We start from the raw sequence: 66879 nt of genomic DNA, 5'->3' as shown, positions 1-66879 counted from the left end.
GGTGCAATGGAAGAACAGGAATGAAAGCCAAAGGAAACATTTTGTAAGTTGAAGAAAGGGTAGTTTATGTGTGCTCCTGCAGAGGTTTCCTCTCACACCCTGATTCCTGCTGAGGTCATGGTTGTGGCTTTATGGCTTTTTCTCTTTTTAGCATCAGGAAATTAGGAAATCCCAGAGCACAGGGTGGTTAGTACAGAAATGTAAAAACACAGCCTTATGTCTTGTGTCCAAACAGATGTCTGGTGTCCAAACAACATTACCCACCCCAAGCTTTCAGCCCTGTAGCTGTGGGAATCCTGGGATAGGGCACAAGTGTCCTGCACCCACCAGGCCCTGTCTCCCATGCAGGACATCCCCCTGCCCTGCTTTGGCAGCCCCAGCAGTTGCAGCACATGCTTAAAGCCCAAGACACCCTCAGCTCTGTGGGAAACAAGACCTTCCCCAGGATCTTTTCTTTCTTCTCTCCTGCTGCTTCTTCCTCCTGTGGGAGGAGCTTGGGTTTTTTTTTCAAAGCAGCTTTTAAGCATCTTGCCACTTCACAGCCCTTGAGTTGTTTTTCCTCTCCCAGTCTCTCAGGTGTTGATCTCTGGCCTCCATTTGAGAGCTTGCAGCGAGTCAACAGCTCAGGAATCCACGTGGTCCTGCCAAGACAAAGGTCTTCCACTCCTCTTGGGTTTCTCCACCTTCTGCCGCAGGCACAAAGCTGGGTAGCACTTTTGGACTTCTCTGCTTTGAACTTGTAAAACTTGTATAGCAACTGTGAGCCAAAACTCAAATGATACTCTGGCAAAACACACCAAGCTCCTCTTGGGAGGATGGAGAGTGAAAACTGGTGGGGTTTGTGGTTTTGGGTTTGTGCAGCTGAAGGGATGCAGTTACCACTGGGAGAGGATGTGAACTGAAATAATTCCCAGTGTATTTTCCCTCTTTGCAGGAAGGGATGTTGCACTCAAACAGCAAAATTTAAAGACCTTTCAAGGGAAATAATCCTGTGGCAATGAAGTGTACCCACTGGGATTCAGAGATTTGCTTCAAGCACAAATTTCAGAAGAAGGTCCATCTCCCTGCACCAGTTACAGCCCTGCCCATCATCCTTTATGACACAACACCATTGCATCCAAAGACACTGTCCCAGAAGTATCACACTCACCTGCAAGGACTCAGCTCTTCTGAGGAAGTCAGGAATTTAGGGATAATAAGGAAATTAAATTTTGAAAATATCTTCAACTATCACATACTAGTCATCGTTTCTTCCCCTTTCTTCACTTGGATTTCTACCTCATCATTTAAAATGCTTTGCTTTGTTTTATTTCTGTCCACCAGCCTGATTTATTCATGGGCAAAGCCTGGTGGTTTTTAGTTTTCCTGCAGTGTTGGGGAACATAAAAGCCTGGAAATTTGAGGCTGCTATCAGCATTTATGCTAAAAAATAATGGTGCTGGCATATCAAATCAATACATCCTTTTTCCCCCCCTGTTTTAAAAACAGAGGGAGTTAACTGCATGGCAAGAATTTGCCTCAGCAAGCCTGGACTGTGTGAAATAGAATTGATTATCTGTCACTCTTGATGCATCAGAAGGAGGATGCAGATGTTTCTCCAAATGTGACATTTCCTCTTCAGTGCAAGGAGGGTGTGTGGTAGCAGTTCAAAGCCACAGAAATCAAAGGAGATGGGAAAGTGAATTTCCTGCATGGAAAGAGCAAAATCAAATTTAGAAACCTGCTGGAGCTGGCAGCAGCAGAGAAGCTGAGAAGGTTTCTACCTGACAGCTGCAGTAATTACTGCCTGCAGATCATTCCTGGGAAACTCTGTCCACTTCTTTCTCTCCAAAACCCAAAAGCTGAAAATTGTGCAAAACAGGAGACTGGGATCTGCAAGGGGCCAAGAGTACCAGGTCACAAAATTATTTGGGTTAGAAGGGGCTCTAAAGATCATCTCATTCCAACACCTTCCACTATCCCAGGTTGCTCCAAGCCCCATCCAACCTGACCTTGGATATTTCCAGGGATCCAGGGGCAGACAGATTCTCTGGGCACCCTGTGCCAGGACCTCAGAAGAATTTTTTTCTAATCTCTAATCTAACCCTGTCCTTTGTCAGTTTAAAGCCATTCCTCCTTGTCTTAAGTCTTTGACCTGCACCTCTCTAATCCAATCTCATCTCCACACCTTTATAGAGCACCTAATCTCTGTGATATGAAGATGCCAGCACTAATACCAGAGGTTAACAAAAGTAATCTCTCTAGGTCAGGCTCCAAGGGGGAGATTGGCTGTGAACTTTCCAAAAGCTGATTGTTCCCAGTCCCTTCTGCATCTTAAGCCCTGATGACCTGGTTGTGCTGTCTGTTCTCCCAGCAGGACCAGGCCACAAGCCCCTCTGCAGCTTTTCCCCTGCTAAATTTGCAAGGCTGAAGCATCAGGCTGGTGATCAGCACATGAATGAGGAGAGCCTGCTGTGAGAAAGGGAGCTGGGTGTGGTATCTTCTGGTGTCCTTGTGGCAGAAAGGAAATGATGAATCTAATTCCATGTTCTTAGAAGGCTAATTTATTATTTTATGGTATTATTATATTGAAGAATGCTGTACTAAAACTATACTAAAGAATAGAGAAAGGATAGAGACAGAAGGCTAAAAGATAATAAATCTCATTACTCTCTCTCTAGAGTCCCACACACCTGGCTGTGATTGGTCATTAAGTAAAAAGAATTCACCTGTTGGTTAAACAATCTCCAAACCACATTCTAAAACAGCAAAGGAGAGGCAAATGAGATGATATTGTTTTCCTTTTTCTTTGAGGCTTCTCAGCTTCTTGGGAGAAGAAATCTTGGTGAAGGGATTTTTTGAGAAAATATGACAGTGACAGCTGGGTACCAGTCTGGCTGCTGGAATGTGGGAGGGTTAGCAAAGGCCTGGAGAGCCTGGGCATAGCCTGAAGGCAGAGATGGAATGGTCAGTGCCTGGTCACTGAGGTCTGACCTTGAAGATTGGCTTAGGTGTGACCACAGCAGCTCAGCCAGAGAGAGCTGAGCAGTGGAAAAAGGGGTCTGATGCTGACAGGGAAAGCAGGACCTGTGTAACCCAGGGGAGGAGGAGGAGAGCCTGCCTGAGCACTCAGACATCTCATAAAAGGACAAACCAGAACTTTGCAAGCTGGATCAATCATGTAAGCAAGTCCCCTGGTGTGCCCAGCACCAGCAATTCCCAGCACCCTCATCTTCCTTGGATTTGTGCCATGCAAGTCATCCCAAATGTTATAAATATTTCAAAGGAGCTGTTTGCATTCTTATTTCCTTGTAGAGTACAAGCCCTGCAGTGAAGGAGATCCCCATGACTGCTTCTCAGGCTGGAAGCACTGTCATTCCTGTCTCACACTGCTCCCACCCATGAGCTCCCTGCCTGCAAAGGGAGATCAGTTCCATACTCATTTCCTGGCTGGGGATGTGCAGGGCAGCTCACTGCATCCCCCTGGCCCTTGATGCAAAGCCTGGTTGTGCACACAGATGGATGCACTGCGAGGTGGGGAAGGCAAATTAAATCTCCATCCTGGATAAAGAGGTTTTTCTGGGCTTAAGGATGAAGTTGAGGGGAAAATTCTTCCCTCTGAGGGTGGGCAGGCCCTGGCACAGGGTGTCCAGATGAGCTGTGGCTGCCCCTGGATCCCTGCAAGTGTCCAAGGCCAGGTTGGATGGGGCTTGGAGCAACCTGGGGTAGTGGAAGGTGTCCCTGCCCATGGCAGGGGATTTGGAACTAGATTGTCTTGACGATCCTTTCCAACCCAAACTTTTCCATGTTTCTATGAAATATGGGGTTTAAACCTGTGAAACAGGTAAAAGGATCCTTTGCAGGGTCAGCTCTAACTAAACAACCCCCCCCCCCCAACATAGGACACAGCTGGGAAAGCTGGTAGCAACCACAGAGGCTCCAAGTGCCTCTCCCACAGAAACCAGGGCTTGGGAAGATCTCAGGAAGCTTTCTGGACCATCCCTCAGCCCTGGGGCACAATCAGTGCAGGCTGAAACCCTTCCCACCATGTTTGCTCAACATGTTCTGAAAACCTCAAGTGATGCTGAGCCACTGCCACCCTCTGGCATTTGTGCTCTGCCAGGAGGAGAGATGCTCTGATTTCACCATCCTAGACCAGAGATTAATTACTTCTAAATCTTGTTTTGGGACCAGCTTGATTCTCAGTGTTTTTTTTTTAATTATTACTATTTTTTAAGTTGTTCTTTCTAGATGCCAGACAGAAATGCTGTTGAGCTGTGAGCAAGGGCTGAAGATTCTCATACATCAGAAATCCCCAGACTATGTTTGAAATCTTCTCTGCTTATTAAAACTGTCTGGCACCAGTGAGATTGCCTGAGGTGCTTTCTGTGGGTGAAACCCAATAATATCTGATATAGGGAATGGTGCTCTGACTCCTGTGATGGCCTTGGCTGGAGCTTGGAAGCTGGTTTCTGGAATTTTGTGGAAAATGGAAAGCAGATGTATGGACACCAAGGATGGTCCTATCTGAGATCTTTTTAGGTCAATGCACAGAATAGTTGGAGGGAATCCCAGGGCAAGGACCAGGTGACAGAAGAACCTTAACAGGGACCTGAACCCTCATCCTCTACTACAGGTCCTGGTCACAACTACAAAACTCTGGGATGCTCCTGCTGGGAAGGTTTTGGAGCTGAAGTGGCATTGTCCAGGCAAGATCAGTGCTAGAAAAAAAAAAAAAAAACATCTGAGGAGTTAAGCCCCTTCCAGGATGTGCAGGTACTGGACAACAAACTTGGACATGAGCATCCAAACATGGATTTTCACGGATAAGCCACTCATTTTGGGTCTAACCCTGAATATATTTCATTAAGTTTTTCTTTTGCTAAGCCCTGGAATCATGTGCTGGCAATGTCCTTCTGGAGATGAACTGCTAATCCACATTTATCCTGGGAAATAGAACTGTAAAAATCTGGTTTTGTAGAGATTTGAAAGCTCATCACTCCAAGGAATTCCACTTGTTTGCCAGAGCAGAGGACTGGGTTGGAGTTGAGGTGGACCAGCAGAACTCCTGAGTCCTGCTGCCCTGGCCTTGGGCATGGCTGGGCTGTCCTTCCCTTCCACCTGGGTGCTGGGACACATGGAGTGAAGGAGGACTCCCCTTTACCTTCTGGGCTGACTGGCAACAGCACATGGATGTCCAACCTACCTGCCTTAAATTATCCCAGCCCTTTAATGTTACTAAACATCCTGGGAAATTCCTTTTTGGATGATTTTTCCCCAAGGCAATGGTTGCCTGCTCAATGTGCCTGGGCAGACCCCCAGCCTGTCCTGCTGTGTTTTCCAGGGGCAGGGCATAAACCTGCTGCTGTAACTGGTTCCAATCAGTGGAAGAAGCCTAGCTGCCCATGCCATCAAATCTTGAACAATTTTGTTCACATTTTTGCTGCACCTGCAGCAGCCAACTCTCCCTGAGCAGGACAGAGGCAGCAAAGCCATGTAGGACATTGATGTCCCTGTCCCTGCCACTCCTGTTGGTGTCACAGCTCTCATAAACAGCCTGGGGGTGGTTTTTTTAGAGTGCTCCTCACCCACCGGCCTAAACAGGTTTCTCCAGTGGGGGATAAACCCAACCTGGCAGACTTTGCCCTGGGGAGGATGAAGAACACTCACCTGGAGCATCAAGGTAGTCTGGATGGGGCTGGAGCCTGCAGGAGATGGATGGGGAGGCTTTAGAGCACCCCAGGGATGGTTTGAGGAAAATCTTGACTCCAGGCTTCTGCTGCAACCTGAGCTCCAGAGATGAGGACACACAGACCTGGTGCTGTTCCGAAGCTCATGGCTCACCCCAGCCCAGGTATGCCACCAAGGGCTATTTGCTCATCCTCAGGATCCAGCACAGCAGGACCTGAACTTCCAGAGGCCTCTGCAAGGGCAGGAGATGCTGAACAGAGGGATCTGAGTTTCTGACCCCCTTGTTTCTGAAGCAGCTGGGTTTTCCCAGGTTGTCCCAGGACCCGCACAGAGAAGATGGGATTGGTGCTCTGCTGAGCTCAGAAATTTGCGTAAGTGATGCCGGAGGCCAAAATTCCATGATCACACCCACATCCATTATACCCAGTTCTGAACTGCTCCTACCGAGAAAAAACCAAAACCACCACAAATCAACTCAAAAATCTTTCCCAGCACCTTCCACCCCTTTCTAAGGCAATCAGCTCCCTGTCACCTCCCTCCTATCTCTGCTGTCTCCGGGAAGCGAAGGGTTAAAAGCTCTGAAACTGCAAGAACTTCCTCCCTTCTGCAGTGCCACCCTCGGAATGACGCTGGTTTCTGCCGGGCTTTGCCCAAATATGTCCGTTTCCTTCTGAAAGACGGTGGAGGAGGAAGGAAAGAAATAGAGATACGGAAGAAATATATATATTTTTGTGTGTGTGTTTATATCTAAGAGAAGGCTTCCGCGTCCGGGGAACCCAGACGTCCGAGCCAGCCCTGCCTCCTCCCGCTCCATGCCGTTCCGCAAAGGTAGGGATGGAGGGGTGGGCAGCATCCCGGGATGGTGGCCCAGGGACTGCCTGGGCATCCAGGGACAACCTGGGCATCCAGGGACAACCTGGGCATCCAGGGGTGGCTCCGTGCCAGGGGTGCCTCCCGCAGGGTGTGAGATGGGAGCACCGGGCTGTGCCCGGCTCTGCCGCACCGCCGGCTCTGGGGGAGGATGGATGGGGAACACCGCTGGGGTTGTGTGCGTGTGTTCTGTGCAGCCTCAAAAGGGCGACTGTCCCCTCTCCGCCTTCCCTGTGGGGTTTTCCGTCGGTGCCCGGGCGAGGGGAGCGAGCTGCTGTCCTCCCTCAAGGGCTGAGGACAGAGGGCAGCGGGATGTTTCTGGCCGGGGGTGCTGCTGGGGGCTGCCTGGGGCGATGCAGCTGAGAACTGGCAGCTGCGTGCATTTGTGTGCTTGGGAGGGGCTGGGCTGAGGGGCTGGAAGGAGAGACTGGGCAGGTAGACACCTCTCACCTGGGCAAGGGCAGGTAAACAGCCCTCACCTTCCATGCCTCAGATCTGCACCCCAAACCATCTGTTTTCCACAGAAATCCCCACTCAACACCCCCTGGCTTGGCAGTGTGGGCAAGAAGCACCCAGTATGGGATCTAAAGCCCTGGTGGGTGCTCCTGCGCTGCTGTGGATGAGTTTTCCATCCGCCCCGGGCTGCTGTGAGGCAGAGACTCTTAAATGTCACCTCCTCCGCTTTCCAGAGGGAAGCGGTGGGACAGAGTGCGATGCTTGGGGTGGTTTCTTCTGGAGAAATGGAAAGGGAAAAGTCTTCTCCGGGAGACAGACAAGCCAGGGGAGGCAGGGTTAACTCGGGATGTGCAAGGACACGGGCGGAAGGCGCTGCCCAGCGTCGCCCACAGGTACTCTGGCCGGCGGGCAGTCCCGTGCTGGGGCAGGGACAGAGGTGTCACACACTGGCGCTGGCACATGGAAAAGCAGCAGGGAGGGAATGAAACCGGCGGGGAGAGGGCTGGATTTGTTTTTTGGAGGATGTTGCGGGGTGAGGCAGTGCCCGCGGTGATGCTCGCAGAGCCGCATCTCAGGCGCCGAGGTTTCTGCTGCCTTTGGAGGCTCCGCGCAGCGTGATGTGCTTCACACCCTCGCATCCTGACAGCGCAGCAGACTGCAGGGCTCCGCTTAATTGTCGGTGATATAGGAATTAATTGGGAGCAGAGGGAGAGATGCTGGGGAGGAAAGAGCATGTGAAGCTTTAAAAGAGCTGAGCTGGGGAGCAGGGAGGGAGCGGGGGAACTTCCCGTGTTGGGCAGCCCCAGCAGGGGTGGCAATGACGGGCAGGGCTCCAGCACTTGGGGACACACGGCGGATTTGCAGCAATTGATGCTTTTCCATGCCGTGCTGCCCAGCGCACCTGAATTGGGTTTTTTGGGACACCGCGCTGTGCTTGTCATCGCTGCCGGTCTGGTGGGGCACAGCTGAACTGCAGATCCTCGGCAGTTCTGTCCTGCAGCCCTTGTGTCACCGCCGCAGCCGTAGCTCCTCTGTCTCCAAACTTCCTCTAGAGGTCAACCTTGAAATGTCAGAGCAGCTCTCGGCAGCTCCGTGCATCAGCCGGCAGCTCCAAGGTGGCAGAGAGGCCGGTGTGGGTGGGTTTTGTCCGTTGTTTTGTATTTTAGGAATAATTTTGTCACCACAAGAGTCATCAAGTATTGTATTTGCGGGGTCCCCAGACGAAGGCAGGAATGATGAATCTGACTCCATGCTCTCAGAAGGCTAATTTACTATTTTATGATGCTATATTATATTAAAGAATACTATATTAAACTATACTAAAGAATACAGAAAGGATACTTACAAAGGCTAAAAAGATAATAATGAAAACTCCTGACTCTCTCCAGAGTCCTGACACAGCTTGGTACTGATTGGCCAATGAGTCAAAATAATTCACATTAATCCAATGAAACAATCACCTGTTGGTAAACAATCTCCAACCACATTCCACATGAGCACAACACAGGAGAAGCAAATGAGATAAGAATTTGTTTTCCTTTTTCTTTGAGGCTTCTCAGCTTCCCAGGAGAAAAATCCTGGGCAAAGGGATTTTTCAGAAAATATGATTGCCACAGTCAGTCACTGGAAAAGCAGTGCCTGGGGGAGTGGTGGAGTCACCATCCCTGGAGGGATTCAAGACATGCAGAGGTGGCACTTGGGGACATGGTTTAGTGGTGGCTTAGCAGTGCTGTGACCTGGCTGCAGCCTTCAACCTCAGTTCAGAGCAAGCTGTTGGGCTGGTGGGACCCCACAGCACCAGCCCTGCCTGGAGCACTGCTCAGTGGCTGCTGCTGGGCTGCCTGGGCTCCCCAGGGACACATCCACAAGCCACCAGGCAGGAGGGGTGTGGAGAGCATGGCCTTCAAAAGCTGCCCACAGGAAGCTGTGCCCATGCTGAGTTTGCAGGAGAGGTGGGTGTGAAGATAGTTTCCTTCTAGTTCAACCTGGTGCATAAAAATCCTCGCTCAAGGTGGTGGCTTCAGCTGGGCTGGGATCTGGCTGTGCTCCTGACCCTCCCAGAGGAATATGGGGACTCCAGGCAGCTTGGCAAGGAGGCTGAGCCTTTACTCTGGGAGCCTTTTGGGAGCAGCATCTCACCTCAGGGCTGATCCAGGGTGCAAAGAGGAGGCTCTGCCCAAGGGCTGCTGCTCTGTAGACCCTCTTGAGGCACAAGAACACTTTGGGATGAGCATTTTGGAGGCTCTCAGCTGTCTTTCCACCCCCCTATGTGTGGAAATGGAGCATCCTGTGGTGGAAAATACAAACTCCACCCCTGTTTTGGCTGGTTTCTCACTGCTTGCAGCTTTGGCAGCCTTTTCCTGTGTCTCCTCAAGAAGTCTGTGTGAAATCCTCGTTGCCTTGGCTCTGTTCTGCCTCCTTTCTCCTTGGGCACCTCAGCCAGTGGCATTGCCACAGGATCTGCACTCCCTGGCTGTGAAACAGCTGCCATTTAGCTGACCTCAAGGCATTTGGCAGTTTCAGGTATTAAAAAAGGGTATTTCTAGCAGGGGTGCTCAAGCACAGCCAGGAGGAGCGAGCTTAGGACAGACATTAATTTCTTCCAGCATTGCTGCATCAGCTGGGAGCACTGGAGAGAGCCCTGATCCCCAAGCAGTGCCACTACCCTGGCAAAGGCCTGTCTGTGGCTGCAGCTCTGCTATCAGGAGGTGCTGGGAGCTTTCACCCAAAGCACCCTTCCTGAAAAATATGATTTAATTACTGCAGCTGATGCGAGGGAGCCTGGGAGCGTGCAGGTGATAAGCTGGCAGGGCACTGCCAGCCAGCAGGACATTTGTCATCTGTCAAAGGACAAATGAAATCCCAGTGCTGCTGGCTGGGAAGGAGCTGGAGATAAGACTGAAAGCCAGTGAGCAGAGAATGAGCACAGGATGATAGAAGCATGGAACAGTCTGGGTTGGAAAGGATGTAAAAGATCACCTAGTTCCAAACCCTCTGACAGAGCAAGAACATCTTGTACTCAACGAGGTTACTCAAAGTCCACTCCAGCCTCACCTTGAACACTTCCAGGGATGGGGCATCCACCACCTCTCTGAGCAACCTGTGCCAGGGTATCACCACCCTCATCATAAAATATTTCTTCTTTATATCTAATATAAATCAACCCTCCTTCACTTTGAAACCATCACCCCTTGTCCTATTGCAAGAGATCCTACTAAAAATCTGTCCCCATCTTTCTGATGGGTTCCCTTTAGGCACTGGAAGGGGCTCTAAGATCTGCCCAAAGCCTTCTCGAGGCTGAACACCTCAGCTCTCTCAGCCTGTCTCTATAACAGAGGTTCTCCAGCCCTTGGAGCATCTTCATGGCCCCTTCTGGACTTGCTCCAACAGCTCCACATCCTTCTTATACTGGAGACCCCGAGCTGGACACGGTGCTGCAGGTGGGGTCTCACGAGCAGGATCCTCGCTCTCCTACTGCTCCCACTGCTTTGTACATTCTGTTAGCACAAGCTACAACATTCCCTGCTCTTATTTCTGCTTGCTGAGATCAAGGAGGCTCTTGTTAGCAGGGGCAGAGGTGCCTTTTGCCTGCAGCAGGAAGGGAAAGGGCAGGACTGTGCCACATCCCGGCGTTGTTACTTCTGCTGCCTGTCCCCTGGGCCACCGACCACTTCCTTGCTGTCCCAGCTCTTGCAGTGACTCAGATTACAACACCCCCTGATGGGAAACTCGGCTTTTGCAGAATGGTTACAGCCAAAGTGGAGATCTGCCTTGCTGCAGCTTTTTTAATGTGTTGGAAGGAATAATCTCGTCACTTTGGGAGGGCTTCTGGATTGCTGGCAATGCCCTGCAGTCCCACATGCTGCTGCCTTTGCTGGCCATGTCACCCATCACTCCTTGATGTCATGCCTTCCTGGCAGCCCTGGAAAAGGTTTCGTCCAGCATTTCCTGTCAGAGGCACTGGACAGGATTTTTAAACACTGATGGATGCAGAGAAGCCATGTGAGGAGTCAGGAGCTGCTCTAGGGGAGTCCTGCCAGCTTCAGCTCCCTGGTGACAGTGACACCGTGGGTGTCTGCTCAAAGAGCAGGGAGGAAACGTGTGGCAGAACTGGCCCAGGCTCTCCTGACTCACTGGCTTGTGCCTGAGTCAAACCAGCACCTTGTTTTCACTGAACCCCTTCCCTGGAAGGCTGGAAATCCCCTCCTGTCCTGCTTTGCTCCATGGCCTGTGTTTCTCACTGTGGTGTTTTCACTCTGGCTCTTGGTTCCATTTCATCCCTTTCACCTCACCAGCCTCTTGAGCCAAAGCACCCAAAGGAGCAGGTGCCTGTCCCCCACCTCACCCCTCCCTGCACTTCCAAGAAAGCCCTGGGTGAGCATGACCTTTCCACTGCCTCTTGGCCTTGGCACTTTCTTTAGCATTTATGGCCCTCATGGGGAGTTTTTAATGGATTTCAGGGTCACTGTGCCTGCTTTTGTTCCCATTATCCCTCACTGGGTCATGCACAACCAAGCAGCAGAGGCCACCATGTCTCAAGGTGCTGGTGCAGAGGGGCACATCCCAGGCTATGGTGGCCAGAGACACTGGGACAACCCTGGCTGCCACCAGCTGCAGGTGGAACCACCACTCCACTAGAGACTCTTGTAGGAGGCTTCTAAAGGGTGCAGTGGGATTTTTGGGACCTGCTCTGTATTTTGATCACTCCAAAAACCAGCTGGTGGGGACAGATATGGGTTGTGAGCACATCTCAGACTCCCTGAGTCTGGGAGTTAAACCACCTAACAATACTGAAAGTACATCCTCATGTCCTAACCTGGGAGCAGGCAGACACACCTATAACCTCCCTGCCAAGGCCAGCACCCCACCAAGCAACTCAAGATGCTGGAAAACCCCTCCTTTTGGTGTCCTGCCTCCCTCCTGGCAGGGATGGGGAAGGATTCTCCACTGCTGCATCTCCAGCCACCAGCTGAAACCAAGCTCAGTGGTTATGTCACCCAGGAGAGCAGCTCAGACTGGGCTTGGGCTTCACCCCAGTGCTCAGATCCCACCACCAACACCCCCAGGCCCCTTCTCCACCTGGCATCCCACCGTCCCTGTGTCACTGGGAGCCTTGCCAGCAGAGCTGCTGCCCTGTGAACCTTTCCCTAACACACCCTCTGTGATGGAGAAATTGATCTCAGCACAAAACAGCTCCAAAGGCTTTAAATCAAATGACCACAGGGTTTTTTTTCATGGAGGGACGTGGGAGGATTTCAAAACCAGCAGCCAGCAAGGTGTGATCCCTGTTTTCCTGGTGTGTGCGTGCAGGCACTCACATCTCTGCAGGGCACCTGATTCTCTTCCCCATCATAACTACATTTTAAGGTTGGGTTAAAAAAAAGGATGGGGCACAGTCCCCAGCACGGAGTCAAAATGAAGCCCACACAAGCAGGTTTAGGTTTCCTTTGTGTTTTCCCCTGGAGAATTCATTGTCCTGGCAAGGGGTATTAGGAATCCACTAATTAGGATTCTATTGGGGCAGCATATCTTGTATAAACCTTAAATAGTCTTTGCTGTAAAGAACAGCTGTTATCTTCTCCATAGCCTCCTTCTCCAGGCCAAAAGCTATTCCCCAGTTTTCTCCTTCCTGGAGAACAAAATCACTCTCATTTTGTCCTTTCCTGTATACCCAGTTCTGAAAACATCTCCCTGCTATTTCCCCCCCTGTCCCATCTCAGATTAAACCTCTTCCCAAAACCACAGGGCCTGGAGTGACAAGTGCCCTTCCTTGGTGCTGAGGAAGCAGCACCATCCAGTCCAGAAAACCCAACCTCCTGCATTTAGTATACCACCCTCTGGCTAAAAGGTGGCATACAATGGAATTGGGCTTTCATGGAACACGAAAACATCATGGAATTGGGCTTTCCTTTTGGTTTCCCTGCATTACTATTATTAGTGTAATAAATAAATATAAATATTATAAATATAAATATTATAAATATAATAATATAATAATAAGTTCTGGGACTTCATGCTGTTTGTTCAGAATTGACTGCTGAGACCTTTTTATTCCCCCTCTCCCCAGTCTTTTGCTCCTTCTTGGATGAGTTCTTGCTTTATCAGTTGAGGCAGGGGAAACTGAGGCACAGGAGGGCTGAGATGAGCTGGAGGCTGTGCTGATGGTGCTTTTAGCTACTCATATCCACGGATCCAGCTGTCTCTGCACCAATCCTAGCAGTGCCAGAGCATCCTGAGGTGTGTGTTCCCTGTGTAGGTCCATTTTTGGGATATTACTGGTGCAGGCTTCCTTGTGGTGCGGTGCAGAGCTTCCAAATCAACCCCTGTGGGCAGGAGCAGGGTGTTAAAACCCCACCTGCAGAGATGTTGATTCGGGTTGGAAATCAAGGAAAGCTTTGCTCAGCCCTGGAAAAGATTATCTGAGGGCAGAGGGGGCAAGCTGAGACAGACTAATGTCTCCTTTTGAAATGGTTTGGGGAGAAATGATGCTGCTGGGAAGGGGCGATGGGGAAAGGGCTCTGGGGAAGGAGGTGGTAATTCACGGAGAAAAGGAGGTATTGCCGTGTCTTTGTGCAGTCCCAGCCCCGCTTTGGGCTCTCTCCGGGCAGGGCTGGTGTGAAACAGCTGCATCCCTTTATCCAGCCCGATTTATTTATTTATTCCACTCCCTTCCAGCCGCCGCTGGAGCTTGTTTACCCGACCGGACGCCAGGAGAACCTTTCCCAGGGCAGCGGGGTGAACTTGTTTACCAGCTGTATTTATCATTTCGCTGGGCTGCTGGCAGGACCAGCCCCACGGGCCCCGCACGCCCCGTTCCCGTGGCCGGCGCCGGGAGCGCTCCGGGCTCCGCTGCGCGGCCGCTCCTCCGCAGCCACGCGAAAGCAGCGTGCAGGAGCCCTGCTGCTGTGTGTGCCCTTTGCAGCTCTTTCCAGGAAACTCCGAGAGCAGCTGAGCTGGTAAACAACGGGGATAGTCTGTCAGTATCTCCCCGTGGTGCTGGTGACTTAGGCTCTTTAGCATTTGTATTTTTCAGATCCTGTACTGCGTTAGTGCATAACTCTGAACTCTATATAAAGTGTTAGTTAGCTTCACAAACTTCACAAAATGTTTTTACATTTTGGTCAGACGAAGCAATCCCTCTGGGACTGAGTTTCAAGCACACCCTACAGCCTCAGATCCCCAAAAGTCTAAACAAAAGTGAATTGGGGGAAGAAAACTGGGGGTATGTGACTTCATTAACCCCTGATATGCAAATGGACCAAACTCATATGTCTGAAAAAATTTGTTGGGTGTAGCCCCTTGGGGAAGCTTTGTCTACTCCATATAAAGTGTTAGTTAGCTTCACAAACCTCACAAAATGTCTTCACATTTTGGTCAGACAGAACAATCCCTCTTGACCTGAGTTTCAAGCACACCCTACAGCCTCAGATCCCCAAAAGTCTAAACAAAAATGAATTGGGGAGGGGAGCAAACTGACTTCATTAACCCCTGAAATGCAAATGGGCCAAACTTATCTATGTCTGAAAAACTTGTGACTGTCATTTATTTTTGGGTGTAGCCCCTTGGGGAAGTTTTGTCTGCCCTTAATGTACCTGAAGGCCCTTCAATAAATTTATCCATTTTTATTCTTTTAACTTTGTCTGGCCTCTGTTTCCAGATAAGCCCAAAAATACATCAGTACTGGGAGAAAAACTGGGTATTTTATCTCCTGTTCTCAAATCCCAAGCCCCAAGGAGGGATGTGGCTTCCCAGCTTCAGTCTCTGTTGAGCCAGGATGTTTCAGCTGCCTTTACTGGGGGATAAGCAGGGTTGGACTTGGTCCTGTTCGTGGGCTTGAAGGTGAGGACTGAACAACTGCTGAGTTCTGTGCCTGGGAGACCAAATTTTTCTACCCCTAAAAATGCAAGTGTGCACTGCCAGGTCACCTGGAACAAGTGGAAAATAAAGGCTCCTCAGTCACCAATATGAACTTATTTGGAGGAAACTCATGACTTCATGCCAGGTACGACCCAGGCAAGTGCCCCACCTTAATGCCAGTAGGAGACTCTAACATGGCTACAGCAGAAATTTGAGAATTTTACTTGTTTTTTTTTTTTTTTCCTTCTCACTGACCTTCTTAGATATCCTCCTTATTAGCAAGAGATTTCTCACAGGAGCAGAGGGACATAGCTGTGGCTGTGATTTGGACTTAGGCATCCTCTTGATAAAGCCCTTCCACAAAAGAAATGTGGGATGGCTTTAAGCCAACACCAATTGTTCCAGGGATGGATCCATGCTCACAAAACAACATTCCATGCTCCCAAAACAACATTCCCATTCAGAGCAAAATAAAGAAAAATACATTTATAGAATAAACTGTATATAGAATAATAATAAAGAAAAATAAATGGTAGGGTTTGGGGTTTTTTCCAGCCTGTGTCCATGTCCCAGCTGGAGGGCTGGATCTCATTCATGGCTGAGGAAGAGGCTTTGGGGTGGGAAGAAGGACTCAGAAGTAGCTTCACCACCAAAATCTCCATGTTGCTGAACCAAGCTGAGCAGGATGAGTTGAGACAGAAGAGGCACCTGCCAGCAGTGATTTTTGTGTTTATTTTTTTCTCCAAGGTGGCTTTGCCAAAGGCAGGGAATGGATTTCCAGCTCCTGCCAGCTGTGAGGATCATGTGCACAGGGGAACACAGTCAGCAAAGCCTTTGTTTCCCTTAAACATTAAATCACCAATCACCTCTGGTTGCTGCCGTGTTTCTCCTTTCCCTTTTTTTTTTTTTTTTTCTTTTCTTAATAATTTTTGGGTGCAGCTGAGCTGCTGAGAAACTGATCACGTCCAAAACATTTACACCATAAATAAAAGAACAATGCAATAAACGATTAAATCATGTAGGGCTGTTGCAACAGCAGCAATTAGGTGGAAGGCACGAGGGTGGGAAGTGTTCTTTTTACGGATGTGACTTTCCAAGCCCAAATCCTGGACGACCTGAGGTTACCTTTTCCAGCCTGGCTTGGCATGTGCTGTCGCACGGGGCTGGGTGGCCTGGCAGGTAACGGCCCAGCTGCAGGCAAGATGGGACAAGGCAGCGTGGGATGGGGCTGGCATGGCCAGTGCTGAGCTTTAGTCACCCCTGTCATCGATGACTGGCTCTGCCTGAATGCAAGAGGACCAGATTTGTGAGTGGCATCCCAAGGCACTGGCGGCTGCCAGGGGCTGGGGTGGCTGTGTGTGCTCCTGCACGTGTGCAAGGGAGCTGTGCTTGCTCAGGCTCTGGGCTGAGATGGGTTTGAGGTGGGTTTGAGATGGGTTTGAAATAGGTTTGAGATGGGTTTGAGATGGTTTTTCAGGGATATTCAGCTGGTTGGGTCTGGAAGGAGCAGCAGTGTTTAGGGCAGGACAGGCAGGGGCACAGCACATGCTCTAAGCATGTCCTGCAGGTACTACAGCTCCTCTCCCTCTGGCTGCCCCACCTTCATCCCAAACCCATCCTGGTGGGATCCCCCTTGGCCACAGCTGCAGAAGGGCCTTGCTTTTGCATGGCTGGCAGGTTTGGGAATTGCTCTGGGCTCTGCTCCATGGCTACAAACTGTATCTCCCACTGCCCCAGTGACCATCCATAGAATCCCTGAGGCATCACAAGCATTTCACCTGGCAGTGGGTGAAAGGTGCCCATCAATCAGGCACCTGGGGCTGTCCCAGCTTGGGTAATAACAACATGAACTGAAGGAAGGTCATGCCTTGAGCCTGAGCCTGGCTCTCCTCCTTTATAGGGAAGCTGGCAGGAAAGCCAGCCCAGGAGTCGGGTGTCCCTCAGATCTCTTGTTGACTGTCTAGCAGTTGTTTTCCTTCAGGCTGAGCTCTGGGTAAACAGCTGGGCTGGGAAATGTGAAACCCTGGCTGTGGCCATGCTGTCACCACAGGCATCAGCCCAGGGACATGCAGGGAGCAGGAACCCCCCAGAGCATTGCAGGGGGGCACAGGGGGATGGACACGTGAGGTGAGGCCCTGTCCTGGGGTCATCTGTTTGTTTGGAGAGGTGTCCTATTTGTGGCACAGAGTTTGTGCTGGCACAGGGTGCCCAGAGGAGCTGTGGCTGCCCCTGGATCCCTGGAAGTGTCCAAGGCCAGGCTGGATGGGTCTTGGGGAAGCTGGGATAGTGGAAGGTGTCCCTGCCCATGGCAGGGGGTTGGAACTGGATAATCTTTTATGTCCCTTCCAACCCAAACCATTCTGTGATTCCCTGTGGAAATGCTGAAGCAGACACAATGGAAGTGGTTTTCCCCCATCTCCATTTTATTCAGTGAGGATGAGTCATAATCAATGGCCAAGATGTGTTTCCACCTGTGCCATGCCCTCCTGGCTCTGGCTCTCAGCTCAAGTAACAGCAGTTATTTGGGAGAAAACTGAAGCCCTCCCAAGTACTTTGAAGCACAGCATCTTTCCTTGTGACCCAGGCACCCAGATGCTGCTTTGTTACTCCCTGTTAAACTCCAGGGCAGAAATCTAAACATTGAGCTCAGGTGTTTTTTTTTTTTTTTCCCCCCAAGGAGCTGTTAACAGCTTGTTATTGCGGGTTGGAAAATATAAATGTATTTGAGAAAATATGTTGGCAGCAAGCTCCCCATATTGTTTCAGCTTGCCCCAAAATTCCAGAGAAATTTTCCATTAATATTTTTCATGTCTGATTGGAAAATATCAAGGAAAGAAGAAACAAATGCTGTAGATGTTTTTTAACAATTTTAGACTTTTTTTTCTTTCCCAGCCAGGTCTCCATGGCATAGAAAAAAGTAAATGAAATACACAAATGAAAATCATCTGCTTGGACTTAAATGCACTAAAATCATTGCCCTGTAAGTGGAAGAATTTTAAGAAAACCATGATAAGGAAATTTGGTTATTTAATTTCTGCATTCCAGCAATCTGTGTGATCTGATTCCAGTGATTTGGGTCCAAAACTTGGTTAGGAGAGGTGTTGGGAAATTGGAGGTTCCCTGAGAGAGGTTGTGACTTTAAGGAGCTCCAGCAAAAGATATGGAAACAAAACTGGCCCTTACTATTCTAAATTTCAGCTTGTTGACCACACACTTTCCCTCTTACCTGTCTTTCACAGACCTCCTAAAAGCAGCGCCTGCAGGTCTCAAGTTTAAAAGCACATGGCACCACTCTGGAAAAGTGGGACACAGACCTCACCCTGTGGTTTCCACCAGCTGAATGGAGAGAGGAGCCCTTGGGGAGGCTGATCCAGGGAACAGCTCAACCCCAGGGGTGGTGCTGGTCCCAAAGTGGTTCTTCTTGGCCAGAGCTGAGGTGTGTGGGCCACTCTTGGGCAACCATTGTCTGGATCATGCCAGCCCTGTGAGGAAGCAGGGATGAGCAGGTTGTCCACGGGGCAGACGTGCTCACAAAGGGGAGGTGTGGGTGGGAAGATCCTCGGCACGTACACAATTTCAACATGCAGCTCCTCACCAAAGCTCTGCTCTGCCTCCCTGCATGGGACACTCTGGATTGGACAAGGACTTGTGTTTTGGGTCCCCTCGTGCTGGAGGGCACTGAGATGTGTGTGGAATGGTTTTGGGCACAGCTCTGAGGTTCCCTCCATGCTCAGGGGACACAAACTCCTCCAGGACACATCTCATCCTGGTTTGCAGTCAGTACCCACGGCAGGGCAGCTGAATTGTTCCCTGTGCAAATGAGTGCCCATTTCTCTCCACAGGTGGTACAAGTGGTCAAGGGTGACCAATTCCTTGTAGACACCCCAAAATTACATAAATCCTTCCCAAACTCTACCCACAGCTTTGCTGTGGATGGAGGCAGCACAGCAGGAGCTGAGAGCTTCAACGCCTCCTCCCTGCTCAGCATCCCTCAGGGGAACCTTTCCATCTGAGCCTCCCAGGCAGTGCAGATCCTTCTGGGATGCTGCTTCAAAAGGCCCTGTATCAGGAGCCAAACTGATTAGCAGCGGGGGTTGAGACCTCAGATAAAAAAATACCCTTTTTCCTGGGGTGTGATTAATCTGCTGCCTGCCGCTGCCTACAAGCACGTCCCCCTTGATGATCAGAAACACAAACCCATGCTCTCCCCCAGAGCTTTGTGTTTTAGGGGTTTTTTGCATTACTTTGAAGAGATTCCCCAGCATCTCTGGGGTATCTGACTTCACCACATCATTGCCTACAACTTTTTAGACGCTTCCCTGTCACCATGACGATGCTGAGGTTGTCGCTGGCCCGGGCTTGTTACATAATGAGGTGAGTCAGCCGCAGAGAGGCCGCAGCCTTTGCCATTGTTTGATTTAATAACCTGCAATGACGAGATAACGATCCAGGCTCTTAATGAAAGGTGGGTGGTAATGAGAAGTTAGGAAACAGTTCAATAGCAAAGTCCACGGGATAATGACAGGCTGTGATTTCCGGAGGGTGATCATCGTCCACCGTAAATGGGCTGAACAGACTCATCGTCCGTGGGGGGTTCACATCCAGCACCGAGCCCTGCAGGCAGCACACCTGGAGAGCTGCATCCCACGTGCATCACCGGGCTGGGAATTAAGTTCTTCATGAGCACAATCAACTTCAGCCACTGGGCACCTCCATGAAAATCAACCCCGTAACAATCTAGTCATACAGGAGGGCTGGAGTTCTTTGTTCTTCCCATCAGATCTCCAAAATGCTGCATTGCTTTGCAGCACTGTGCTGGTTTGGGCTGGGATAGGTTGATTTTCTTTGGAGTAGCTGCTCTGTGATTCTGACTTGTGGCCAAAACAGTGCTGATAATATAGAGATGTTTTTGTTTTTGCTGAGCAGGGCTTATATAGAGTCAAGGTCTTTCTGCTCCTCAGCCCACCCCACCAGTGAGGAGGCTGGGGGGGACAAGGAGTTGGGAGGGGACAGAGCAAGGACAGCTGACCCCAAACTGACCAAAAATACGCCATAAAATATTCCATTTTGTCATGTTTAGGAAAGGGGTGATGGTGTTTGCCTTCCCAACCACTCCGTGTGATGGAACCCTGCTTTCCTGGGGATCACTGGAAACCTGTGGGAAGTGGAGAATGAATTCTTTGTTTTGCTTTGCTTGTGCACATGGCTTTTGCTTTACCCATTAAACTGTTTGAACCTCAACCCATGAGTTCTCTCAGTTTTACCTTCCACTTCTCTCCCCCATCCTACTGGGGGGACTGAGTGGGGCTGAGCTCCCAGCTGGGGTTAAACCATTAAAATCCTAAATTAGGTCTGGTTCAGGTGTGAGCACATGGCTGTAATTCTGCTGATTTTCCCGGAGAAGGCACTGTGGTAACACATGCCAAGTTCTGCTGGCAGCAGCAGGACAGGGAACATCTGATCTGGCAGCGGGGACAGAGCAGCCCTGTAAACACACTTTTCTCTCAGAGCAGCAGGATTTTTCTGCTGGATCAGTGCCTTGTCGCAGGTGGTTGTGATGAGGTAACCTAAAGTCAAGTTCAACATCCTGTGGATTTACACCCTAAAGCAATCCCAGGATTTTCAGTGGGGAATTTCACACCTTAAAATAACAGTGCAAACAGGGAAGTGTTCCTTTCAGGTAACTAAAAGTATCTGGGAGTAGAAGGCTGAACCCAGTGTCAGGCTAATGTGAATATTGTCTTTTCAGAAGCTCTGACAATGCCAAAACCTGAATTGTGGCTCTCTGACTGATCTGCACCCTTTGACCCTTGCTATTAGGACCCAGACTGAATTTCTGCAGCCAGGTTTTGTTTCAAGAAGAACCAGTATTAAATTCCTGAGGCTGGAATACCCCAACTTCTTGCCATTTAATTACCCCCTAACTACTTTTAGAAACCTGTGTTTCGCAGAATCACAGAATGGCCTGGGCTGGAAGTGACCTTTAAACTCATCCAGCTCCAACCCCTGCCATGACAGGGATACCTTCCACAAAAATAGGTTGCTTCAAGCCCTGTCCAACCTTGGACACTTCCAGGGATGGGGCAGCCACGACTTCTTTGGGCAACCAGTGCCAGGGCCTCACCATCCTCACAGTAAAGAATTTATTTATAATATCTACCCTAAATCTACCCTCTCTGCCCCTTATGGAGTCAATTATCTTTATGGTTTAGCCCATTTATGGGGTGAGTTTTGTTTTGTACTAGTCTTGTACGGTCAGGAACTTTCACGGGACATTGCTCAATCCTCCTGGACCAGTTTCTGAGCAGACCTGCCAGCTTTGAGAAATGTCCCTGCTTTAATGGATTTTTGCAGCTTCAGAGTGTTATCTCCAAATTATATTTTTTGAGAACTGCAGAATATAATTATTTTTAAAAATTACAAATAAACCTCTTTTCTTAAATATGAACCTCCATCTGGGAGGCTCCTTTGGGGTCATCAGTCCTGGCTAATGGACACCCACTGTACACCTCCCCATTTTTGGTCTTAAGATTTACTGAGTCTTCCCAAGGATCATCCAAGACACATTTGGATGTGCATGTCCACCTCTCTGAGGACAGTGGAGGAAACCTTGATTGATTTTACTTTTAATTTGATGAATTGAAATTGAATCTAGGCTCTCATCCTTCCTTCTTCCCCATATTCATCAAAGCCAGGCATTGCATTTACATCTCCCATTTCCTTTCCTGCTACCCTTTAACTCAGCCAGTTATAACCAAACACCTCTAAGTTTGGGCACAAATCCAACCACTCAAAAGGAAATAAGGTTTGAACCCTTGTCCTTCTGTCTGAAGAGTTATAAATTAAAAGAAATTAAACAAACAAACAACTTTTAGTGTTGACTTCAGGAAGAATTTACTGTCCTTGAAAGAGTTCCTGCATGGTTCAGAGTGTGGCACTAAAACCACACAGGGAGCTCAGAGCAGAGGGCTGAGCAAAACCAGCAGGTCCCCAACCTGCTGTCAGCTGAATGAGGCTGAATTCTGCATTTCTGCAACCCCTTCCTGGCTGTCCCTGTCCCTTGGCTGCCAGGAAAGCAAGGCCAGCCCTGGGTGCAGTGTTGGACAGGGGCTGATAGCGGGGTGAGGGATGCCTTTGAGGGGATTTCCCCCTCTGGGGCTCAGCCCTGCTTTCTCCATGCCAGAAGCTGAATTTCCCTCCTTTCTCTGCTTGTGGTTATTTTTAAGCAAAGCTGCAGCCACAGGCAGGCGTGTGGCAGCCCAGTGGTGTCCCAGCGCCCGGCTACTGTCAGTAATGATCGGAATTCCTTACAACCGGCCGAGGAAGGAGTTTCACGAGCACATCGGGTGCAATTAGAGGGTGCAACAGGCTGAAAACTGCGCGGTTGGTCCTCAGCCAGGAAGGAGAACGCGTGTCCGCACTGGCGGGTGAAAGGAGGGAGAGCCCTGGGGCACACGATGTTCCCTGCCCTGCCCGCATCCTGCACCCCGGGCAGGGCTCAGCCCTCGCTGCTGCGGAGGGACCAGGAGCTCCCCCCTGATTTCAGGGTAAATCCCGTGCTGAGCAGCATCCCTTAATCCCTGCAGGAAACCCTGTCTGGGGTCATTTGTTTGTCTGGAGAGGTGTTCTATTTGTGGCACAGAGTTTGTGCTGGCACAGGGTGCCCAGAAAAACCATGGCTGCCTCTGGATCCCTGGAAGTGTCCGAGGTCAGCTTGGACAGGGCTTGGAGTAACCTGGGATAGTGGAAAGTGCCCCTGCCCATAGCAGGGGGTGGGACTGGATAATCTTTTATGTCCCTTCCAACCCAAACCATTCTGTGATTCCCTAATGGGTGATGTTGCTGTCTGCAAATAATATCATGAAGAGATGGTTTGGCTTGGTTTCTCTTCCCCTTTGCGGCAGGAGGAAGAAAAGCAGTTTGATACTGCAAGAACAGGGGTGTTAGAGGCGAGAAATGAGGAAGCAAAACACAGCTTGTTTAGAGGAGGGAAATAAAAAACTATTTTTCATGACAGAAACACCCCAGTCCATTACAGGGACAGATGCAGGAGCTCTTGGTGTTCCCTCCCGAGCAGCCGGAGCTGGGCGGGATGAGGGAGAGGGAGCGGTGCTGATACAGGTACAGTTCACACTTCGTTCCCTGTTTATTTATTCCTGTAAGTGAAATACCTGCGAGGGGCGAGGGAGGCAATTGAAAACTGCAGGCGCAAAGGACCGTGAACTCCAGCCGCCTCTCCAAATCCAAACATTTTTATCAGCCTGATAAAAATCAGACATTTATCACCCTCCCCGCCACGAGGCTGACCCGTAGCAGCTTTTTTTCAAGTCCTTCCAAAGAAAGCGCCATCAGCAGTGAAAACTACTCAGCATCCAGCTGGCAAGAGGAGGGGTCGGGCAACCACTGGGTTTCCTTCCTGACATTTCTGAAAGCATCTAATTCCCCGAAAAATATTGCAGACAATTTTCTTGACTTCTTCAGTATCCCACTATTCTTTTTGTAAGTGCAAAATTTAACGATTTTGTTGTTGTTGCTGCTGGTTTGTTTGTTTGGTTGTTTTGTTGTTTTTTTTTTTTTTCTGAAAACCATGTAAATTCCTGTTGGTCAGCTCAGAGGAATAAATTTTTCCGTTGCAAGAAAATGTCATTAACTCACTAATAAGAGTCTGGGCAGCTGCTGCCTGATTTTTGCAACCACCCACCCGGGGTAGGGAGCACTTTGGAACAGCTTTAAACTGGATGAGAGTAGATTTAGATGGGATATTAGGGAGAAATTCTTTCGTGTGGGTGTGGTGAGGCCCTGGCACAGGGTGCCCAGAGAAGCTGTGGCTGCCCCTGGATCCCTGGAAGTGTCAAAGGCCAGGTTGGACAGGGCTTGGAGCAACCTGGGGTAGTGGAAGGTGTCCCTGGACATGGCAGGGGGTGGGTCTGGATGATCTTGAAAATCCCTTTAAACCCAAACCCTGCTGTGATTCTGAACTTTGTGCCCACATTCCAGGCTGATAAACCAAGGCCACACTGGAAAGTGCTGCAGATGAAGCTGCCCTGACATGAATGGAGCACAATGTGTGGCTGCATCTACACAGAGATGTACACACAGCTCCCAGCCACCCCCTCCAAATTCTAACCATGCAAAGAATTCCTGGATGTGTGACTGGGATCCCACCAGGCATCTCCCCCCTCCCCTGCAGATCCAAAGGAGAGGATGTGTGTTGCACTGAATGTAGGCAGGAACGTGACTGGTCCTTCCCTTCCAAGTTTCCTTTAGAGAGAATCAAATAAATAAATAAAAAAAAAAAAAGACATAAAAAGAGGAGGGTGAATCATGGCTTAGTCAGAGTTGGTGCTGGCATTTTGATGCCGGGGGGATGACAGGGAAGGCTGGCTGGTGACCAGTAGGTTCCTCCAAAGGGCCTGGAGAATGAAGTCTGGAGCTGTTATTTTGGGATGCATCCAGAGCCTAATGCTGCTCTTCAGGATGGGTTGCTAGGTGAGTTTGACGTTGGAGCAGCAGTGGAACAAAAGAGGGGATTAAGACATTTTAGTTTTAGTTTTGGGGAGGTTTGAAGACTGTAAACCCCATAAGAGGTGGGTATGCCATTCTCACAGAAATGGAGTTTTTCCCCTTCTCTGCCAGACTTTCCCTTTTTGTACTTTCCCTTTTTGTACTTCCCTCTCCCACCTCTCTGGACCTGCTGCATTCATCCCTTGGACACTCAAGGTCAATTTTTTTCCCATCTACCCCCAGGACTTTCATATTTCAAACCCTGGCATTACATTTATGCCCCTGTGCCTTCTCATTTATGAAATATCTGCCAGTTCCTGCTTGGGGTGTGTATGGCAGCACCTCCAGCCTACACGGGCTGGTCGATTCCTCCCTCCACCCTCTGTCCCGCAGTGAGGCGGTGGGACAGCATCACTGGCTGTCCCATGTCACCCTGTGCCGGTGCTGGCTCTCCAGGAGCTGACACATCTTCCTGGCAGCATTCAGGCTGCACCAGTGACTTGATTTCCTGAAAAATCGCTGAGCTAAGCACCCCTTTGGGCTTCTTATCACGGCAGCTGCGAGCAACATTTTATTTACCACTCCAGGTGCTATTTTTAGGAAGCTGGGATTTTGCACAGCACGATTTGGGAGGGGGGTGAAAATAATCCTCTGAGTGCACCTAGTGCCATCCTGCTCCCTGCCCTCTCCCCGGGGTGCAAATGCCTTAAAAATAGAAGTGCTTCTTCCAGCTGACCTCCCTCGGAGCAGCTGGGTGCTGATGCCTTTGAAATCCAGGCCACTTATTTAGGAGTTGAAGCTTTCCGCTCCAGTTCTTTAGGAGTTTCTAAGCCAAGAGTTACTAGGTGGATCTAATTTGAAGAGACTGTGATTTTAATTCAGGCAGGGGTTCGCTTTCGGGCTCCTTTTCATGTCCTGGGGGTGGTGATTTGTGAGGTGGGAAAGAGCTGCGAAGAGGGGAGAGAGCTGCTGGGGGAAGGGGGTTGATGCCTGAATTGCTGGTCCTGTAAAATCATGTGAATTTTTGTCCTCCTTCTGACTCATGCTCTAGCTGGGAAGCGGCTTTCTGTTGCCCTACATGTGAGAAGGATTTGGGGATTTTGTGCAGAGTGGTCCAGGGAGGGCTGTTGTGCCTGACTCCCATCCCATCCTTGCCAACTGGAGCACTCACAGCTCTCTCCCTTCTTCCTTCCCACATCCCAAATCTCTGGTTCTTTTCCAGCTCCCTCATAGTAGTGTTTTTTTAAATTTCTTTTTAATTTTTTTTCTTTTTGCCTGTGAATATTTTTTCCCTTGTGTAGGAGAGGGAAAGATTGTGCACTTTTTACTTCATCTTGGCTCCATGTAAGGAATTAGCCAGAAATATCTTCCTTCTAAATGTGTTATAAAAATACAAGCCTTTGCTTCCAGAGGAGGAAAATGCCCTAAGTAAAAAAAGATTATTGAACATTTTAGGTATCTGAGATGCTCCTTATCAGGCTTTAAATTTTGGAGCAAAATTTGCTGTATGAAACACCATCAAAGCAGATGCTCCCACCTCTACAGCTCTTCCCACCCGTGACACATTCCCACATTTCCCTGCTGTGGCAAATTCCCAAAATCCATCCAAAGAAACCCCCTCCATGCCGGGTGGGATCATCCCCATCAGTGCTGGGGGACAAGGGGGTTTGGGCACCTGCGTGTTTGGGATTTGGGCGTCATCACAGGAATTTTCAGGGTGGTCCCAACCCCTGTGTGCTGCAAAGAGAGGCTGTGAGGGGGTGTCAGCACTGCTGGGGTGCAGTTTGCAGCCTAATTTAGATTGGAAACATAACTTGTAGGAACTTGGTGAGTGGATTAAGACATTTAACAAACTAAAATAATGCTATTATTATTATTATAATCATTATTAATAATAATTTTTAGTTTTCTTATTTATTGTATATGAACATGACATCATTAAGAACAATTAAATTAATAGCGAAATGATAAAATAATAAAAAATAAATTTAAAAATAACGAAAACATTAAATAATAAACAAAGTAACGAGATTATGATATTAAAATAATATTAAATCTTAAAAATATTTATTCAAAACTAGCATTATGCGCCCGTTTGAGAGCAGAGGCTCCCCGCGGAGCATCCCCAGCGCTGCGGCCGCCCCCGAGCCGCTGCTGGCGGAGGGACGCGGGGAGGCCCGGGCGCGGAGCGGCCCCGCCCGGGCGCGGAGCGGGGCGGAGCAGCCGCGGTGGCCGCGGGCGGAGGCGGAGCCGCCGCATCCCGGGCATCCCCTCCGGGGGAGGCGGCGCGGCACCGCATGTGCGACGTGAGCGACGTGCAGGAGCGCAGGGCCGGCATCCCCCGGCCCCTCGGGACCCCCCGGCATCCCCCGGCCCCCGGGACCCCTCGGCCCGAGCCCGCTGGCCACGGAGTGAGGGGCGCAAGGGGCGCGCAGCGGAGCCCCCTCCCCATCCCATCGCTATTGTACTTAGGGTTCCTTTCTCTTTTTTCCCCACTCTATTTTATTTTTAAAAGTTGTTTTTATTTTATTTATCTCTAATTTTTTTAAAGTTTATTTTTATCTTGTTCAACTTTATTCCCAATTTTTTGTTAATTTTCCTTTCCCTTTCTTATTTTCACCTCTATTCCCTATTTTATTTTCTTAATTTTTAATTAATTTTTTCTCTTTACATCTTTTACTCCTTTTTAATTTTTAAAGTATTTTTTTTAAAAAAGTTATTTATTGTCGAATTTTCATTTTCCTTTATTTTATAAAAGAAACATTAATTCAATTTCCATCATTTTCCATCATTTTCCATCGTTTTCCCTCGTTGATTGAAAAGACGCGAGAAATGAAATAGAGCATTTATTTAACCATTAATATTTCAGTCTGGGGGTCCCCCGCGCACCCCAAACTCCCGCGATGGGGGAGGGCTCGGTGTCGCGCTCCCCCCGCGGAACAAAGCGCGTCCTTTGTCCGCGCTGCAGTGCGGGGGGCGGCCGCCAGGGGGCGGCAGGGGCCGCGCCGGCATCCCCGCCTTCATCCTCCTCCTCCTCCCTCTCCTTCCCATCCTCCTCCTCCTCCTCCCTCTTCTCCTCCTCCTCCTCCTCCTCCTCCTCGGCGCCGCAGCGCCCGTCCCGCCCCGCCCCGGAGGCGGTCCCGGCCTGTCGGGATAGAAAGAGCCGGCGCCGCGGCTGCCGGCACATCGTGAGCGGAGCCGGCCAGAGCAGCAGCCCCGAGTGTAGCAGCACTCCTTCCCCGGCTGCCTCGCGTGGACATTCTCCTGCCTTTCTTCTCTTGCTATATTTTTTTTTCCGATTTAAAAGGGAACATAGTTTATTTTTTTTTTATTATCTATTTTTTTTTTTCCATCCCGCTTTCCATCGCGGTTCGCAGCGGGGTTCGCCCTCGCTCCCTCTCAGCGCGCAGCGGCTGCGCTGGGGCCATTCCTGCCCGGCTTTGTGCCCTGCAGACCCGGCCCTCCTCTTCCTCCTCCTCCCCCTCCTGCCGTAAAACCTTCACGAGGCTCTTAGCAGCATCTGAAAGCGCCGCAGCCACTCGCCCAAACCACCGACTTCAACAAAAACCCTTTTTATTATTTTTTTATCATATATTTCCCCACGTCCTCCTCCCTCCCCTTTTTTATTTCTCCTCCTCCCTCCCTCAAACGCATCAAGGTGGACGCGGACCGCAAAAAGACCTTTGTTTTAAAAATGCCCATGGAGCTGACGCAAAGCCGCATCCAGAAGATTTGGCTTCCCAATGACAACCGCCCGGCGCTGCCCCGCCGCTGTGAGTACGGGCACGGCAGCATCCCGGAGGGAGGGATGGCCATTGGCATGGAGGGATGGGGTGGGATGGATGGGGAGCTCTCCCCTTTCTCTGCGCACCGCGGCGGGGCTCTTTGCAGCATCCCTTCTCCTCGGCGTGCCCCAGCATCCCGGCGGTGCCCGCATCCCGGCGGTGCCCGCATCCCGGCGGTGCCCGCATCCCGGCGGTGCCCGCATCCCGGCGGTGCCCGCATCCCGGCGGTGCCCGCATCCCGGCGGTGCCCGCATCCCGGCGGTGCCCGCATCCCCGCGCTGCCATCCCGTGACTCAGTCTCGGCAGGGCAGGAAGGTGCAGCCCGCTGTCACATGGCCCCGCAGGATGCGGGGAGGTGCCGGCACACGCGTGGCCCCATTTCCACTCTCCGCTGCCAGCCCTAGGATTAAAAGGGAAGGGAGCAGGTTGTTCACCTCGCAGCCGGGGTGCCAGCTCAGCTGGGATTTTCACCGTGTCAAGCGGCTCGCCCGCGGATTTATTAATGGCACGAGCATGAATGGTTAGGGTTGGAAGGGACCGTAATGATAATCTCGTTCCACAGCCCTCCTGCCATGTGACAGGACACTATCCACTAGACCAGGTTGCTCTAAATCCTGTCCAATTAGTGTGTTAAAATTTTTTTGGGGGAGGTGGAGGGAGGATTAGGGCAATGTATGTAGGGGAAAAAAAAAAGCAAAACAACCAGACACCAGCCGTTTGCAGTTTACAATTTAGCCCTGAGGGGATGAGGAGGCAGGTGGAGGGGAAGGCGGAAATTAGCGCTGAAACTTCTGCAGTGCTTTCCCCTTGTCTCTGAAGCTCGGAATATAAAAATGTTTGGGTCATCCCGGTGTTACTATAAACCAAATTTTGAATCGTGATCCAATCCGAAAGCTCAAGAAGCAGCTCCTTTAGCAGCTACACTGACAAGCTGCCAGTTGTGCTACTCCCTACTCTAAATGAGCCTCGCAGGAATGTGCGGAGCAGGGATGGAGGGGGTGGCACTCGCAGCCTGGCAAGGGATGGAAGTGGCTCGGGTGAATCAGCGTTTAAAGTCGCTTCCGATGCTTATTTACCCTGGCTGGAAAGTTTCCCCTTCTAAATAATAATAATAATATTTAAAAAACAGATCTGCTGTGAACTTGCCAGATGCTGTTGCCCGTGGCTGTGGGTCAGGCACCCTGGGGCAGATGTTGGGATGCGCAGCCTGTGCCTGGCAAGGGCAGCCCTGCAGCGGGAGCTGCCGAGGAAATGGATTTCAGCAACAGGCTGCACATCTGGGTAGCCGAGGGGCTTTGCTTAGAGTGGGGTAAAACGTCTCCCGGCTTAATGCTTTGCACGTGTGTCTCTGTGGCTGGGTTTTTCTCAAGGACTGGCACCTCTGAAAGAAATCCCTTGTGCATGCAGTGGTTTTTGCCACTTCATTCGCCGGGTTTCTCAGCGAGAGCTCCCTTTTGGTAGCGGAAAAAACGAACGTATTTGATATATTAAGGCACCGAGGGGATTATTAATAACATAATGTGGCTTGTAATTATATTTTCTTGGGGTGGGAGCAAGCCACGCTGTGCAATGAGAGAGGAGGGTTTTTAGGCTTTTTTTAGGTAACTTTTTTAACTCGAGGTATTTTAAACGCGAGGTGCTATTAATTCCTCAGCAGCAACAAAGAGCGAGGGCTGCAAAGCCAAAGGGTGGGAAGGAAGGGAGGAATAACGGAGACCACTTCCAGCGTGATGCCTGGAGGGAGCGGGCGCATCCCGGGGAGCATCCTCTGGAAGGGCGCATGCCGGGTGTGAAATAACCAGTCCGATGGTGTGCTGGCTGGTCCAGGGGAGGCTGCAGGGATTCCTTCGGCTGCCCTTTTGACGGCGATCCATTAAATTGCTGTCACGCCGCACGTCTCTCACGTAGGGGCTGGGAAAGTGGAGCCGTCGAAGGCGCTGGCTGGGCAGAGCCGGGCGAGGGGAGGGGGATGCTCCGGCAGGGAAAGGGCTGCCACTGCCTCTCTCCATCCTTGTCGCTGCCTTTTCCCGTCCCTCGGGCTCGGTGGGTGTGGGACACACGCCGGGGATGTTGCCGTTCAGCCGCGGCTCGCAGGGGTGGCGGTGACGGCGGTGCCACGCGTGCCTGCGGTGCGGAGGGCAGGACCAGCCAAGGTGCGGGGACTGCAGCGGGAAGAAGCTGGGAAAAGGGCAGTAAGACTGACAGGACGGGCAGTCTGGGTTTTGGGGAATACTTAGGTGGAGACAGTGAAAATGCTTGAGGTGGGGAGGTGGCTGTTGTATCTGACTTTTTATAGAAGCAAATTTCCTTCCCTTTTGGGCTGGATTTTTTTTTTTTTCCCTCCTTCTCTTTTACCCACTGGTGAAGGTGACTTTCTGGCAAATAGCAAAAGTGATAAGCTCCTTTTAAATACCCTCTGACTGAGTCTGAAAGTCATCCCTGCCCTTGACTTACCTGGCTAGATGTCGATAAGGAGTAATGAATATGCATTGAAATCCCTGATAGCTTCCCAGCGGTGGTGAAAAGAAATGATGAATGAGGCCTTTGTGAAAGACTGGGAGCAAAACACTGGGTTCTGTTTCATCCCTGATGCAAAGTTTCCCAGAGACTTTTGGTTTGGGCTCAGATTCCTGATGAAAAGTTGCTCCCGTGGTGTTTTGGGAGGTGCTTCTCAGGTGCTGTTGCATTGTGCAAGGGCAGCAAAAATCCTGAATTCGGGGTGTTTAACTCTTGCAGCAGCCTTTGGAAGTGACACGTGTGTGCCCACACAGTGCCAGCCCTGGGGCTGTCACAGCTGTCTGGAGCCACAGGGACATGAACAGTACCCAGCATTGTCCCTTTACTCTTGGAGTGCTGTTTAATGGCCCCAGATCCTCTTGGCTCTGCTCTTTGAGATCCTTTGTTCACTGGCAGGTAGGGAAAGGAAGAGTTTCCTTATTCAGGTATTATCCCTTCCTCCTCCCTTTGTCTAATAACTGTGTGGGTTTATGCAAAACAGACTTGCACCCATAGCTTGGATGAGGATGTGAGATTGTTAGAGGGGGAATAGTATTTTTCTTGGTATGTTGCACTGCTCCCTTGTGCCCCAGCACAGAAAATTGGCACTTGCTGCCAAAATCTTTGGGAGCTGCCCTGGGGTTTTGAAATGCAGCACTGGGCAGGGGACAGGTTGTGAGTGAGGGCTGCTCCAGCCTGGGCAATGAAACAAAAACAAAAAAACAAACAAACAAAAAAAAACCACCTGTATTTTAGATGGTTTTTAATGTCTTGCCTGCTGAGTTTGCTTTGGTGAGAAACTTGGGAAGCTGACGGGTGGCTCTTCTGCCATCTGGGTACCAGTGCCATAAATCTTCCTTGTGGCCTTAATTTGGTTTCTCCAGCTGCTGGATTTATTTCTTTTCTTAGAAGGGGAAGGCAATCCCATGTACTTTGCATGTTTGTGGGTACCTCTCATTTTGTTTGCTCTTTCCAGATCCACACTGACAAAAACTTTCCCCAGCCCTGTGTCCATCCCAGGGAGCCCCTGGCATCCCCTGGTCCCAGCTTCAGGCAGCTGTGGCAGGCAGGCAGAGCTCTCCACCCAGGCCATAATTAAGCTGGGTTTTATGGCTCTGCCACCAGCCACTGCATTCCTTTCCTATGAGGTCTGTGCTCACCGGGTGGATGTGAAGGGTGGGTGAGAAGTCCCCTGCAGGGTCCTGTCTGTCTTGCAAATGCTGCCTCTGGGTTTTCTTTCCAGCTGTTTGACATGGACCCTCTTCACCACAACAACAAAAAAAACCAACAACCAAAAAAAAAACCAACAGAAAAACCAAAACAAAACAAAAAAATCCCAACAACCCAGCTTGGGTTTATGAGGGAAAAAGGGATAAATCACTTGGATACCTGCTTTTAAGTGCTGCTAGTTCTGTGGTTCTCTTGCCTTGTTTTGTTCTTGACTCAAAGTCCAGTTAGCTGGTTGTGTGTCAGCTAGAAATCTAGTCAAAGATTTTGGGAGATGCTTTCTGTGGGTGAAGATCTGGACCAGAGCTGGTATTTCAGCACAGACACTGCTGCAGGCGTGGGTCCAACGTCCTTGGCTATCACAGAGCTTTTCATGGAATTGCCAAGCCATTGGAATGTCAGGTTGTGCTTGCCTTGATTTGGAATGTTATTTTTTAAATTATTTTTTATTTTGATTGCAAATGAGGTAACTGAGGCACAGAATCTCTCCAGAGACCCTGGGCCAGCTGGCTCCTTGCCTACTTTGCACCCATCAGGATATTCTTGCTGTGACTTTCATGTTTCCTCCAGCTGCTGAAGGACTTGGAAGGAGTCTGGATAAAAACAAGTGCCTTGTTGGGTCGATGCAGGGTGAGCTGGAGAATTAACAGCTCCTGTTCTTTTTCCTTGCAGCCTGTGGGCCTCAGCTTGCCAATTCCCCCACTGTGATAGTCATGGTTGGCCTCCCAGCCCGTGGCAAGACCTACATCTCCAAGAAGCTGACTCGCTACCTCAACTGGATTGGTGTCCCCACAAAAGGTAAGGCCTGCACTGGTGCCAGGGGGAAAGCAGGAGGTCTGGTCCTCAGGAATTCCTCTAGATCAGTGCTTTGGGAGATGGGAGGTAGTGGGGGACCTTTCCAAGATCCCACAGGCCAAATATAAATATCTGTGTTTTCATATCCTGGGTTCTCCTTCACTTTGAAGACCAAGGGATGCCCTGAGGATGTAATTTCGTGGCACCAGCTTGCTTTAAGTGCAGAAGCTACACGGCTGGGTCGTGCCCCTCATTTTGATGTTTTGTTTTTTCCTTTCCCCACCCAGTTTTCAACGTGGGGGAGTATCGCCGTGAGGCCGTGAAGCATTACAGCTCCTATGACTTCTTCCGTCCTGACAACGAGGAAGCCATGAAAGTCAGGAGGTGAGGGTGGGCATCCTGACCCCACGTGGTGGGAGCAGTTACCCAGTTTGGGGACAGAGAAGTTGGGCTCTGAATTTCCCCTGGACTTGAAATTCAGAGTTGGGCTCTTAATTTCCACTGCCTGCTCAAGGAGGATTCTGAGGGCTCAAAATGGAATCTGTACAGGATTGGTGACTTCAGGGTGACCTCCACACCCGGAGGACACCAGGGCCACACGTCTGTCCCCTGTTTTGCAGGCAATGTGCCATGGCTGCCCTGAGGGATGTGAAGCTGTACCTGACGGAGGAGGCCGGGCAGATTGCGGTGAGCTCCAGATGTGCGCTGGGGTTTGGCAGCTGTGCTGCCCCCAAAGGTCCTCTGCAGTCCCTTCTCTGAGGAGGGGCTCTCTGGGAAACCAGGCCCTTGTGGTGCTAATTGAGATCTTTTGCTTTTAAAGGTGTTTGATGCCACCAATACCACGAGGGAGAGGAGAGGGATGATCCTAAACTTCGCCAAAGAGAACGGGTTCAAGGTCGGTGCTGTGGGGCTGATTCCTGCATGGTGAAGTTCACTGTAGTGTAGAGTTGATGTATCTTGTCTAACTCATGTGTTATCCTCGTGCTGCTCCTGTCTGAGGGAGATTTCACTGCTGGGTTTGATTAAAAATGAGAAACTCTTCCTTCGTTCCCACTAGTGAGCCATGGGGAAGGAAAGGATGGGAGTGGGGCACAGGGAGAGCTCTCTGGTCCAGCAGGGAGGAGGTTGGGTTCAGCAAGGAGCTGGCTGAATGTTACAAACCTTGTTGGTGGCTTTCAGCTGAGCTTTGCTTTGTTTCTCAGGTGTTCTTCATCGAATCTGTCTGCAATGATCCCAACGTGGTTGCCACCAACGTTATGGTAAGTGTGGCACTGGTGGGGATGTCCTGCCTTTGCTTTCCCTTCATAGAAAGGTAGGAATGGCATCACCTTCACAAGCTCTGGTCTTCATGGTGGGCTTCAACCACCCTGGTGTCTGCTGGAGGGACAGCACAGCATGGCACTGCCAGTCCAGGAGGTTCCTGGAATGTGTTGGTGACTTCTTTCTCCAAGTGACAGCACCTCCTCCTTGTGTGCTCTGTGTCACCAACAAGGAGGGGCTGGTGAGGAATGTGAAGCTCCAGGGCAGCCTGTGCTGCTGTAGCTGTCAAGTGAGATGTCAGGAGAGCAGATTTTGGCCTGGAGTACTGCAGGATAAGGAGCCCAGGAGGGAAGAGGGGCCCAAGAGAACTGGTTCATGTTCAAGGATCATCTTCTCCAAGTTCAGCTGTGATGCATTCCCAGCAAAGGAGCAGCCATCAAAAATTGCCAGGATGAACAAGGAGCACCTGGACAAACTCAAGCACCAAAAGGAAGCCTGCAGAGAGAGGATGGAAGCAAGGACAGGCAGCCTGGGAGGAACACAGAGATTGTCTGAGCAGCCAGGAGTTGGGTTGGGAAAAACAAAGCCCTGACAGAAGTGGGGGATTACAGGTGCAGTCTCACATCAGGGTTTGGGAAGATAATGGAGCAGATCATCCTGGAAACTCTGCTGAAGCACATGGATGATAAAAAAAATGGTTGGAGACAGCCAGCATGGCTTCACTGGAGGCAAATTTTGCTACCAGCCAGGGGCTGAAGAGTGTCTTTTGCTCCTGCTGGGAGCTGTTATCCTACTGACCAAATTCTTGGGAGGTTGCATACAGCCTTTTCTACAACAAAATGCTCAATTTGCTACTTCTTTTTTCTGCCAAGCTGGATTTTTTTTTTTTTTTGAGGATTTTAATCCCTTTATTTGGAAGCTAATGCTTGAAGGGTGAGGAAATCAGCTCCTGGCTGAGCGTGGGATTTTGCTCCACGGGGAACTGCAGATGAATGGTGCTCTTAGTGCTGGGATCAGTGTGGAAAATACACCCCAGGCCTGGATGCTGCCACATGTGTTGATCCATTGTGTTATCCTGTTGGTTTCAGGACTGCTTGTGAAGTTATCAGTGTGTAATGCTGCTGTTCAAACCCAAATCTTCAGGAAAAGCAGCCTGTTAGATTAGTTCAGGCAGGATTTAGTCCATGAGGGTTGTGGATATTCACACTGCCTGTTTCTAGTGTCTTTCAGCCCAACAGCTTGCAGCATATAATGCACAGAATGGGGTTGAATGTTGCCATCCCACTGTCCTGCTGCTGAGCTGGGATAAGCATCTTGTCTAAGTTCATGCACTTCCCTTTCTCAGCTTGAATTTGAATCTGATGGGTTTTTTTAGCCATTAGGAAGCTCAGTTTTCCTGCTGTTGGGTGGTGGAGTGGTAGCCCAACTTCTGGGAGAATGGGAGTGGATTGATGGGTGTCTGTACTAATCAGGCAATGGTTGATACCAAATTCTCCCACCTGATTCTTGGTTTTGGGTCTAATTTGCTTCTTTTCTGCCCTGTGATGAGTGATGGCTATAAAGCACTCAACACTTTGTTTCAGCTAATCGCTGGATCTTGGCAGGACTTTGAAATTCCAGATTAGCATTGTCTGCCTTGGAAAGCTTCCTAACCTCTCCTTGTGGCATGTTTGGTTTTTTTTTTTTTCTGTTGCAGGAAGTCAAATTGTCCAGCCCAGATTACCGGGACTGTAATTCCACGGATGCCATGGAGGATTTCATGAAGAGGATCAATTGTTACCAGGCCAGCTACCAGCCCCTCGACCCTGATGACTATGACAGGTAAGAGACCTTGACTTCTGAGCTGCCTTGAGCCCCTGCCCTCTCCCAGGAGAGGAGCAGTGAAGGGTGGAGCTGAATTTCACTTTGTCTTCAAACGCCTGACTGTGCTAGGATGATTTATGGCCAGGCCTCACCTTGAATTCAGGCCTTTCATAGGAAAATGCTGTGCCAGGGAAATGGGCACTGATGCCTTCCCAGGCTCTTCTGGGCTCAGATGAGCTGTTTTCAACCTTGTTCTGCAGGTCTAAATACAAAGGCTTTGGGAAAGCACTTGAGTTGGAGTGGTTGAGGTGCTTTTTTCATTGTCTCAGTTAAGGGAAGGGACTGCTTGGCTCAAACCACTGGATTGAGCAAGCCCTGTGGCTTCTGCCTGGTGGCTGTGTGCCTTGGAAGAGCTCTGCAGGCACCTCCCAGCCTCTCCACAGCTCACAAACACTTGTGTGTGCCCTGTGTGGATTGTCCCTGTCCTGGGGAGGCAGGAGCATGTTCCCTGTTGGTCCTGTATAATCCTCTTGGCTGCTGCAAGAGGAGGGGTGGTGATTACACTGCTGCTATTCAGCTCTCCATGAATCCCTATTACCTGTTGGTTCCCTGCTGAAAATAGTCTGCAGGAAATCCTTTGAGCTGGGTGATTACATGGACAGAGAGGACTCACAGGGCTGCTTTGGAGAATGACAGGAAAGCAGGGAAAGGGTAAAGTACTCCCTGGAGAAACTGTAAACCTCTTTGATACTGGGGAAACCAGAAGGAAGCAGCCAGAAGAGAATCACACATGTTGAAATTGTGCATGATGCTACATCTGGTATCACAGCCCAGATGTTTTCAGCTGGTGTTAAGTGACATTTATTGAGGTTATGCCCTCTATAAATGCCAGAAGAGAACCTGAACATCCAAAGCAGAATATTGAAAAGAATATACTTTTTCATGTTGGCCACTCTTTTAATATCTATATTATTTCGGTATATTGTAATATTTTGTTTTTTAATCGATGCAAATGATGTGGGACTGTGATTATTTTGGTTTTGAAAAATAATACTAAATAAACTGGAGGAATAAATTGACATTGAAATTACTTAATTTTTTTTATGCTCCCTGTCACAGAAGCAATACAGAGCTGTTGGGCAAAGAAATCAAGATCCCTAACCTGTGCATTTTATTCATTAAGGTTTCATCTCCGTTTAAAAATATTTTTTTTGTCCTTTCAAGAAAAATAATTTTATGGAAAAGAGGAAAGACAGAAGAATGAAAAGCAGAAAGTTCTTATTTTGCAGATTTGGGGGGGTCTAAGTTGGAATTAGACCTTATCATTACAGAAAGGATGAGAAATTATTAAGAAATATTGGACTTATATCCTGCATATATGTACAATAGACAGTCTCTGTGTGTCCCCAGGGAGCTTTCTCTCATCAAAGTCATCGATGTTGGCCGGAGGTTCCTGGTGAACAGGGTCCAGGACCACATCCAGAGCAGGATTGTTTATTACCTGATGAACATCCACGTCCAGCCCCGCACCATTTACCTCTGCCGGCACGGGGAGAGCGAGTTCAACCTCAAGGGCAGGATTGGAGGAGACTCTGGCCTCTCCAACAGGGGCAAGAAGGTGAGGGAGAAGGAAAATGCTCCCCTGCAGCTGTAGAAGATGCTGTGCCTTGGGTTAAATGTGTGAGGAGTTGTTACTCACTTCATAGTTTAGGAAGGTTTATTAAACCTTATCAAAAGTACAACAGAAGACTGTATAGAGAATAAAGGTTATGGTGCTTGGGAGCAAAGGATTTTCCCTGCCATGTGCTCAGCCCCCTCACAATGGAGATTTTCCCTTTTTAACCCTTTAACCCCTCGCAAAGTTCTGTCCATCAGCCCCTTCTTTGTTACTTTCCTACTCTGGAAACAGAAGTAGAACAAGGGAAAAGTGGCTTTCCCTCTGGTTTTGCCATTGTGGTGTAGTGAACCAGCTTGCACAGGTCTGTTGCTGAAGTTGGATATGTGGTATCAATACACTTAAACTCCAGCTACCACAAACAGGGCTGCAGGTTTAGCTGGGACACAAACACTTCTCTCCAGCTTTGAGTCACCAGAAGGTTTTCCAGGATTCCAGCAGCCTGCATCCTCAGCAGTGTGGGTTTTGAGGTTCATCTGCTGAAGAACCTGTTGCTTGGCTGGAATGCACTCTCCATCTTCTCAGGGACAGACCCAGCTGTTATGTCATGGACACTGCAGTTGTGAAAGATCTCTTTGTCTCCTGGATGTACACGTTCCATTTGTCCAATATGAAAGCAGCCACTCTGAGAACCTGACCTAGCATCTGGGAATCTGATGGATTCTCTTTGCAACACCCCAGATATTAACTCCACCTTTGCTATCCAGTGGTGGAGATCTCTTCCTCAAATCCTGATTGGAGGTCAGGTGTCACCATAGTGACAAGCCAGCCCTCCCAGATGTCCCTTGATAACCATGCAAGGGGGTACAACATAGCTATAAATCTATAAAACTTTTCTTAACCTATATACATATACACGATGTTTGTCTGTTAATTGTGAGAGTCAATCGTTGCATTACTCATCTATCACAAATGGATGTTTGATGGCAGCTGGGCTGCTGAGGGTCCATCTGTAGCTCTTGGGGCTCAATGAATGTGTGGCTGCCCTTCCCCCTCAGAGCAGAAGGCTCTATGGAAGCCAACACTTACTGGGAATAGGGAACAAGGCCTGTTGGGAAGCTGTGGCCCAGGAATCAACCTCTTTTTTCTATGTCACACAGTTTGCAGTGGCGCTGAACAAATTTGTGGAAGAGCAGAACCTGAAGGACCTCAAAATTTGGACCAGCCAGCTAAAGAGGACAATCCAAACAGCAGAAGCTCTCCAGCTGCCCTATGAGCAGTGGAAGGCACTCAATGAAATCGATGCTGTGAGTACCTGTGCAACCATAACAGCTGGATGGGGCTGGTCGTTGCTGGACAAGAGAAAGTGAGGTTTTGTCTGGTGGCTGTGCTGAGAGCATGTCCAGTAACCTCGTGCTTGTCCTGCCCTGGCAGGGTGTGTGTGAAGAAATGACCTATGAAGAAATCAGGGAGCAACACCCAGAGGAATTTGCTCTGCGTGACCAGGATAAATATTACTACCGTTATCCTTCTGGGGAGGTAGGTCTGCAGAGACAGCTCCTGCAAAGTCTGCAGGACTTCTACTTTAAATGTGGCCTTTTTTTCCTCATTCTGTTCTCTACTCTTGAGCAGAGGAGCAGGGGGAGCTCTAAGAAACTAGAATTAAAAGAGAGCAGGGCTCATGTTTACCTCTACCTTGAGCTCCTGTGAAATCTTGGCATATGAAGATGTCACAAAGAAAAATGTCACTTAACAAACAGTCCAACTGACTTTAAGGCAAATTAACATGGGAAGGTCTCTGGAGGTTTCTAGTCCAACCTCCATCTTTATATCTGCTCACAGTTTTGTGCTGCCCTATTTTTCTTTCATTTCCAAAAAAAGTAATTTTCACCTTGTTCTCAGTATCATTCCCTAAGGGTTGATGGTAATATCTCTGTTCCTGGCAGTCTGTTTTCAGGGTGTGACACAATGAGGTGGGAATTGACATCAGTTCTGGATGATACTTTAGGCTGTGAATTGAGCTAATAATCCCCAAATTGAAAGTCATGCCCATAGACACTTCAGAAAAATCTTTGGGGACATCCTCATGACCTTGGTGGAGCCCAGTAGTATCTAACAAAAGAATATGTGGGGAGTGGAGACACCAACTCTGGGTATCTGGAGCTCCTTCTGGCTGCCTGTCATGGTTTTTATGAGGTCCTTCAAAACCCTGGGGTTTCTCAGGTTGCTCCAGACTTCTTAGAACTTTGAAATCCCGTACCAAATCAAATGTCAAGATGATGGAGAGGCTCTATCTTCAAAACCCTTGTTGCTTACCTTAATTAATTCTCCAGGCCTGAGCTATGATTCACTGAGATGTGAATGCCTCCTTTTCTGACAGAAGAATTAGGAGTTCCAGAGTAGCCTGGGGATGAGGATTTATTTGTCTTTAGCAGTTTGTTGGTTTGCTCAGAGGCACGAAATCAGGAGGTATCCCAAGACAAGGACTGTTGTTTCTTTGGGATGCTCATTGCGTTGATTCCATGCCTCATATCCCTTCCCTTCTTTCCTAGTCCTACCAAGACCTGGTGCAGCGCCTGGAGCCGGTGATCATGGAGCTGGAGAGGCAAGAGAATGTCCTTGTCATCTGCCACCAGGCTGTCATGCGCTGTCTCCTGGCCTACTTCCTGGACAAGAGTGCAGGTGAGCTCCCTGTCTCTGGGAAGAGGATTGGCCCTGCTGGAGGAGGGATGATGGATACAGCTCTGGGCTGTTCACATTCTGCAGTGTGCATCTCTTTGGTGTGGGATGAAGGTGTCTGAGCCTTCTGCTCAGATAACCCTCCTGCTTTGCTGTCTCTGCAGATGAAATGCCCTACCTGAAATGTCCCCTGCACACAGTGTTGAAGCTGACCCCGGTAGCCTATGGTGAGTGAGACCTTCCTAAACATACTGGGGGGGTTGACTTGTACCTCCTCCTGAATTTAGGCTGTCTGGGAGAAAAGCAGGGATCTGTGGTGGGGTACTTGGGAGCATCCAGTGCCTGCTGGGCTTGCTGATCTCTTTGTGCTCCTTCCTGCAGGCTGCCGGGTGGAATCCATCTCCCTGAACATTGAAGCAGTCAACACCCACAGAGATCGGCCAGAGGTAGGTGTTGCTTTTCCCTGGAGCTGTCCTTTGGTGTCCCCCCACTGTCCCCTCTGGTCACCTGGCAGTGGGAACTGCCAAATCATGCCTGGGGTGGTGGGCATGGGGAGATTGCTCAGCTGGGTGCTTGGAAGTGCTGCTGGAAGACTGGGAGTATCAGATGTGTTCTTGTTCTGCAAAGTCATGGCCAGCTGAGGGTTTTCCAAGGGAAAAGGACTGTTGCATGTTCCTGCTTCCCAGTGTGTTTGTCCAGGGGAAACTCCTCCCTGGTCTCTGACTTTCACCTGCACGGTCATCCACTGGCCCAAGCAGGGAGTGGAGCTGTGGATGGAGAAGGTGACTTCTCCCAGGTCTCCCAGTAGGCTGGCAGAGCCAGGGCACAATGCTTGCCCTCCATCTGCCTCTGAGGGTCTTTTCCTGGTTATGCCTGTGGTTCTCTGTCATTCTGCAGGGTGGGATGTGGCAGTGCTGGGCTGGGGATACTCTGTGGAGGAGACCCCTCCTGTGGAGAAAAATTCCTTAGGGTTGGGTCTGTCTGCCAAGTGCTCCACCGGAGCTCAGAGGCCAGAACTGGAGGATGCCAACTCCATGTCAGGGCTGGGCAGCCACACAGAGTGGGCCACACCTGGCAGCACCCATGTCCCAAGATGCTGGGACATTTCCAACTTGTGCTTAGTGGTGGAGCCCAAAGTGATGCTGAACAGTTGGGGCTGTCCCCTTTTGGCCCAAATCTCCTTTCCTTCGCTTCCCCTGTCAGGTGGCAGCACCTGAGCTGCCTGTCCCTCCCTTCAGCTGTGGGGGGAAGCCAGTCCTTCCCCCTGCATGAGGACACTGATGCCCTGCTCTGCCACCCTCTCTGGGGATGGCAGCAAGGCCTTGGGTAGGGCAGGGTGAGACAAGTGCCAAGTGCTTGGGTGCCCCTGCTCGGCTTTGCCTCCATCCCCCCTTGCTTGAGTTGGAGCTTGGCGTGGTGCTGACCCTCGCTGGCTGCTCTGCTCCCATGTCCCAAATCTTCCTGATCAGCCTGTGCTGGCTCATCTTCCCTCTTCTTGCTTTCACTCCTCTCTCTGGGTGGAGGGACCAGCTTTGAGGAGGAGACTGATGGGCACCTCTGTGTCCTGCAGAGTCATGGCTTGATTGCTGCTCGGTGTGTTCAGCTACCTGTAGTTACTTTTTTTTGACTCAGATGAGGAGAAAATCTGTCTCTCATCTGAGTGCAGAGCCATTTTTTTTCCTCCCCTTCCCTTCTGTGCTCTTAAGCATTTTGCAGCAGGAGGTTTTTTTTGTGCCCAGAGACTTTCAGTGCATCCTTTGCTCATGGACAGTGACTGTGGGGGAAAAGCAGAGGCCACATTAGGACAAAAAAAAAGAAAACCAAAGCAACTTGCTTCTTTTTTTTTTTTCTTTATAACTGTCGCCTTCTTCCTTTTTCTTTATTTTGCTTTATTTTTTTATATTTACTTTTATTTTCTTTGTCTCACTTTAATTTAGGAAGCAAAGAAGGGACCTAACCCGCTCATGAGACGTAATAGCGTTACCCCTCTAGCAAGCCCAGAGCCCACCAAAAAACCTCGCATCAACAGCTTTGAGGAGCATGTGGCTGTTTCTCCTGCCCTGCCAGGCTGTGTTCCTCAGGAAGTGCCCACGCAGATGCCGGGACAAGTTAGTTGAACTCTTCTTTTTTTTTTTTTTTTTTTTTCTTTCCCCTTTTTTTTTTAATTTTTCTTTTTTTTGTTGTTGTTCTCGTTGTTTTATTGTTTGTTGTCCTCCTGTCACTCCTGAAGCTGAGGAGCTGCTTGCACTTGTGGTAACCTGTGCTGCTGTCTGAGATGCATCTTCCTCCCACGGCTGCTGTCCCTCCCTCCCTTGGGTCACTGTTGATCCTCTCTTGGGTTTTGAGAGCATCATCAACTTCCACCAAGCTCTAGGCTGCATTAATTTAGTGCCTTCACCATCCAGCATCAACCTCCTGAGGGGTCTCCTCCCTGGAGTGAGCAGGAACAACGAGCTCAAGCCTTCCTTTCCCTCTGGGTGTGCTTGGCTCTGTTGTAGACCTGGGCATGGCAATGAATCAAATGCTCTTGTGCTTCTCTGAAGGAGGAGCTGCTGCCAAGACTCCTCTTTGGCTGGAAGGGTCTCCTTCTTCCTGGAGCTGTAGGCAAAATGGACCGAAATTGAGTAGAAGGCTCTTGGTGTGGTGAACCTGGGTGAAACCCTGTGCATAGCTGCCATGGTGCTCATGTGTCCTCTCCTCTGTCACCCACCCATGAAGGGACATGGGAAGAGAGGCCTTGCTTGCTGCTCACTTTCCCAGGCACAAACCCCTCTCCTAATCTCACTAGGTAGTCCTATATAATCTATAGGAGCCTTTGCCATGCTGCCCTTCCCACCAGCTGCCTGTTGGATCTGGCTGTCTTGCCCAGCCCCTCTCCCTGTTTGTGTTGGTGTGATGTCCCCCTCCTTGCCCAGATCCCAGGCAGGTTAGGAACGGCTCCGTGCTCCACCACTGCTCTGCTTGGTTGCTGCTTTGCATGAGCCTCCCAGGACAGCTGGGTCTGTGTCAGCTCCCAGGGCTCTGCTTGGGCTGGTTGAGCCTCACAAAAACCTTTTGCCAGCTCTGGCTGCCCAAGGCCCCTTGCTGCTCTCCACTGTCCTCTGCCCGCTGTGGCATGGAGTTACTGACACCTCTCTCTGTTCTCTCTGTCTCTCTGCAGCCTTTACTAGGGAAGGCATGCCTGTAAGTACCTTCTTGCCTCTTATTCCCCCTTTCCACCCTTTTTTCCATGTCTCTTGCCATCCTGCTGGGTTGTTCTGTTGTTGCAATATCCGGACGGGGTGTGGATTTCTTGGAGTTAATGTTTTGCTGGTTTGGGGGGGATTGGTTTTAGGAAAAGTAAGAGGAGACTGTGGGTGCTGGTTTGTGTCCTAGCTGGATGGAATGTCCCAGTTTTGTTGTGAAATTAAGCAAATTATGACTTTCACTCTGGTGATGCTGTTGGGTTTTCCTGGAGCTGTCTCCTCTCAGATAGCATGTTGTACTGTAGGTGAGAGACCTGGGTGCTCTGTCCTTCCTGAGGCCTCTGGGTTGTGAGTGATGGCACCAGAGAGGTATCTGAGAAGCTTCTGACCTTCTCAGGAATGTGTTTTCTGGAGCTGGATGATCCTGGGACCAGCCATCTGCAAACTTGGATTTTGGAAACAGTCAGCCTAGATGTTGTGGGCAGAGTGAATGGAAATTATCTTTCTCTAGCTCTGTTAAGAAAGCAAAACATCTTGAGCATTTGATGCACTAATTATGAATAATCAAGGCTCTGGCAGTTTGGCTTAGGGCTGATGTATCCCCAAGGAACAGGACAGCTCCTGGATAAATTTGAAGCCTTTGGACTTAGTTAATGCTACATTGAGATGAGAGCAGCAGTTACGAGCTCAGAGGTCTTCTCAAAGACTGCGAAGACTTAGGGGCTGAGCTGATACTGGGTAGTGTCCAGGGGGTCTTTTTGCCCTCTGAGGCCAGTTGAAATCAGCCTGTGAGCATCCCTGGCTCGGGTTGTTTTATGGGCTGAAGATGGAGGGATCTGCTCTACCATGGCCAGGCCAGAGCTCAGCCCTGCTTGCCTGTAGCAGCTGTTAAATCTCATTTCTTCCCCTTTTAGAGTAAATATTTTTGAGAAAAGGGAAGTTAGGACTGTTGCACTTGGCTTTGCTGGTGGATGGGTTAGGTGAGATTACTGAGGGTAGAAGCTGAGTTGCTCAGCATGGCCTGCATGCCTGTGATCCCCCCCTTGCTGCTCATGGCCACTAAAGCCCCTGATGAAACCTGATCCTCTTGGGTTGCTCTGAAAGCATTCTAGTTTTTGTCCATCCTTCCCTCCACCCTTTTCACGTCTGTATTGGAACAAAAGTCACTGCATGCCTTGGTGCTGGGTGGGAGGCTGGAAACACACTCAGGTGTTGAGTTTGGGAGATGGCTGTGTCAGGTTTGGCTGGAGCAGGCAGTGATGGTTGCCCACACCAGGTGTAGGCTGGCAGCAGCAAGATTAAAATCTCCAGCTGCTGGAGTCTGTCTCCCCCTCCTAGTGTGGGACTTAAAGGCTGCCTTTGTGTCACCCATGAGGACATGCCAAACCCAAGGCTTGGTGACACTCACACTGCTGTTAGCTCTGGGAGGCTGCTGTCTTGAACACTGCTTTGTCCCTCACTGTCACCACCTGTAAGGCGCTGGAGAGGTGGAAGGTGCCTCTGTCACAACTTGAATCATGAGCCTGGGCTGATAGTGGGAGCTACACTGCATCAGCACTCACTTTTGGGGTCCTGACCCCCATCCAGGAGGACCAGGGGACAGCTGGGGAGGCTGGGGACATGGCTGAGTACCTCAGAGTCCTCCTGACTGTGGGATTGAGCTGCCTGGGGGTGGTGGGACTACCTGGTGTGATGATTTCTTTTCCTTTTGCTTGCTTTGTGATCCAAAGTGCACTTTTGAACAGTCACCTGATTCCCCCCCTCCCTTCTTCTTCCCTTCACTTTTCATGCTTAAAAAGAAGACCCGTTTGTCACTTTCTCAAAGTTTTCTCTTTGCTAATATTTCCAAGGTAAATGGCTGTGGTGCATGTGGCTTTTCCTAACCCTCCTCCTGTCTCCTTAGACAACAGAGAGAACAGCTCAGCCTGCTCTGCCTTGTAGCCTGGCTGGGATTCCTGGTGCTTGTAGGAGGCAGCATAGGTAGTAAAAGCATTAAAAATACCCAACAAACCAACAAAAAAACTGCCAAAAAACCAAACCAACCAACCAAAGAAAACAAAACAAAAAAAGAATCCTTCCTAGCTGTTTCCTAGTCCTTTTTTCCCCTACCTTGTTTCATGTAGTTCTGTGAGTTGGGCAATGTCCTTGTGGTCCCCTGGGCTTTTCCTGGAGCAGATCTCTCCTGGGGGCTGCTCCTGCTTGTGTGTAGCTGGTTGTCTCTGGTTTTGTGGTCCTCACCACGTGCTGGTGGGTGCCTGTTGTCATCATTCTGTACCAGGGTTGTGTCTGGAGGGTCTCTTGGGCCCATGAAACCTCATGGAGTGTCACCAGGGGAGTTGTGCTGCTGCTCTACCTCTGGTGGCAGGTGGTCCTTGGTACAGCCAGTGGGAGCTGCCTTGGCATTGCCAAGGGTGGACAAACAATGGCCTCGTCCTTGGCAGGCAGGGGGGGACACTGCCCACCCTCAAGGAGAGCAAGAGAGAGCTGTTTAATTGGACTGCTTGAATGAAAACCATGGTCCCCTGTCACCTTGCCTCGACCAAAGAGCAGCTTCAGAAGTGCAGACAGGGTGGGGTGGGAGGGTGTGGATATTCTCAGTTCAGTTGAAGAAAGAACAGAGAGAATTTCTCCCAGGCCAAGCCTGGGAAACTTGGAAAACAGAATTAAAGCAATTATTATCTCTTCTTCTGCATCTGTTGTTTTTAGCTATGGTTCTCCAGAGTGTGCTATTCCTAGTCACCAATAGTGTGAGGGGTTTTTACTGTGAGACCAATCAAGTCTCACCTTGGTGAGTCACATACAGAATCACAGAATGAGGTTGGAAGAGGCCTCTAAGATCATTGAGTCCAACCCATGCCCTAACACCTCAGCTAGAATATAGCACCAAGTGCCATGTCCAGTCCCAGTACCCTTCATTAAATTGCCTTCTGATCCACCTTCTGAAGACTGGAGTCTTTCATTCTGTCCTTGACTCAACAGCATCAGGAGGGGTTCAGCTCAGCTTTTAGGGCTATCTAAATTCTAACCCTGTAATTATAGCCAGGCAGTGCTTGAGGAGGGGCTGACTAGTGAGTCAGTCACTGCCTCTCTCCTCGGCTGGGCAGTGTCCTCTCCCCTGTGGTGGGTGCTTTGTGGTGACCCGTGCGTGCCTTTGTCCCCGTGTTCACATGTTCCTAGGAGCTGCTGCTGGGCTGGAGCCTGACCCCAACACCTCCTTCCCCTCTCATTCCAGAACATGAACAACTCCCAGAAGCCGTCGTGACTCCGTGGGCACCGCTGTGAGGCCGCCGGCGCCGCCAGCTTCCCATCCCATCGCCATTCCCGAAGCTTGCTTCCAACCCAGGCGGGGCTGGCTCTGCTCCCCCTGCCCCAAACCCAGCACTGCTCAGCGGGGAGGGATGCAGGAGAGCCCAGGAGGAGCCCAGCTCCCTGCCAGGGTCACCACCAGCTCTTCAGGCTGCAGCGTTTGCTCTCCTCTCCGGCATCCTGTTAGGTCGTAGCGAGCTGTAAAGTGCTTCTGTAGTGCACAGGAGTTTCATTTTCTTCTCTTTTCAGTGGTTTTTGATCTTCTGTATAGATGATTGGTACCCATCTATCTCTGGGTGGGGTGTGTATATATGTGGATGGTGCGGGGTTAGTAGAGAAATAGGGGGAAGGGGGGTGGGTAAAAGGGTTTTGCATTATTTTTTTAATTATTATTAATGTTGTTAATTACTTTTGAATAAGCCCCTAACATGCTGTGCTGCAGTCCCTCACCCACACTACAGCTGGTCACACATGCCAGCCTGGCTCATGCAGATCTGTGAGCACCAGGAAAGCAGCTGTGTGAACTCCTTCACTGCAAGAAATGCTAGGTTTAATAAAAAAACCAAACCCATTCTTTCACTTTTTTTTTTTTTTTTTTAATCAACATACCTTAAAGGGGTTTGCAAAGAACGTAGATCTGCTGCTAAAACCGGTTAAAATATGCCTGCAGTGCATGAGGAACCATGCCAGCAGGGGCTTGGGTGATGCTTTCATCTTGGGGAGCACCCAGGGATGGTCTGAGTTCAGGCATGGGTTGAATTTTGGGGAGGCTGGGCACTGTTTGAGGTGCTGTGCTGGTACTTCATCTCCCCTTTCTTCTTTTTTAGATGGAAGTGGAGGTATTGGGAAGGCTTAGATGCATTTTGTAGACACACAGGTCTCATGGAGGTGGCCAGAGGTCTGGCTGGGTTGCAGCAGTCCCTGTCTGACTGCAAAGAGCCACAAGAAGGGACGTTTTTGTCTGTATTTTTTTAATTTTATATATACATGCACACACGTGTATGTGTATATGTGTATACTTAGAAACTGCTTGGTTTTTGCACTTTATTTGTGGCAGAAGCATAACTACTTTATTTTTTTTTCCTAGTTGTGCCCCTTAACAGGGGAAATCTGAATACAGGCAATTTTTCTGTTTGTTTTTAATTGTATTTTGCATGCTGGAAAGCTGGGACTACAAAATAATAATAGTTACAGAGACGTGGGGGGAACAGGGTGAGGACCTGACTGACTCCATCAGCCAACTCCCAGTGGTTTGATCCATAAGATCCCTTCTTGGCTGCCTGTCCTGGGCTGGGAGACAGCAGTTAAAAATGGCAATTAACCACTATTGCTTTGTGCAAAAATCTGTGGATTTTGGATTTTTTTTTGTTTTGTTTTGTTTTTAGGGTTCTGGGTTGGATTTTTTTCCCCCACCTATATGCAACATCTTCTCCATGCCCATCTCATTTTTTTTTTTTTTTTTTTTTTTTTTTTTTTTTTTTTTGCTGGAGGCAGGAGGTGAAGGCAGCCCCCCCTCCTGCAGCACTAGGCTGAGGAACTGGGGGTGGGCAACCCTTTGGATTCATCCTTCCCATGGCATTCCCCAATGTCCTGTGTAGGGAACACCATCCCCAGAGATGGGATCGGAGAGGTTTGGTGGAGAAATATCTCTTTGTGAGTGTGTGCATGTTTTGGGGGTGGGTTTGGTGTGTTTATTTTCCTTTGGGAAAAGGTGAACCACAGTGCCTCGCGCTTCGGCCTCGCGCTCGGAGCGGCACCGACGGCGGGAGGGCTCCGGGGCCACGCTCAGCCCGTGTCCCATGGGGTGACAGTCCTGGCAGTGCCCTGCCTGTGTCAGCTTGTGCATATGTGTATCATAGTCCTGTACAGATAAAACAAAGAACACTCCCTCCCTCTGCTTCATTTCTGTTTTAACAGCCTCATTAAAAGCAGACTTCTCCCTTCGTGCAGATGCGCTTTGGGTTTCTCTGCCTTTCAGATAAATGAATGTTTTGGGGAGGCCACTCACTTGGCTCTTTTCTACTTCCTCCTTCGTGGGGAGTTTTATCTCTCTCCTCCTGCTGCTGCAAAAAGATAAGCCAGCAAATACAAACGTGACGTCTGGCTGCCCAGAGATCAATCCTGTACACGTGTAATTGCGCGGATGTTTTGGTGTGTATTTGTGTGTGTATATATATAAATATATATTAAAAAAAAAAAAAAGAAAAAACTTAAAATGGCCCTAAACTTTCATCCTTTAGTAATAATAGATGTCTCAGTAGGTCTACCTAAACCTGAAATTCAAACTGCTCTCCTGAGTTCCTCTTGTGCTGGAAGGGTTGATGGGATTATGTCAACCCTGTGCCATCACAACTGCCCCAAAAAACCTGCTGTCCATTTTTTTGGTGAACAGAGCCAAGGACTGGGCTGTTGATGCCACAGCCAAGGCAGATTGGCAGAGAGGACATGTCAAACCACACCAATGATTTCTTCCCCCACCTTTCTTTTTTTGCTCTCTGGTTTGTTTTCCTTTGTGATACTTGAATTTATTTTTTTAATTTTTTTTTTTTAATAGCAAAGCGCTTTTTATTTATTTAATGTATACTGCAAAGCTTAGAGAGAAGGATGTAGTTACTTGGGATTACTTTTTTTTTTTTTTTTGATTTGTGGTATGTTAACTGTTCTGTATATACATCTGGAATAATTGCCTGATATAAAGCTGTGCCAGCTTAAAAACAGGGTATGCCTTTCAGAAATTTGTATATTTTGCAGTTGCTGGACCAATAAAATATCTTGTTGAAATACAGATGTGATCTGGTTCTTCCTTGTGTCAGAATTCATGCTCCCAGGCCCTAAGGGTCACCATGTGCCACTCTGTGCTGCCTCACACCTGTGCTCCTGTGCCTCATAAATAATAATTCTCATAAAAGAGAGATTGTGGATGCTCCATGCCTGGAAGTATTCAAGGCTAAGTTGAAGGGGGCTTGGAGCAGCCTGGTCTAGTGGAAGGTGTTTTTCAAGCCATTCTATGAATTCTACAAGTGTTAACACCTACTTAGAATGAGCAAATGCCCCCCAAGCTCTACATGGTCTATCACTCTTGAGTAGAAAAGTGATGTACTGGGACTTGTCCTGCCTAGATCTAAACCTAGGGTGCAAATTCTTGAAATTAAATACCTGGGTGCTGAATGAAGGGCTGGACACAGCTGTCCCCTGAGATAAGGTCTGTCTGCCCTGAAGGCAGGAAAACAGCAGCTGCAATTTATGTTCCTTGTAAACCTGTGTGTGGGTTTTTTATTAATAAATTTAATATTAATTTATTGTTCCAGAGGAAAAAGTGGGAGAAGGCAGGGGAAGGTGTAATTTGACATGATATTTGGGAGCACACCTTGGGTGGATGCCTCTTCTGTGATTAGAGGCTTGTCCCACTATGGGAGTTGTATCTCTAAAAGCTGGTGGGGAGCTGAAGGGGTTAAAAGATGGGGAGTGCTGTGCTTCCCAGCTCAGCTCCGTGGTTTGGCTCCTGCTGGTCAAGTGCAGCCCTTGCTCTGCTCTCCCCTGGGCTGGCAGAGCCTGTCAGGCTTTGCTTTGGGCCAGAGCTTTTTGGGGTGCACAGGGATCATCTCCCTTCTCCCAGTTGCTCTGTGCTCCAGGCCCTCTCACCAAGGAGGGTGTTCTCTCATTTTATATGAGATGGAGGCATCTGCAATAATATTTTCTAGGTGGACATGCTGAGGCGTGAGGTTGTGGCCACGCTCATCCCTGTGTGCATCCTGAGGGCATGGGGGACCTGTGCTCTCCAGGAAATCCAGCAGTCACAAGATTTTAATTCTTTTTTTTAGACTTTTTTTTTATCTCTAGCAACCTGGCTGTCTCCTTGAACCAGGCAGAGACTAAATACTTGTTTGAGGGCAATGAACATAGCCTTGCACCCACCTCACAGGGAGTCTGCAGGGGCTCTGATAACACCTCCAGCCGGGGTGGGCTGAGGTCACACGGAGCCACAACATCAGTGCAGCTCCCCTGCCCTCGCCAGGGGCTCTTTGGAAGCCTTGATAAAACCTTGTCCTTGTGGGAAGAGCACGGGCGGGGGGGAGAAGGTTTTTTGCCTCCCTGAGAATGGCTTCGGGCAGCATTTCCAAGGCTGCTCTGTAAGAAAATCCCCCCCTCCAAAATCTGTTTTGTTTTCATTGTGCACGATGGGGCTTGTGTCACACCACCCCAAAGAAAGGGAGGGGAGCCAGTGCCATCCCAGGCAGCAGCATCCTTTATTTTCCTTCCTGCATTTTGTAGCAGCATCCCAGAGAGGAGAAGCTCCTCGAGGCGCTGCAGCTTTAAAGGTTATAGTCGACAGCAGGAACATTTCCCTGCTCCCAGTCAAGCCCCATTTCTATTAAAAAAAAAAAAAAAAAAAAAAAAAAAAAAAAAAAAAGGAATAACCCCCCCCCAGCTCACTGCTGGCAAACAAGGCGAGAGAACTTGTGATGGCTAAAAAAAAAAATAGAAAGGGCAGAGCAGTCACGCTGGCTGACTCAGCTCTGATTGATGGCTCAGGAATGTGTCTGGGATTAACTCAACCCCGGGCAAACCTTTACAATGCAACACATTGGATGGAGCACAGCCGGCACCGCTCACCTGCCTCCGGCTGGGGAGTGGCTGCCCTCACCTGATGGGATTGGAGGGGGTTTTCTTCCTTTTTTATCCATCTGTGAGAAAAAAGATAAAAAGAAACGGCTGCTTTCTGGAATTGCTTTGCAAGGGGCTCTAGTAGGAATTATTTGCAATATTTCCAGTGTCTAGGTGTGCTTGTGCAGTTTTGTTGCAACCAAGATGTCCTGGGAAGGAATATGTTTATGCTGAGATACAGCATAAATCATCTCCCCTTTGTTCTTTTTTAGATGGAGGTGGAGGCATTGGGAAGGGTTTAATCCCCAGGCTTAGAGGCATTTTTTAGACACACAGGTCTCATGGAAGTGGCCAGGGATCTAGCTGGGTTCTAGCTCTGTGTAAATCAGTCTTGCTGCTCCTAAACTCTGCCAAATGTCAGGGTCCCATGAATGCAGCAAGGGCTCACCCCCGGGGGAGCCCTTGCTGCATTCATGGCTAATGGAAAGCTGTGTGGATGTGAATATTTTTCCCTCATATTTCCCTTGTCTGTGTGTCCAACTGTGTCTTCTTTGAGGCTGAGTGGTGTGGTGAGTAGAAAAAGTGAATCAAAATTGAATTTATTTGTCAGCAATGCTGGAAGACATGGATAGAGGAGTAGTGGTAAGAGTCAACACCAAAAGCATTGACATTATCCCATAAACCTGATCTAGCTGAAGATGTTCCTGCTCATTGCTGGGGGGTTGGACAAGATAACCTTTAAATGTCCCTTCCAACCCAAACCATCCTATGATTCTATTTTAGGAAACGAATTTGCAGTGCCTGCATCAAGGTTGGCTTCATCTCTCATGCTCCCCCTGGAAGTGCCCTGCTCTGTGGTCCACCCCCAGGAGCTGTGTCTGCTCTGGGCAGGACATGGGTGTACCCAGCAGCTCCAGCTCAGCTGATGGTGAGATGACTGCCTTGAAAGTTCTTCTCTGGATGTTATCTCCCTCAATCCTAAGGAAAATCTAATTTACACTGAGGCAACTGTTACTGAGTCTGGTGAGCTTCAGGGCAAGCCAGATAAAACCCAGCTGATGAATCTGTCCACCCAGCTTCCTGCACAGGGAGAAGATATTTTTCCTTGCTGATCTAAGATTCAGATCTAACATGGTCTGAAGGGACAGCATCCAGGATCCCCCAGGCTTTATGAATTGCTTTTCCCTCTAGTAGAAGATCCAGACTCTGATACTGCACCCACTCCTGGCCAGACACCAGCAAACATTATTTGATCTTTAAGAGGTATCTGGGTGCTCTTTGTACTGATTTGGTGTTGGTGGCTCAGAGGAGAAGTTAGAGAAGTGGGTGGCAGCAGAGGTTGGGACCAAAAAATGCAGCTGAATTAGAGCTACAAAGAGAAACAGTAATTAAGACCTAACGAATAATTACCATGGGGGAGGACAGCTCAAGAATGAGCGCAGCCCCAAATCCAGACATTTCTAGCTGCAGCTCAAACCCCACAATTAAGCTGTGATTTTGGTCATTATGAGGAGGTATTTCCAGAGCTGGGTCTTGCCTTTTGCTGCCTTCACCCACCCAAATGACTGCCTGAGCATCAGCAGAAGGAAAACCCAGCATTTTGATAAATGCCATCCAAACCAGACTGGAGAGCCTGTGCTGGATGCCTCCAAAACAGCTGGGTGCCAACCTGTGGGCAGAGCTGGAGATGAAGAGAGGAGAAGGCTTTCTGGCTAGTCCTCTTTAGAGGTTGGTGGCACCTAAAAATACCAATGTCCTCCCTTGGGAGTCCCACCATGCAAATGTCACCTTGCATTTCTCCGGTTCTTGCTCCATCTCCACCCACCCATTACCCCAGGGCACTGATCCATCAGTGGCAGAGGGGGACAGGAGGCTGTGGCTCTCACACAGGTGCCTGGTCACCCCACACACTCTGTGCTGCTGGCACGCTGTCCTTGGGTGTCCCCTTGGGTGTCACCTGCATGTCAGGGAGATGGCACCAGTGCTCATGGCTGATCTCCCTCCTGCCTCTCCCACTGGTGCTGCTGCAGGGACTGTGACCTACCCCAGCAGTCCAGGGCTGCTCTTCTCCCTTTCAGACAGTATTAATGTCACCCTCTCCCCTCAGTGACACCACAGTGCTGCCCTGACTCACTCACTCACTCCTCCTGCCAGCCTTGGCTCACCTGTGGCAGCTTCAGATGTGCTCTGCTGTCACACATCCCCCTTATTCTCTCTGCCTGCCTCATCCTTCAGCATTGTTTTGGCACTTTGTCCCAGTCTTTCCATCATCCACTTGGGCACTCTCCCAGTGATATTTTTACACCATCACTGGTGTGAATGAGCCCACCTTTTTGAAGTCACTTGGTACAGGGAGGTTATTAATCTGGCTATTAATTACCCAGCAATGACTGGCTGCTGTATAAGCAAGGCATAAGAAAATATTTATTTTAAAATTATATTGATCATAATTAATTTGTAATGACTGAGATGTCTTTCCAGACTTGTTAATTGGTTTATGGTGAATATTTCTCAGCATGGCCACTGCACAGAGACTGATTTAATCCTCTTTTTTGGCACCATTTTGCCTATGATGGGGTCTGTTGCAGAGGGGAAAGAAGTCCACCTTCATCCCTTAAATAAAGTCCACCTTCATCCCTTAAATAAAATCACTTGCAGGAGTCAGCAAACCCTGGAGAGAGATGGGACTGGGAAGAAAGTGAATTAAGCCAGAAAAGTTGTAATAAAGGGTTTGAAGGACTCATGGTTACAGCTGGCTGAAAACCAAGGATCTTGGTTCACCAGAGATCTTCTTTTTAAAATGTAAATAAAAATAAAAATACCTTCCTGTCCAAGTTGAATGGAAACTGATATTTTTCAAAATTTCTGAAGCTCTTTTTGACCTCGTGAACTGACATATCATTTTCCCTGTTTTGCTGAAGATGTTTTTAAAGAAGTGTTGGCCTTTTTTGAAAAAAAAAAAAAAAAATTCCCTTGTTGGGAAAACCCTGCACTGGAGTAATGCTGGGGGAAGAAGAACCACTGATGGGAGAATGGGAGTGACCTTTTCTCACTCAATAAAGATGAAATGAGACTTTCACTGCCCTTATCTTGCACAGGGCTGGACCACCCCCAGGCACCTCCTGAGAGGAGCAACCTCTGGAATGCAGATGTGACCCAGCGTGGTGTCTCTGGTGTCACTGTCATCCCTGGAAATGCTCTCAGCAGCTCTGTCAGCGGTGCCCCAGACAGGGAGAGAGGCTGGGAGGTCTGGGCTGGAGCACAAAGCCCACCTGTCTGCCCTTGGTGGTTTTATCAGGCTATTAATTACCTTCCTATCTGCTAAGCTGATCTGAGCCTGTCTGCACCTTCCTGCCCAAGCCTCTCCTAGCAAAGCTCTGCTGCCCTGTGCCTGCATGCCTGCTCCAGGGCTGGGAAGGACGGGCTGGAGAGTGATTAGGGCTGTGAAGGTGTCAGCCAGCCCGGGATGGCTTTTTGCCTCGGCTGGAAGCTGATTTTCCTGCAGAAAGGCCAACTCAGCAGGGCTGGGAGGGTTAAGCTAAGCCAGGCAATGGCAGGGATGCCACAGGGTGAGCCCATGCACGTGTTGGGTTTGGCTGATGGGCTGCCCTTGCCATGGTTTGGTTGTGTGTCTGAGACTGTAATTTGAGTTTTGCAGCTTCTTTAGGGGCCTCTTCAATTTTTTTATTTTTTTTTCCCCCCACAAATGCAGCCTGGGGATCTGCCCTCAATGGCAGCAATTCATTGCAAAGTATTTCTCTTTCTGGGTGCCCTGGAGGGTTTTTGTGCTAGCCTGGGGGAGAGGATTTGGTTTCATGGCTTGTCTTTGGCACAGCCGGGATCTTTGGAAAGTGTGATGTTTGCCAAGAGCATGCAGGAGCCCACACAGCCCCAAAGTCCAGCCCATTCACTGGCTGTGGATGGAGGTCTCATGTCTGTGCATCTCTTGCAGGCTATGGATCAAAGTTGTAGAAGTGTAGAACATCTCAGGTTGGAAGGGATCCATATGGATCATTACATCAACTCCTTGCTCCTCACAGAACCACCTAAAAATGAACCATCAGTGCCAACAGAAACACATCAGTGCCAAAAGAAACAGTAGTAACTACTAATAAACACCAACTGTCCAGAAAGTCAGTGTTGAAGTGCTAAATGAGCACCAGCAAACTGTCCCTGCTCCAAAAGGGGATGTGTTTGCCCCTGTGCAAAGCTAAAGGGAAATACTCAGCAGCTGCCAAATTCCTCTATTGTTTTGAAGAGCTGATTTGAGATAAACAGCTGTGGAATCCATCTCTGGAAGAGGTCTGTGTCCAGTTTTGAAGGGTGGAGTGCAAGGCCAGGCTGTGTGGGAGATGCACTCTCACTCACAATCCCCTCATGCCTCAAGAGGCAAATGCCAGAGATCAAGGTACCTCTGGATAAGGAAACATTTCCTGGGAGGGCTTAGGAACAAATCCACCCAAGGAAATGGACCTAATGGCTGTGTCAGAATCTGGCCTGGTGTCCTCAGGTGACCTGGACGTGTTTCAGACAGATCCCATTAGCTGCAACCCTCTCTGGGTTATCATCCCCCCTGCTGAGACAGGGTACAGCACTGAAGCCATCAAAAACTGAGATATTCCAGGCTGGAAATCCAGTAGCATCCTCTTCTAGGTAATTAACCAAAGGGCCCAAGCAACTGTGTGCAAAGAGCAAATTAAATCACTGTGTATTGGTCATGCCTGCAGGAACTAAATCTGTCAGGGAGGTCATCCCTGGTGCTGGCTGGGATTATTTATAGCCACTGTCTGTAGGAGCTCATCTGAGCAGGCAGGGATCCTAGCAGGGCTGTGGCTGCTGGGAGAAGTCAGCTGTGTTTGAGGCTGGGAATGCAGGCAGAGCCATGTAGGATTCTTCTGGGTGAGCTTTTTCCTGAGATGGAAATACTGGTTGGTCAAAAATTGAAGCTCTCTGCATCTACATGCCAGGCTGTGTTTATACTGCCAAACCAACAGGGTCAGGGCAGGGGTCATCAGTGGAGTTTTGCTGTGTCCCTGGTGTGTGCCTGCACTAAGCAGGAGCAGTGCAGGGGATGCCAGGGCTCAGGGATGCAGCCCATCACCCAGCCTGGGCACAGGCATCAGCTGGGGGTGTCTGCTGGCCAAAGGTCCTCTCCCAAAATAAATCAGAGGCCTCAAATCACCTCCTTATTTGAGGCACACTGAGAAGGATCTTGACCACAGGTGCAGCCTGTGGACCACAGGGTTGTGTGGATTGTAGCTACAGGGTCTGTGAGCACAGCTGAGGGCAGCAATCTGCTGTCAGGGGGACAAAACCCATGATGGATGAACTGGGCAGGACTGGGAGCAGCTGCAGCCACATGAGCATGAGGCACCCCATGGCCACACCATACACAGCCCCTGGAAAGTCCCAACACTCAGAGGGAAGCTCCATCCCCACCACTTGCATGTGGAAGGGACAGCTGTAGGAAATCACCTGGTTTTGCACAGTTTTTGGGCAGAGGCCTAAAATATTTCCCCCTTCAGCTGCCAGCTCTTGTTGTTGAACCACTGGAAGTTGCCTATTGTGCTGATGTCTGTATGTGTGTAAATCACCCCAAGGCAGGTCTGGCCTTGAGAGACAGAGAAGTTGTATTTTTTTAATTTCTACTATCATTGTTGTCTTTGTTACTATCACTGTTGTTATGTCTGGGGGTGGCATGAGCTCCTCTGTGCATCTTGGGAGCCAGGAGGTCAGAGAGGGATCTCTCCAGAGAGTGGATTCAGGACAGATCTGTTGGAGCTCAAACCCTGTGTTTGGTTTATTTGTCCAGGAAGGGTCTGACAGAAGTGGTGAATGGCCTCATTTCTCACTCTCTGTGATCCCCAGGGGTACTTCAGTGATTTCTGGAGGGATGAATTTCTGTTAGAGCCTCTAGGAAGAGTCACACACCCACCTGGATGTCCAGCAGTTTGATTCATGAACCTGTATGGGAAGAGATCAAAACCAGGGCTCAGATGTGGAGCCCATTCTGCTTTAGAACATAGCCAGGGCACCTCCCAAAAGGGAGACAAGGTGGAAACACATCCTCCCTGCCCTCCAGAGCCAGCATCCCCCTCCTCCCTCCCCCATGGTCCCAGTAATGGATTTTCTGCAATCCTGGGACCTGCTGTTAGGCAATCCCAAGCAAGCAGTGTTCCCACAGGGCACATCAGCCTCGGGCTCTCACCTCACTTTGGGCACTGCCCTCTAGTTCAGGATCTGCAGGGATTGGGGATTGCAGCAGAAGGGATGTTGTCTGATGGGGCAGATGCTGGCAGAACCACAGGGTGGTTTGGGCTGGAAGGAACCTTCAAGATCATCTTGTTCCACCTCCTGCCATGGACACCTTCCATGAGACCAGGTTGCTCCAAGCCCCATCCAATCTGTCCTTGGACACTTCCAGGGATGGGACAGTCCCAGTTTCACCAGGCAACTTACTCCAGTGCCTTATTACTCTTTACTCAAAGAGTTTCTTCATAACAGCTAATCCAAATCTCTCCTCTTTTAGTTTAAAACTGTTCCTCCTTATCCTATCACTATCTCTTCATGGACCAGAGGAATCATAAAGCACAGGAGAACCTCTGACTGGTATCCAAACTGGATATTTACTTCCTTTAGCTTCTTGCCATTATATTTATTAGTGTTGATGCTTTGATTTAAAACCTGTGCCTTGCTGACAGCCAGGTGTTAATTGTTGTATTCCTAACTCTCCACCAGGTTGGAAAAGTTAACAGCAACCAGCCTGGGCCATAAAACTGCTGGATTTCAGGTGCATTCTGTCCATCCATTTCCACCAAGCCTGCAGGAGGCAGGCAGGCTTGGCTCCTCCCTGGAGGCAGCCAGGGGCTGTGAGAGGTTATTTCTCTGGTGAGTGCAGCCCTGGTGTGAAAAATGCATGTTTTATGATTGGCTTTTTGCAAATATTCAAATGAATATGATATGTGTTGTGTTAGAAAGTAATGCTGTATTAATTCTCTTAAGTAGTGTGTTAAATATAGTTTCAGGTTATAACAATATGTTAAAATAGAAACTATGCTATGTAGGATACTTTTTTTCTAAAGAAAGGACTCACAGTGAGATAGCAGCCACAGGACACCTGAATCTTTCAGAGAAAGAGAATTTATGGCCCCATTATCAGGAGAAACGAACTTCTTCCTGCCTCACTTAGACAGGATGACACTGTCAGGATTCAGAGGAAGAAGATGACACTGCCCAGACAGAATCCTGTGTTTGAGTGGAATTTATGCATCATGTATGAGCTGTATGAATATGCAACAGGTTGTTGTTTTTAAGGGTTAATCCTTTGTTAACGTGGGTCCTTTTTTGGACTTATGCTGCCCAGAAAAATGTACCCGGACTGTCCGTAACTCTTTGTTTCTATTGTCTCATATTGTCCTAATTCAAATTGTCCAAATTATTATTACTCTAATGGTATTCCTATTTTTATAACTATTAAACTTTTAAAATTTTAAAAACAAGTGATTGGCGTTTTTCACAGTGGTGAGTGCAAGAAGTGGCTGAGATTTGCATTTTTACCTGGAGCTGGCTCAGCTGCTCCGGAGTCACGGCTGCGTTCACACGGGGGGGAGAGAGAGGAAGCGAGGGGGAGGATGTCACCACATGTCACAGTCAGCCTTTTCCAGTAATTGCCGTGTGCTTAGGCAAAGCTCATGTTTAATTTACCAGCAGGCAGATGGTGGAGAGCTCTCCCACTGCTTGGTCACAGGGCTTGAAGCCTCCTTTTCCTTCTCTGCTGTTGAGAGAGCAGAGACAACCAGCAGCTCTGGTCTTGTGATCCGTCCCTAAGTGTGGCCTCCTGGTGAGAGGGTTCCTTCCAGTTTACTCACTGGAGTTGTGACTGGAAGGGCATCCTGGGCTGCATCACAAGAAGTGTGGGCAGCAGTGGAAGGAGAGGATTCTCCCTCTCCACCCTTCTGCAGTGGGACCTCGCCTGCAGAGCTGCCTCCAGCTCTGGGACCCCAACAGCAGAAGGATGTGGAGCTGGTGGAGATAGTCCAGAGGAGGCCATGGAGATGCTCTAAGGGCTGGAGAACCCCTGCTCTGGAAACAGGACCCCAGGGAGAGCTGGGGAAGAAAAGGCTCTAGGGATCCTTAAAACACCTCCTGGTGCCTGAAGGGGGGGGTTATAAAAAGGAAGGTGATTTTTTACATAGGCAGATAGAGATTGGACAAGGAGAGGGGGTTTAAACTAAAAGAGAGGAGATTTAGATTAGATAAAATGAAGAAATCCTTGGCTGAGAAGGTAGTAAGGTGGCACAGGTTGCCCAGAGAAGCTGTTGCTGCCCCATCCCTGGAAGTGATGGCCCTACCACTGCCCCACATCTCAATTGCACGAGATGGGGTCAGGTGCTTTGGGTTACCTGGAGTGGGGCTCCTGGCACAGCTCCTTCTGGCTTTGCTCAGCAGATGGATGTCAGAGGTCCCAAACTGACTCCCTGACTCCAAGGGCACGTGGTTTTGTGCAGAGCCCAGAGGCTGCACTGGAAAGGCTGGGTGGGTGGGCAGGATATGAGGAAGCAAACCATATTGTTTAGGTGCATCAATCTAACAAATTCCTTGCCAAGTAGAGTTTGCTTTACAGAACAACCTGGGCACAGAGTTCATTAGATATGCAAAGCTTCTTGATTATGAAAATAAAGTCTCAGATAAGTCAAACTTACCTGTCGTGAATCAACAACAACAACAGAAAATAAGGTTTTAGAGAGAAGCAAAACCAGCTCTCTGCTGGGAGAAATGGCCTGGTTCCTGGTCCAGGACTGTGCATCAAGTCCTATCTCATCTCCCAGACAATGCACTCGGTCCTCATCTCCTCCTCTTGCCCACGGGATGTTTTGATTCCAGCACTGAGCAAAGAGAAAGGCATATGTGACCTAAATCAGGTTTTACTTCTGCTCACATCCCTGCAGCTGGAGTAAACAGCAGAGGATGTGACTGAGAGCACATAAGGTGCCTTGTCAACGCCTCCTCTGCTCCAGGTCTTCTTCTCCATTTGCCAGAGGTGAGTTTGACTCACTCTGTATTTAGGGAGATGCTTCTCCTTTCCCCACACTGCTCATTAAAGCTCCCTGATGAGTCGGTCTCCAGCCCACCTCTGCAGCTTTTCTTGTCACACAGAGCAGCACTGTCAGCCCCTGCCTGTCAAACCCCAACAGAGGGCTGGGAAAGGATGGGAAAAGTCCCCCCGGAGACGGACAAAACAAACACAAAAGGAACTCACTTGATCAGCCCGAGTGCCAGCCCCACCCTGGGGTGTGGAATAAACACTGGCAGGTATTTATTTATTGCCAGTTCAGCATCCAAATATTTGTTTCTGTGTCACAGGGGCACACACTCATTCGTGGATGATAGATTCCTTTGATCCCAGCAAACCTGGGCACACTTTCATCTGCTAAGGCAGGGGAGGAAAGGAGCTGGCAAGATTTCTTATATATATGCTGGGATTTCTAGCAATTTGACAACTAGGTGCACAAGATTTCTTTTTGGATATCTGAACAACTCTTCTGCACCACACATTTGTCTATCCATTTCTAATCTTGCACTCAGATTAGACCACTCACATATTCATGTGTGTATGCTAAAGCATTTAACAGACATAAATCTCTATCCACCCACGTTCACCTACGGATGAGTACACAGTGCTGGAAATGATAATCCGGGTGTCTTGGCATTAATGATGCATAAATCAGATGTTTGCAAGAGTGAATGCATGACAGATGATGCCATTTCAGTCTTGGCACACGCACACATGTGCATCTTTTCTCCATCTGTCTAGTTATGAACATTTAGGTGTGCTTAACACCAGCATGGGCTTTTATGGGAATGTTTCTGGGATGAATTAAGTTAGCACACAGCACTGGTTATCCCAGCCAGAGAAAACCTCATCAGGAACAATTAATTAAAAGTTACAGAGTAGTCTGGGTTGGAAAGAAACTTAAATTCCATCTCATTCCAACCCCATTTCCATGGGCAGGGACACCTTCCACTATCCCAGGTTGCTCCAAGCCCCATCCAACCTGGCCTGGGACACTTCCAGGGATCCAGGGGCAGCCACAGCTTCTCTGAGCAACCTGTGCCAGGTTGCCAGGGCCTCACCACATCCTCACAGGGAAGAATTTCTTTGTAATATCCAATCTAAACCTATTCTCTTTCAATTAAAAGCCATTCCCCCTTAACCTGTCACCACATGCCCTTGTTCCTGTTCATAAAGAAGAAAAAAACAAACATGCACCAGTTGTACTTTGTAGAATCAATGTGGATCCAGTGCAAGCATCAATGTCCTGATCATCTCAAGGTAACTGCCATGAGAGGAATGAAATGACTTTATGAGACTAAATTCTAGGTAAATTCCTAGCCTTGATCACATGACCACTGAAGAGTTCCATCCAAGGGCTGATTCAATGAGGCTGCAAGTAAAACGTGGAGGTGTTGCAGCTTCCCCTCACTGTGAGCACACACAGCCCGGTGATAACTGTCCTGTGACCTGTCCCAGCTTTATGGATGTCAGGAAATGTCTTTAGTGCAAGCAAGGTGGAAATACTGACCACGGAGATTAGATAAGGGGTGTTTAGTGAGAAGCTTAATTTCCTGTCTAAAATGGTCACAATGACCTGTGATGGGATGAGTAACCCTGGGCTGCTGGAGGTCAGGGAACTGGCCCCAGGGGAAGGTTTTTCCAACGTCTACCAGGGTGTGAAAAACAAGGAAGTTCTCAGCTATCTTGAGTATTTTATGGAGCTGGGGTTTATTCTGATGTCATCCTGGGGGTGTTTCTCCATTGCCCTGGTGAGGCTCCTGAATTGGAATGGGTTTGAGCTCCAAGAAGCATTAAGGGTAATGTGCAGATTCTTGTCTGGCCCAAGTCTGGTTGCTCCTGGCCTCACAAGCAATTAAGGACATATTTTATCCTTATCTGCTTTTATAGCCTTTATGACACCAATTTGCCAGGAACACTCAGTACTTAACTGAGGTGCCCCAGCAGTGCCCATACTGCAATTTAACTCCAAGAGAAATGTGGGTGATGCTCAGCTCCCAGAGCAAGCAGCAGGTGTGATGTCAAGTTTAGACTTAAAATAAAAAAATGCCCATTTGCTTTTGACTCAAATGATTGGACAGGGAGCCAGGATCAGACAGATCTGTCCATCTCCTCTGCTCTCTGAGGTACAGAAGGCACAACTCATCTTAGTCACACCAGAAAGTGCTTCAATATGACACATGATCCACTTGAAGTCATCCTTCCACTGCTCCTTCCTGTGGGCACCTGGAAATGTGTGTTTCTTCCACCCACCAGTGGAATAGACACAAATCTGCATTTTTTCAGCTAAGAAACCTTTGTGATCCCAGGTCTGAGTCACCATGAGGTACAACCTCCTCCAGCCACACCACCACATGCATATCACCTACAGAGCAGGCCAAAGGAATACTTTCGTCTGCTTTTTTTTTTTTTTCTTGAAACCTTCAGAGGAGCAGGCAGGGAAGTCTGGGAGGTCACAGCAGTCTTTTTTCAATCATGTGTCAAGTTCCAGCTAAGATACAGCGTGTTCTATCAGATAAGAGGAAGTAGGATGGCTCCTGACCCAGGAGCTGTCGAGTCCCCAGGGGTCTCTTGGTGACAGCGCCTTGGAGCCACCTTGCAGCACTTCTATAATTGGAGACACACTTCTGAATCTATAAATGCAAATTGCCTCTGGAGAGGTTACTGAGATCAGAGCAAGGAGCCACCAGCTGCTTTGTAGCCGTGTGGAACACTCCAAATAGGCTGGTACTGGAAAAGGCACTACACAGGGCTGCTGTCCAAAACCAGGGATCTTCTGTGGTCCCTGGCTCGTTGCCATTGTCATCCTCCCAGTTAGACCCTCTAACCATCATCCACAGCATGTGGTCTCGAGACGTCCCACGTTCCAGTGGCAAGGTCTCCCTGTGTTCTGCTGTAGGAGGGGAACAGAGTGGGGGAAGGTTTTTTGGGAAGCCCTACAATGTGGGAGTGGGTTGATCGGGGCTCCTTGATGGGCTCCAAGACCTTCAGCGCCATCTACTGCCATGCCACGTCTTGGCTCCTCGTGATCCCTCCGGGAGTGGGTTTGGAGGATACTTCCAGGATCATTGGATTGAATAATTATAAGCAAATCCTGTTTTTATGAGCTAACTGCATATTTAAAAAGAAAAAAAAAAATCAACCCAGTTTCTTAAGATAAAAACCAGCCCATTTCCCTTCAAAATTCATAGGAAAGGAAAAAAAAATACCTAAGGACTGTTATCTGAGAATGAGCAAACTCCAGGCAAAAGATAGTGACTGGGAGTTCCAGTGCTGCTCTTTCTGGTCTGTGTTTGCCTATAGGATGCTCTCCACTGTCAGCATAAACTTGTGAAGATTGAGCAGATCCTTCAGTGAAGGTCGGAAGGAAACAGAGATTTGTTTCCCAGAGAAGCTGGAACTGCCCCTGGATCCCTGGAAGTGTCCAAGGCCAGGCTGGACTGGGCTTGGAGTAACCCAAGATTAGTTGAAGGTGTCCCTGCCCATGGCAGGGAGTTGGAGCTGGATGATCTGTGGCTTAACAGTCTCTTCCAACCCAATCCTTCTGTGATTCTCTGACAGAGAGGTTATCAAATATGGTTAATTGAGTTACCTGAGACCAGATACAAAGCATCCCTCATATTAAGCAGTGAAGAAATGTTAGAGGGACCTGTGCAGCTGAAGCAACAGGTCTGTATCTATGTCATGTTCCAATTTCAACCAGCTTAAATCAAACCACTAGAAATCAGTGAAAATATATTGAATTTCCAGCTCCTGTATTAAGAGCAGAACTTGATTGTGCTCTTCCCAGGACAAAAAATCCTAGAGGGTCAAAACTGTTCCAGGCCTAGGAAAGATCAAATTTATGGAGCAAGGCAACAAGTCATTTCTGATGTGTCCCAAGATTTAATCCTTGTGAGCAGAGCTTTGACTGCCAGCCACAAAATCCATCTCTTCCAGCATTTAGGAGCTGGAGCTGTTCTAAGGCATTTTGTGGGAGTGTTCCTGCCCTTCACTCTCAGGTGTAGCAGGGATTCAAAATACACACGTTCATCTCTACCTGCTCAAGAATGTTGTTATTCATTTTATGAAATAAAGACCCAAAACTGATTCTGTTCAAAACTCCTGCTCCTGTAGATGAAGCCAAAGGCTGTGCAGAAACTTTGGCATCTCCCAGTCCTCGGCAGTCCACACTCAAGGCAAAGGGGAGGATAAAGTGTGAGTGTTTTACAGCATCTATAAAACCATCAGAGAGCATTAAAAGGTTTCAAAATAATGGAAATGACCAGCACTCAGGTCTCCTCTGGTGTCAGCAAAGATGTTTGGGGCTCCAGAGAAAACATCAATAATTTTTAGTTGAACTTGCCCTTATTTATGGAGTACAAAGCCTTTTAGATAAAAATGATGGATTTCAACTCATTGATTCAATCAATGACTTATTCTGTACTCTTGTGTTTGCCAGTGATGAAGATCAGAGAATTCTAGGAAGGTTTGGGTCAGAAGGGACCATAAAGATCATGCAGTTCCAAACCCCTGCCGTGGGCAAGGACACCTTCCACCTGACCAGGTAGCTCAAAGCCCCATACATCGGTTTGCACTTAATTCTTCTGGTTAGTGAAACCATTATTAGGAACTTGGATCAGTTTGACCAAATGGGAAGGTCTGTAGGATGACACCAAGTCAGAGTTTTGACAAAATATAGATATTAAACTTTTGTTCTGGATTGCAAGGCAGGATGTATTCTATTACCATCTGTATGGCAGTTGTCTAGGTGTTAAGTGGGCAATTTCCCCTTATCTCTCTCCCTGCGAGATCACAATCACTCCTCCCTCAGCAGGGGGCATCCCGTGATAAGAGGCTATTGAATGTCACTGCATGGCTGATAAGAACTGTAACATCCCATTGTGAGATGCTCCGCCCAGAGGGAGGAGCCGAGCATTGCTATCCAGATATAATCAGGAGATTCTGACACACCAGCACAGCTTCTCCACTGGATTCACCAGAGGAACAGCAGCTGCTTCTTCTTCCACGGATCTGCGGAGGAAGAATCACCCTTTTTCTACAGGACCCCCTGCTCCAACAGAACCACACCTGACACCTCAGGAGGACTGCAGCCACTTTTCCAACTGGACTGCTGCCAGCACCCTGACCAACAGGGTGTCAGGTTGAGTTCTGACTCTGTCATTTTAGTGTACTGCATTGTTTTTATTTTATCATTTTATGGTTTTTCCCCCCTTCCCTATTAAAGAACTGTTATTTCCTGCTCCCGTATTTTTTTTGCCTGAGAGCCCCTTAATTTAAAATTCATAGCAATTTGGAGGGGTGGGGAGGGTTTGCATTCTCCATTTCAGGGGAAGCTCCTGCCTTCTTTAGCAGGCACCTGTCTTATCCAAACCAAGACAGATTTTTGGCGCCCAACGTGGGGCTCGAGGGCAAATAAACAAAAAGGGAATAACAGTTCTTGAGTAATCTAATTTTTGTGTGGCTATACAAACCTCATCAAGTGACACCATGTGGTCCAGTTTACCCTGGTTTGGGTGGCACGTGATCATGGCTGTATTTCTCCCATTTGTAGGCCCTTATCTTAACATGGGTCCTATAACCAAGGCTACTGTGGCTATTATCCGGTTTGTTTTATGGGTGAATAAGGTGAGGAATTCATGGATTTTTAACTTCCTCTGGAAGGCAGGCACATGGATTCACAGCTATCACACCTTAACTATGTGTTTTTGGGGTTACTTTAATAATGGCACCTGCTGTAAGGAAATTACACCAGGGGAAATTTTCTCCCAACCCTTTAATCACCTCTTTGGGTCCACCCCACCAGTTTTTGAAGGGTTCAGATCCAATCTAAACATTAATGATATCATACAGTGGCTGGTGTTGCTGATAGGCCTGTTCTATTTAGCATTTAGAGAGAGAGAGAGACTAACCTGGATAACTACCCTGACACCTGCATCAGAACCTAACACGCCACCAGAGTCCAGGGATGCTGTTGCCCCAGAGCCTACTCCTACCCCACAGCCCGTGCCAGATGTGAACTACCCAGATTGGGTGGGGGGTCTGGTGAAGGAGATGCGTGAGATAGGCCAGACCCTGAAGGAGTACACTTCCCCAGCTGGTGCAGAGCCCTCCCCCTGCTTTGAAGAGAGAGAATCTAATAGTGCAGCAGCAGAACCCACAGATGTTACAACTGTCCAGGTTCCAGCTGAACTGCAGAGGCAGTCACAGCCAGCAGCAGTTGCCCCTGTAGAAACAAGGAGATCTAAAACAAAAGCAGAGCACCCAGATAGGGGAGGGCCCTCACAACCCACAGGGGAGCCAGAGGTTGCAATCATCACCGAGTCCCTGACTTACGAAAGTCTCCGTAATCTACACAAAGACATTGTACGACGGGGACGTGAGGCTTATACAACCTGGCTACTTCGGGTCTGGGACCTTATGGGTACAGGTGTGCAACTGGATGGTGGTGAGGCAAGGAATCTGGGACCCTTAACTCAGGACTCCGGTATCAATCAGATTTTTGTAAGGGAGCCAGGGTCCCTTTCCCTCTGGGAGCGGCTTTTAACAAGTGTCAGAGAGAGATTTGTCCACAGGGAAAGAATGCAGGAGCAGCACCACAGAATGCGCTGGAAGACTCTTGAGGAAGGGATCCAACAGCTGAGGGAAGTGGCAGTATTGGAGGTACTCTTTGGGAGAGATGGACAGCATGAT

General features: G+C 49.1%; 1 protein-coding gene across 5 annotated transcripts; it reads left to right on the top strand.

Moving 5' to 3' along the window:
• The first annotated feature begins 6280 nt into the window (after positions 1-6280).
• Positions 6281-49293, top strand: PFKFB3 (6-phosphofructo-2-kinase/fructose-2,6-biphosphatase 3). Of its 5 annotated transcripts, none has more exons than XM_059847548.1 (16): positions 6281-6498; positions 28016-28130; positions 32538-32663; positions 32948-33044; positions 33281-33347; positions 33481-33555; positions 33863-33919; positions 35617-35741; positions 37134-37341; positions 38499-38645; positions 38773-38877; positions 39891-40020; positions 40182-40244; positions 40399-40463; positions 41955-42125; positions 46380-49293. In XM_059847548.1, the coding sequence occupies exons 2-16, from the start codon at positions 28052-28054 to the stop codon at positions 46482-46484; spliced, it is 1620 nt and encodes a 539-aa protein (XP_059703531.1). In that variant the 5' UTR covers positions 6281-6498; positions 28016-28051; the 3' UTR covers positions 46485-49293. The 5 variants fall into 5 exon arrangements, with proteins under 5 accessions (XP_059703531.1, XP_059703532.1, XP_059703535.1 ...); XM_059847552.1 differs by having other exon boundaries at positions 6318-6498; positions 46435-49293; XM_059847549.1 differs by lacking the exon at positions 28016-28130.
• The last annotated feature ends 17586 nt before the right edge of the window (positions 49294-66879 follow it).

Source organism: Haemorhous mexicanus, chromosome 5, assembly GCF_027477595.1.
Source record: "Haemorhous mexicanus isolate bHaeMex1 chromosome 5, bHaeMex1.pri, whole genome shotgun sequence".
Taxonomy (NCBI): domain Eukaryota; kingdom Metazoa; phylum Chordata; class Aves; order Passeriformes; family Fringillidae; genus Haemorhous; species Haemorhous mexicanus.
Note: the sequence above shows the minus strand (reverse complement) of the source record. Positions and strands in the feature narration are given on the sequence as shown.

Excerpts from the sequence above, each read along its gene's own strand:
- PFKFB3 (XM_059847548.1), top strand. The coding sequence starts at position 28,052 with ATGCCCATGGAGCTGACGCAAAGCCGCATCCAGAAGATTTGGCTTCCC. Across the intron at positions 32,664-32,947 it reads GATTGGTGTCCCCACAAAAG|TTTTCAACGTGGGGGAGTAT; the intron begins GTAAGGCCTGCA and ends TTCCCCACCCAG. Across the intron at positions 33,556-33,862 it reads CCAAAGAGAACGGGTTCAAG|GTGTTCTTCATCGAATCTGT; the intron begins GTCGGTGCTGTG and ends TTTGTTTCTCAG.